The 71,259-nt window shown below is 43.4% G+C and overlaps 2 protein-coding genes and 1 non-coding gene across 7 annotated transcripts in view; 2 read left to right on the top strand and 1 right to left on the bottom strand.

The window, feature by feature from the left end:
* The window catches only part of ATP6V1C1 (ATPase H+ transporting V1 subunit C1), a 16,666-nt gene extending 15,506 nt beyond the window's left edge, over nt 1-1,160 (bottom strand). For 3 of the 4 annotated variants that reach the window (XM_062490741.1, XM_062490752.1, XM_062490760.1), the window contains exon 1: nt 755-1,160. In XM_062490741.1, coding sequence (XP_062346725.1) covers nt 755-886 — 132 coding nt within the window. In that variant the 5' untranslated portion in view covers nt 887-1,160. The remainder of the gene's footprint in view (nt 1-754) is intronic. The other variant, XM_062490767.1, reaches the window with a different exon arrangement.
* A 27,221-nt stretch (nt 1,161-28,381) lies between these two features.
* On the top strand, nt 28,382-28,454 carry TRNAK-CUU (transfer RNA lysine (anticodon CUU)). Its single transcript has one exon. It is a non-coding gene; the product is annotated as a tRNA-Lys (tRNA).
* An 8,287-nt stretch (nt 28,455-36,741) lies between these two features.
* AZIN1 (antizyme inhibitor 1) lies at nt 36,742-63,297 on the top strand. Of its 2 annotated transcripts, XM_062490720.1 has the most exons (12): nt 36,742-36,994; nt 42,530-42,667; nt 49,047-49,244; nt 51,282-51,455; nt 51,715-51,887; nt 55,326-55,460; nt 56,947-57,028; nt 57,840-57,914; nt 58,962-59,127; nt 59,647-59,765; nt 59,942-60,156; nt 60,782-63,297. In XM_062490720.1, the coding sequence occupies exons 3-12, from the start codon at nt 49,143-49,145 to the stop codon at nt 60,891-60,893; spliced, it is 1,353 nt and encodes a 450-aa protein (XP_062346704.1). In that variant the 5' UTR covers nt 36,742-36,994; nt 42,530-42,667; nt 49,047-49,142; the 3' UTR covers nt 60,894-63,297. The 2 variants fall into 2 exon arrangements, with proteins under 2 accessions (XP_062346704.1, XP_062346713.1); XM_062490729.1 differs by lacking the exons at nt 36,742-36,994; nt 42,530-42,667 and adding an exon at nt 50,135-50,305 and having other exon boundaries at nt 49,120-49,244.
* Nucleotides 63,298-71,259: the final 7,962 nt, after the last annotated feature.

The following is a 71,259-nucleotide window of genomic DNA, read 5'->3' as shown; positions in this document are numbered from 1 at the left end:
AGCTTTGATGAGCTTTCACTACATTAAACTGAGCTCCAAATTGTTGTTCAAGAAACATTCAGGCATCAGGAAAGACCTTTCTAAATGAATACACTGGCTCATAACTTTTCCATACCCTGATGATTGTATTAAACCAAGATTAACTACTATCAGATTTTGTTACTATTTGCTTCTCTCTGAATAGTTCAAACAGGTTTTTTCCCATTTTCCACAACATATTGGCAGGTCACGCTGGAATGTTCAGCCAGAGATAAACCACTGCTCTAATGGAAGAATGTTACTTCTGGATGGAAAAAAAAGACAGAACAGCTGTTTGATCAATTCTTGTATTTTAACTTGAGCCTTTTCACTGTATCTCAGACAGAAAAGGAGCAGAAAATTCAGAAGAGAAAATAAATTAAATTAATTTGACAAAACAGTCGAAGGAAACTTTCAATAATCAGATCACCAGTTCCTATTTTTCTTCTCCAAGTAGCTGCTACCACTGTGAGATCAAGACTATTATCCTCAGAAAAAAACTGCTTTATTTGCTGAAAGAACACAGGTCGCTGAATTTTGGAAACTTACAGAGTGAACAACTAACACAGAAATCCAGAAAAAAAGATAACTGCTGTCTGAATTATTTCTTAGATCCACACATAAACGTCAAGAGAAGTCAGCTATTCTCTCTAAAACATCTGCAGGTTTTAATCTAGAGAACAAAGATGATATAAAACAAATACACTTGTTAGGACATGACATGGGGCTTACATACCTTCAAGTCTGGAATGTTGAACTTTGAATTAATAGAAAGATTGTTATGTTTTGTAGTTGCTGCATGTAGCTTCTCCCATGTCTGTTGACAGGTTTTTTCCCCAGGAGCGGAAATCAGCCAAAACTCTGTCATTTTTGTGCCTTTATCTTGATGTTTTTTGATTCTGAGGATAAAGGCAAGATGCTAGCAGAAGGGAAGCAAGGGAAAGAAGAAAAAAAAAAATGTCCCATTAATACAGCAGTCAAAGCTTTGCCTGAAGAAAAACATCTTGTTCCATATTACTGAAGTGCAGTTCCAGTCACTGTAGGAGATTTTACCACCAGTATCATGTGGTTTCAAATTCTTTTTTTTCCCTATTTTCCAAATCACATTTACACAGTTGGAAAGTCTTTTTAAACTGCCCATCCTATATGTTAAAGTGGGCTGAGTTTGCAACATTAGCATCTTTCAACTGTAATTTCACAGAAAGATAACAAGCAAACAATCTAACTGGAAATAAATCAAATAAAACAGGACTCAAATTATAATTTTTACAGCTATATACATTTTCCAGCGTCTGTACAACAGACAACTTTTTCTGAAAACATCAGAGAAAAAATAAGAAAACTAAACAAATTTCAACTCTGATGTATCTTTTCCAATCACTTTTCACATTAGGACAGTATTTTAAAGTAAGTAAATGCCTAAAACTATCTAAATGCAAAGAAGCTTCTTCTGGCAGCTAAAAATTTCAACAAAAAGGAGAACACTTTCTAGTCTTGATATCTCAGTTGCCACTTCAGACCATCAAGAAGATAAGACATACTGGCATCAGTCAAGACAGTGGTGGCTTTGTGACTAAGGAGCAGAAACAGCTGGTTGAGAGTCACTTGTTTTTAATAAGGGAATGAAGAACAAAATCAAAGTGTTCCTTGACAGAATCTGAAAATGTCAAATTTTGGTATCTGCAATGTCTTCTGTAGCAGCTTTGAAAGAATAGACTAACCTACATTTCACAAGCACAGACTACAGCACTCAATTTAGCTGAGAGAGAACAAATCAAATGTTGTATTTATTAGAACTACTATGTGGTAGCAAACTTTGCCCAAAACAACACACCTAGGTCCTTCATCTGTGTATTCATTCTAGAGGCAGAAACTTATCAAGGGTGTTGAAATTCCAGGTAAGATAAAGGCCTGGTTGCTGATTCTTTTGCTCAGCTACTCAGGAAGCCTAAAGCTGAAGTTTACCAGTGATTAAATTACTATGAAGCACAGCCTAGCATATCAGCCAACCCCCTTGGACTTAAGGGGCCTTGTTTCCAGCAGGAGGTGATGACACCCAGTTCCTGAGGCCTCAATAGCACACACTCTGTGACACTGGCACTGCACCACCAGGCACAGTACAGCAGGGCCACAAACCCAAACACAGACAGTGCCAAGGCAGGTACAGGTAACTGAGAAATCAGAATATTTACAAGACCAGACACACAACATCAGTTATCACCCTGCTACAGGGCTTCTTTGTTTAGCATCTACTAATTATTGATGATTTGGAACAAACAAAATTTCCTTTTATTCACACTACTATGATGCATAATCTTCCTTAATGAATGCCAGACTTAGAGCAGGAGAGGTTTTCCTACACCCCACTGAACTCTGGCCCTATAAAAGGCACAGCCAAGTTTACCATAAACTTCACCTCTCAAAGGGTTGAAGCTTTAAACTGTTTTTGTCTGGATTTGACTAGACTAGGACTAGAAAAAGCTGTGGAATAAATGTTGGATAAACAAACTAAGAGGTGGCAGCAGCAACTTTCAAACACCCAAGTAAAAGACAGAAGAGCAATAACACAGAAATCCAGAATCCTACTCACCAAGACACAGGGAGCATTGCATTCTCATGTTTTCCACAAACATCAATACTCTCTACAGAATATTTATAAAGTTTCCAGAAATGGGACAGGAGGAACAATTGTAGTTCCCAGGAATCATTAAGTCACTGGACTTCCCTTCCTCCCACACCATTTTTTGTCTGTGTGGCTGGTTTTCCTAAAGCTCTATTCCATTTCTAATAGCCATGGGAAGGAAGATTATTTGCCATTTCAGGTAAAATTGAGGTATTATCAAATACACACAAGGGAACAAAAAGCTTGGTAGAAGAGTTTTAAGTGTTTTACATGAAGGGGCTTGAAATCAGAACAATGGAGAATACCAAACAAGAAGTGAAGAAAGGAGAAGTGCTATAGAATGGTTTGAAAACCAGATACAAATACTGGTCAGACAAAAAATACATACAGACCAACTGTAAAACGAAAACCAAGCAAATTAAAGAAAAGAATCACAGGATAAAGCAGGAAATACCAAGTGTTCAAAACAAAACCTAGAATAAGCAATAATAATGGGTAGCTTGTTCACATGGTGTACCTCCATGACCAGAACTTTTTTGTAATGTACACTGCTTCATCCCTATCTTATTAGGAAAACGGATTTGCAAAGGAAGATCTTTCATGCAGCATACTACAATCTAAAGTAAAACTTATCAACAAGTTGTCAATGCTGTACCCAGAAAAACATACAGTGAGATCAAAAGAGAATCTCAAGTACGTCACTGCACTTCTCAAAAAAGCAGGGCAAGGGGCAGGGGACAATTACTTCTATTTATTTCAATAGGAAACCTCAATTTACTGATGCGACTTAGCGCTAAGTCCCCAGGGTGCCACTTCTTTACGGTCGCTTTCAGAAATCACTTCTGCCGCTTGGCCTCCACGTTTCCTAAACAGAAGCGGCCAAGAGGAAGCCGGGGATATTGCGCCGTGGGGAGTCCCCCTCGCCCGGGCGGAGGCGACCCGGGGCTGGCTCCGGGAGCGGGGGGCGCCGCCCTCGCTCCCCACGGAGCCGCTGACCTGGATCACAGGGATTAGACGTCAGTTCCCACAGCCCCGCAGCCGCCGGCTCGGGCCCCCCGGGCCGCGCTGTCGCTTCTCCCTCCCCGAGGTAAACACCCTCCGCAGCGGCAGAGCGGAGGCCTACCGGCCCCGCGGCCCGGCAGAGCCCCAGGGAGCCGCGGTACCGCCGGGCCCGGCCGGCGCTGCCCTTCATGCCAGGCCCTGCGCGGCCCAGCTCCGAGGCAGGCCGCGGCGCCGGGAGGAGGCCGGGGCGCTGCGGTAGCCGCTCGGGTTAGTCCAGGCACTCGCCCTTCCCTCCTCCCCTCCTTCCCTCCCTGCCCGCTGCCGGGCCCGGCCCCGCCGTTACCGTCACTGCTCCATCCCCGGCGCCGCCGCCCGCTCACCCGCCGGTGGGTCACGTGACCCGCGGTCAGCTGACGCCGCCGCAGCGCCGGGCACGCGGGGCGGGAGGCGGCGCTGTGACGCGGCGGCGCTGGGACTGCCGGGGGCGCCGGGGCCGCGGGTTCGAGGCCGTCGCTGCTCTTCTGCACACCCAGGGGCTGGGCACGCCCGTGCAGCACTACCGCCGAGGGCACCTCAGGGCACCGACTGCCTCAGGGGCTGGGGCACTTCTGATTAGTCTGGGCTTGACTGGGGAATTGGTGTGAAAACCGCGTGCGGCTCAGGGCCGGCCCCGTGTCAAGCGGGCTTTGTACGGTTCTGCCCTTAGGGCAGAGAAAGATGGTCGGGCTTGAAAGCGTGTGTTTGTTCTCGCTGCGGCCAGTAGATTTTCCTCAAATTACAGAAACACGGGGTCAAGGAAATATTCAGACTGGAAAAGTGCTGTAGGATCATCGAGCCCACTGCGTAGAACACCAGCAGACAGTGCCGCTAATGCCACATCCAGTCTGTCCTTAAGCACCTCTGGGGATGGCGACTCCACCACCTCCCAAGGCATGGGCAATGCATTCCAGTGTTTAATCACTCCTCCAGTGAAGAAATTCCTCCTGACGTCCACCCCCGGCACGGCTTGGGGCGATGTCGCCTTGCTGTGTCACCTGTTCCCGGTGAGAAGAGCCCGACCCCAGCTGGGTTCAGCCTCCTCTCAGCGCTGGACAGAGCGATAAGGTCACCCCCGAGCCTCCTTCGCTCCAGGCTGAACACCCCCAGCTCCCTCAGCTGCCCCGCACAGCGCTTGTGCTCCGGACCCTTCCCCAGCTCCGCCGTCCTTCTCCGGACACGCTCCAGCTCCTCAATGTCCTTCCTGAGCGGAGGGACCTGAACTGCACAGAGACTCGAGGGCTGGCATCACCAGAGCCGAGTACGGGGGAAAAGATCAGCTCTTGGAAAACACAGTGCTGGGAAACAGAGCGTACTTCAGGGATCACAGCTATGGGAACGTGCGCTGAAATCCTTTACTGCCCGAAGGGCTTGAGAAAAGGGGAGGCTTGCATGCAGGTGACAGTGGAAAAACACGCGCTTGAGAAGAAACTGTTGCTGTTTTATTTTGGCATCTAACCCTATTTATCTTAGTTCAGGGTAGAAATGCTGAGTGGAAAAGACCAGATTGTAAATTGCTCTATTGCTAGCTAAATTGTGTGAAACCGCCTGTCACTGTAATTCACAACATTATCTGAAGAAAGCAGAAACTGTACACAAAAGGCAAACTATTTTGGTTTGCTGGTTTTAGGGAACCAAACAGTTTGTTCCTATTTTTCGTCAGTTTTTTTTTTGTTTGTTTGTTTGTTTTGTTTTGCCCTTTTTTTTTTCTTTGTAGGCAAAAGTTGGAGCCATCATATAGCTGTGGGTGGCTTGTGGGGGGCTGCAGCAGAGAGAAGGCACAAATATCACCAGAGATATCAGAAAGGTGACCTCACACAGTTCCAACCCAGCTAAGGAGCAGAAGCTCCAAACTCTGCTTAGTCAAGTTCAGAGTTGTTAAACAACAGCAATGTGACAGATCAGTCTTCCTTCAGCCATTTCTGTTGTCCTTCAACCACTAGAGGCTGTTGAAAATGTTCCCATTGCCAAACTGCCCACTGCCATTTAAAATGTTCTTACATGCTCCTACTGGTACAATTTTTTCAGAGAGGCTTTTCTCACATCAGTATAAAAAAGACTTACCCTAAACTAACATGGTAAAACAGAAACTTGCCTACCTTAAAAGTGGGCAAACTTATTTTTAAATCCCAAATTAACAATTGCAGCAAGAAAAATTTCTTAATGGACACATTATTAAGTTTTCAATGAAAAATCGTATAAAATTTCACATTAGGCACATTTTCTCATTATTATTGCGAGCCATTTCCTCAAAATGTGGCAATATATGCCATATGCAAACACTAACCGGCAAATGCAAGACATTATGTGTGTTATTTTTGGAACAAGATAAGATTTTTTTGAGTGATCCATAGCTCCAAGCTATCAGACGGAAACTTGGCATCAACCTCTATAAATAAACAGAGTGGTTAGTAAATGATACTCTAAAAGCAGTACTTAAGAGACAAACAGCAAGCATTTCTGACCTGCAAAATGACAACATGCTCGTAAAACTGCAGGAGGGGATTCTGAGAACAAGGACCTATGATCTGTTACTTAAAGTCCACTGCCTAATGTGATTTGTTTTCTAATTTTATTTGCCATTTGGTTAACTGATATCAATGAGGTACAAAGCAAGCCTGTAGGTAATCTATAACTCTTCACTAGAAAATGGAACAAAAAAAAAAAAAACCAAAACAAAAACCCAAACAAACAAACAAAACCCCAAAATTAAAAAAAAAGTGATTAGCACAAATCAAACAACCAGGATATTAGCACCCATAGAATAAATGCACAGTATCAATGAGCTGCAACATGGTCTTTAGGTGAGCTATTGGTGAGAAACCCAAGCCAGATGTGCAATCATTATAAATGCTGTTAGAGAGAAATCTGTAAATAGCAGCGTTTAAAACCACAGCTGCTACAATAGGAGTGTATATATGGTAGATTAAACAGATAAGTTCACTAATATTTTTATTATAATACTCCCCTGTACCATTACTCCATCTGGCCTGACAGGGATATTTTCTCAAGACATCAAAAAAAGTGTGTTCTATTTTTTTTCCAGACTCTGACTTTTTTTGATGTCTTGAGAAATCTATTTATTGAAATTTCATTCAGGGAGAAGGGAACTGTTACGTGTCTTTTTGACCTCAATTATTTTCTGTTGTAAGTTTTGAAAAGTAATAATCTCTTAAAGTCATTGCATAAAAGTTCCATTCTATAATAAAAAATATGTCAAAAATTACTTTGGGTCAGGTCTCTGTGCAAGCCTGTATTCAGCTTTGAATGTCTGAATGACTCATTTTTGTTGAATACTCTTATTCTGCATAGGCTAAACACTGATTGACTTGAGTGTGCACTGGGCTGTACAGAGGTATTTGAGATAAAACTACTTAGGACTGAGAAAGCTGACCCGGGAGTTAGCAAGAAGTGGTGGGGGCAGAGCTGCCCTTAGACATGATCTTTTACCTGCTGCATGAAGTGGTTGCTCTTTTAGATCTCTGGAGTGAGAATTAGAATGCATGAGATAGGTTATGAAAGTATGTTTGAAAATCCTGGTGATGAAAGTAACCCTACCCAGGGTTAGGAGGGTCCCACAGGATTTACATGACCCCAGGCATGGGGAGTCCCCAGTGAGGGAATCCACGGCAGCTGTGCAGAAGCCTCAGCCAAAAATCCCATGGCAGGCTGCTGCCAAAGCTGTCCAAGGACTCTGTCCTGCAGAAACCCTCTCAGCTGTGAGTCAAGACTGACATTCCACATTCCCTCACAGCTACGCGTGGTTCCAGAATGAACATGGGCAAAAGATTTTAGCTTGTCATTCTAATGTGATGGCTCTTGACACCTCTGATTGTTTTTAAGGGAAATGCAGCTTTCATTTATATTCTGATTATTCACCCATTCTATATTTATTTATTTGATTTGTAGCCAAATTTTCTCCAATGATTATTGCAGAGCTGTGTGTTCTTCTTTGATATATGGATGATGTATTCAACAGAGATCATCAGAGATGGTGCAGATTGCTTTTGCTTTTTGTTGTCCTCTGAGGCTATGCTTCTCTGATATTATACCAAGAAAAGCTGACAAACTGATTTGCTGAAAACAATGGGAATATTATCATCAGTTTTAGCATGATCATAATTTTACTCAGTTTTATTAATATGTCAGTGGGATTTTTTTATTATTATTATTCTGGTAATAAATGCAGTAAAAAAGGGATTCGATACAATTTTCAGGACTAAAGCCCTAAAAATGGAAAGTTATCATTTTAAAGCTGAAAAATATCTGTAGAGCAAAAGATAGGGAAGAATAATATTGCTGTACTTATATTCCAGTATCATGTTGTGCAGTATTCAAATATCTGACAAATAAATACAATTAGGTAAGGTCATAATGTTCTGTGTAACATGGGTAAACTGCAATATAAGACCCCATCCTGCAGTTTCCATCAGTTTGGCTGATATGAGAATGAGATAAAAAATACTATTGTTTTCCCAAAATTATTCGAAGAAAGTGGAGAAAAAAATTTGTATTACTTTGTTATTTATTTTTCCTTGAGGTGCTTTTGAAAGCATTTGAATTAAAAATACCTATCAAAGCCCACTGCACTTTAATCTTTCCTGGTGTTTCCAGGGAGACACGAGCCTTAAGATTGCAACATAAGTATTTGAAAAAACTCATTTGCAAACTGTAGCAATTTTTTTTTTCTTCAGGTAAGCTTTGTGCTGGAGATGGGATGTCATTTCCTTAGCTTCTTCTCTGTTTTAAAACTTCATCCCTGACTTTCAATTTCAGTTCAGAGACTAGAGGCAGATAATAAATCTAAATTTTACAAAGATTTTTAAATTCCTAAATTACCACAATTGACAATGAAGTCCCCATTTATATGTATTTACGCATATGAGTATTTAATTATCTATACAATGTGGACAGCATGTGCAGGACAGGTGCAGAAAGATTTAAACCATCATGGCTAAAGAGCTGTGGGGCAGGCTGTACTCTGACAGAGTTGAAATCCCTGTCCACAGCCTTGTTCCAAATCAAGCTGAGAGGAGTTATGAACACTTGTGATTGCAGTTGCACACTCCACATGGACAGCATTGACCACTGCCTCCCTCATTCCAAATGGAATGGAGTTCTCAAATACTCTACTATTACTTGAGGGAGCACCTGATATATGGAAGGGGGCACTGGGAAGCTTGGTATTGTCACGGATCTGTGTTTCAGACCCCCTCATTTGGAGCTCTGATGTAGAGACAAGCTGATGCGGGCTTCTTGTGGGGCTCCTGATTCCAGACTTGCATCCATCAGAAGGGGCTGGGAAGGCTGTAGCCCTGTACAGTGTGCAACACGTTCAGCCCCGTGGCTGCACAGCACTTCCATCCACATCCTGCTGCATCCAGATCTCCTGTTAGTCCCATTCTCAAATAATCCAAAGTCAGGCAATGCCCTCTTTGTTCAGTACACCCGTGTCTACAGCAGAGCCCAGCTGGCCAGTCTCAGGCAGCAGAACTTTGCAGAGTGCAGAGCAAAGCAGTGCACAGTTACTAATCTGTACAGTGGAAGAAATCTCAGAGTCCAGAGGGATCTGTCAGCAGAATTGTTGGATGTTTTAGGAGCTGTGGAAGAAGCCATGAATAAGATCTTGGGACACCAATGATGCCAGGTGTCACTTAACTGGAGTTAAATGCCTGAACCCCACTGTGAACCTACACCAAATTATAATTCCATTTAGGTAATTTCATTAACATAGAGTAGTATTTAAATGCGTTATAAGGCTAATGAGTTATAAAAAATGGGACCCATACATAATCATATCAGTAATAGCAATAATGGGTTGGCAGCTTAGGTTTTATGACATATTAAGAAGACACAGGTGACAATAAAGTACCTACTGTTGTAACTTGGCACCCAGCTCTAGAAACACTCATTCAGCCTAGCAGGATGTATGTCCCTTGTGCCTTTGCAACAGAAGTTACTGACTAAAGAAGACAAGATACCACCACGGTAGTTTAGACAAGAAGAGCAAAATCCCTGTATTGCGAGAGAATAACTGTCCTAGACAGTTTTCCTTTAAAATAACTTTTTAAAAACCAATTTGAGTAATTCAGTGTATTCTCATAATTTCTCAGTTTCCTCTCATTTAAATCCTTTAGTTATAATCCTGGCCAAATATTTTCCTCATTGCAGCATTATATTAGAAAGTGTTTCAGGGCATATTTTGATAATAAACTGCTTGATATCAGATTGCAAAGGCAGCTTACAATGTCATCATCTCCCTTCTGTGTACTTGTCTGCTGTTCATGCCCCACATTACCTCCCATTTTGCCCAGCTTGAGCAATCTGCAACCACATAGTAGACTCATGTGGCTGGAAAAACACCATTTTTCCCATCCCCTCAGTTATTTTTCAGTTCAGTCAGTTCTTTAACCTAATCTATTCAGTAGTTGTAAGCATGCCAGCACTTGAAGGACAGAGCTGATGGGAGAGCAAGAGGCCCAGAAGGTGCAGGAGCACTGAGCTGTACAGCTGATCTGTGCTGCCCTCCCTCTGAATCTTGTCATCATGTAAATAAAATTTCATACATGTTTATGGTTTATATGATGTTATATGTTTCTTTTGCTAGCTACAGAAACAACATCTGCTACATACAGAATTAATAAATCATGTAAATTTTGTCTTTACTTCAAATTTCTGATAGAGGGCAATGTTAGAACAGCTTATCTGCTGTCCTTGTTCTTCAGAGTCTATAAACGATTGTATGTCTGGTTCTTCACAAATGTGCAGAATTATTAGCAGAGCTAATAATTCACTCAAGGTTCTTGGGAACTGAAGTCTCATTTTGTCACACATACCTCCAAGGCAACCACATGGACTTTGTGACACTTATCACTGCCAGTTTACTTTTAATTTGCCAAAAGGGTGGTGATTTACCTGCTGGTAAATTTAGATCTTTGAGTATATTCCTAATTTCTTTACTAGAATGAAATGATCTCACAGAAGACACTGAAGTGTATGGTAGCACTTACTCCTTGTTTATGAGGACAAGTGATCACCAGCAGTGGCATTTTTGATATTTTATCTTTGAGTCTATTCTACAAGTGTATTCCAAAGATCAGAAAAAGAGTACATTTTATTCTGACACCTGGAATGCAGAAACATAATAAGCATTTTTCAGTCAATTCCGTTGTGTCCTGTGCATCTTTTTGCCTTTTGTTCATTCTGGAGCTAAAAACGTTTAAGATCATTCTTTTTAACAGGCTCTTCTGGACTTGGGCTAAATAACATACTAGATTCTTCCATGTCACATTCCTTTGAATCACATTTGTTCTGCTTGGGTGGATTAGTAATGAGATCAACAATGTTTCATTTAAACAATGAAGATAGACATGAACTTGCACTGAATTCCCTGGACTTGGAAAATACAGTGTGAAACAGCACCTTCTTAAGATAAGGCATTAATTGAGAACAAGAAGGATAGCTGGAAGAACTGTTGACATTTTTTACATGTATTTGAGACAGCAGTAAGGTACAGAAGCACCTTTTCTTGCCTAAAGTGCAATTTGGATGGCAACCAACCAGATTTGGTAGATGCAGTTCCAAGTTTCATATAAGGTAATGCCTAACACATTGCAGGTGAGAAAGGAGTGAAAGTGTGAAATATAAATTATAACAGTAGCAATGATATCTCTTTAATACCACTTTCAGTCTTAAATCTCAAATATATGTCTCTCATAAATACTTATTTTATGAATGAGGAGAAGGAAGCATTGGGAAGGAATCTGACTCCCATCCAGTGTTTGAGTGAAGATTTAACCCAGCCTTCCAGCCCCTAGCACACAGTCAGAATGGCCTCACTGTGGGAATTGCTATCGTCTCCAGGCTGCCTTTTCTCATCAACTGCAGAAATCTAGATATGTATTTGAGAATGCATCTCTGCTAATAGGACTGCAGGTTCTTACCATGCAAATGCTGTCTGAAAGGCTGCATTTCCCAGTAAAGAAAATGAGCACAGGAGAGCTTCAAAAAGGACAGAAATGGTACAGTTCAACATGGGATCATTATATTTGAAATCATCTGTCTAAATGTTGTATTATACCTGTGTTTCAGGTAAAAATGCATTTAAGAAGGGCATAATTGCCAATGGGAAAGAAATGGCCTTTTGTGACAGAGGGGAAGGTCATCTAGCTGCACAGTAATTAACAAAAAACCTTACTTCTTCACATTATATATATAAAGAGACATTTTGGCAGACAATGCTTCTGGCAATGCAGAGCACACACTGCTCACAGAAGTGCTTGATGGAGCGCTTCCCTTCCATGCAAATGAATAAGATCCCTATGCTAACTTCAGCAACTGCTTTGTTTATAACTATTATTGGAATAGTAACTATTTTTTTTCTTCTTTCTTTAAGGATATTTTTCATGTTTTATTTCTTCTTTGAGCAAGTTAATTGGTCTTGACTTCTTCATTCTCATGTGCTTTTCTTCTTCTCAGTGTGTTTTTCCTATATACACATTCTTCCTCACGTGTTGCACACTGATCTGGTCCTCCCCTCCACAGGCTGTCCAGGGCAATGTTGTCTGCAAGTGAGGGACCACTATGATTGCTGTGATGTAGCTCTTGAGTTTCTGTCACCTCTCTTCTTTAATAACAGCTCCTGGGATCTTTTGGTTTTCCATGGTTTTCCAGGCTACCATGAGCAAGAGCTTATTCTGATCTGATCTTCCAGTTGCATCACTGGGCTTTGAGGAGTTATTACCTCTTAATATGTGGAATTGCATTTATAGAGTAGGTTGGTAGGAGCTACTGTATGCTAAGGTTATGAGGACAGACTGCGTTGGGAAAGCCTGGATGTGCCTATAATGCATGTTCAGATAAGATGTCACATTTGTGGGATTCACATGCACCAGCACAGCACTGCAGGATGGAGCAGGCTGCCCAGAGAAGCTGTGGATGCCCTCTTCCTGAAACTGCTCAAAGCCCTGGATACAGCTTTGAACAACCTGGTTGAGTGAAAGGCATCTCTGTCTAGGTCATGGGGTTGGAACTAGATGATCATTAACATCCCTTTTAACCCAAATAATCCTGAGATTCTCCAATTCCATTTATATGTCTGTGGTGAAGTAGATCTCATGGCTGTGTGAAGGATGCACAGCTGAGCAAGGGCTGGCTGGCGGAAGGAGTAGGTGCCATTTCTGTGCTTCATTGCTCTGCACCAAAATAGTGATAGTAATGCACAATCTGCAGCATGTCAGCTACAAAAACTACAAAATAAGTAATTTTTTAAAACCCCTTATGATTACTTTTTATTGATATTTGCTCTTTCTGATGCCATTAACAATCCCCACCTTTGAGTTCTTCTACAAAGCCCATGATTTTTTCTTTAGTGAACATGCAGCAACTGGGTAGAAACCAATATAATATTGTAGAACTCTTCCAGTCCTTGTTGCAAGCATTGCGACACCACCTCTGTCTCACTACAATTGCAGAGACCTTTTGCCTTGGTAGCTTGCACATCCCATTGATCTTAATGGCACATAGCCAGTCTGATGCATTAATTAAGACTGTGACAACTGATAAGAGCTGGTGCTTGCAGGGAACCCTGGATATTGGAGATCTAATACTTGATATGTCCTTTGTCGGGCTGGAGATGTGCACAGACTGCTGGATATTTCCACTAGTGTGATTATATTTTAAATTTGACTTCCGAGTACTCAAAGTAAGATATTTTTACAAAGTTGAATATATTTAAATAGGTTTCTTTAAAGTGCCCCTTTGTGGAAAGGAAGTGTGCAGGGCTAATTATGGTTGAGCACTAGCATATATCCAAGGCCATAACATACCTGTAATCTAATCTAATCTGATTTTTAAGGGCAGCAAACAGACTCCTGGGAGCCTCCGCCTCCCATCCAGTCACTAGGTAGTTAATTTTCTAGATTTTAGTTCTTAATGAATTTATACAAGACATAGAAGACACAAATGGGTGAGATACTCCTTAAAAGGAAAGGCACTGGCACCGAGGTTTCTAACTATTACGAAGTCATGCTGTTTTTAATGCAACATTCATCTGTATGTCACACCAGCTGTTTTGTTGGATTAGCCACATGACTCACATAGTATTGTATCATTTCCCTGACAATATTCAGCAGAGGAAGGGGCAAGAAATGTCCCAGTAGTGTTTAGCTGAGGATTGGGATAAACCATGACTGATTTCAAAATTTCAATGTGTTGCAACTCTGGACACTGGTGTTAGTGTTCATGCCCTTACCAACTCCTACAGAGTTCTAGCCATTGGTAATATCTATCAGCTGGGAGTCCCACAGTTGAACTATACTTCATGAGAAAGAACCTGTTCACTCCTAAATGAGACACATTTTGATTTCTTCAACTCTCCATTCCTCCTTGCATAAGCAGAGAGAATCCACACTACACATTTTCTGTATTGTCATTACCATTGTCATTACAGATGCATTTCTGTTACTTGTGTTTCTGTACTTAAGCAGACTTTTCCATCTTCAGGCTTATCTACCCTGGAAATAAGCTGTTGTTAAGAAAGTTAGAGTGTGAAATTGAAAGTCAGTATTATTTTGTATACACTTTTTGTGTGGTTACCTTTTCTCTGCACTTGGAGGGCTTTTTAAAATGTGCTCCAGATTGCTTCTACTGCACCCTTAGAGCACATTGTGAAGGTGCCAGTTTACTCCCCACAGCTCAGATCCTTTCCCACTATACCTCAACAAACAGAGCAGATGTGTTGAGCCAGATGCAGTGCACAGCAATACCATCTGGGCAGGACAACCATGTCCCCTGGCAAGCTCCACTGCTATCCTTGTGCAAGCAGCCTCTCCGGAAGGTTACTGATGACCTTCCCCAAAGCCTTTTTAAGCCCTTCTGACTCTATTGTTCCTGAAATAGGGTGAAGTGCTGTCATTGTGTGCATAGACATGGCTGGAAACATCTCAAAGGAAAGGGCAGAGAGGGCTGTAGGTAAATAACTTGGCTGTGATTTCACAAATTCTGCATAATATGGAAGATTAAAGTGATAAAAAAGGAGAAGATAGGACAGAAATGCCCTCCATTTTTCACATCTGCATTTGCTGTGCAGTCAGAAATGCTTTGGTATTCTGATTCAAGGATAGTTTTGTCATATGGGTAAGTTTGGAGGTAATCCTGGAATAATTCCTTAGCTTTTAGAGCAATAGTATGTCCCAGGTGGAGCTCTGCAGAGCTGTCAGTTTTATTTGTTTGGTTTAATTTTTTTTTTCTTTATTTACATATTATCTGAACATTTGAGCCACAAAAGCAAAGTAGAAATCATTTATTCTGTAAGGACTTTTCCCTTAAAGGCAAGCTCACAGCTTAAAAGGTCTCCCAGGCTCTGTGGAGGGCTGGCAGGAGTTTCTGAGTGAAGGCCAAAAATATGTTCTTGCAGCAGTGTTTCCAAACTGATGGCACTACAACAGAGGCAGCTCCACTAGAGACGAAGCAAGCAAACCCACGCTTTGGCAGGATGGGGAGTTCTGACTGCCTAGATGTAAGGGGAGCTGTCATCTTTTCAGTTTTATTTGTCTTTGCCTAAGGCACTGGGAGGAATTATGTTCATATGGTAAATAAAAATAGTCCAGGTAAAAATATCCTGTGTCTTTATCCTCTCACTTTTATCTTACCCAAGAGTTATCTGCATCACTTGGGAAAGCTGATACTCTCTGAACACAGCACAAGCCCTATATAGTGTTGGGTGCTGCGACTAATTACTGGGTAGTTACAAGTGCTGAAAAGAGCAAAGAAGACAAACCCCCTGAACTTTCCACTGGTTTTAGTCTTGCTTTAGCTGCTATGGGTTTAGCACTCCTTTCAGCTGGGGCCAAGAGGAGGTTTCAAATGACTGGTGCAAATGGACTAAAATTTCAGAGTAGCACATGCCTGGGAGGACATTCTCTTCTACCTAGCTAATTCCCAAAATATAATCAGCAGGCATCTGCTGAGCTGAGGGAGCCTCTCACTTGTACAGTGCTTTACCCTGCTGGTTGACCTAGTTGCTGATGCAGGGAGTTACACACAATGCCAAGCCTGTTAAATGACTGCAGATTTCTTTGCACAAACAAGCAAACATGAAATTAAAGAAAAGCTTCAGAAATGCTGATAAGCTTGTAGGAGCACTTAGGGCTTGTTTGTTTGGTTTGGGATTCAGTTTGGCCTTTCTTTGAACCCAGCTAAGATAGAAAGCTGTAGAAAGCTTCAGTGCAGCACACGAGGCCAGAGGAGGCCAGACGTAGCTGCAGCTCCCTGGCCATTTGGGGCTTGCAAGAGCACACACACAGCATCAGTCCTGCTCTGTATGGCACGTTCCCCAACGCCCTGGAAGTGTTTGCTCTGTCATGCTGGTGTCAAAGAGATAAAAGGAAAGATTGAAACCATCTGTGCTATAACACACCCTAGCCAAAGGTGTCACAGGGTTCCTGCGAGAGGAGCAGCGTTAGTGACGTTTCCATGCCTGCTTACCCGTGATTATCATATCACTGAATATTAAAGAGACTCTGAGCAACTTCGAAGGGGCCTGAATTGCAGTGGAAAAGTGTGTAGCGATTCATGAACAGTTGCTCAGTAAGGACTACATCATCCTTAAAGGATCATTTAGCTGCTGGTCTAAATCCTTCTCTCTTCTAATAGCACACAAATACAGAAATGCAAATGCAGTTTGTACTAGCCACATGCGTTTCAGGACTATATTTAAATGCCATGTAAATGTTTTGGGGTAGCATTTAAAAATAATTTCAGTAATTTTAGATTTTATTTTTCAGTAATTAAACTTTGTTTTTAGAACCAGGCATTTAGTACCATGAAGTGCAGGAGATCATGGTAATATATGGTGATGATGGAGAAGTGACGCTTGCTCCTGTAGGAAGCCCTTATCCCTGTAACACAGATAAGCAAGAATTGTTTTTATGTTCCACTTTGAAAGATTATTTGTGAACACTTTAAGAACTGAAGACAGGATTTATGATGCACAGAGAGAAGACAGTTATTTGCTCAGTGGTACTCCTGCTCAAAGAGCCAGGCACTTTACTGGGTCATTTTTTGCTCTGACTTTTATCAGAATATTTTCATCAGGTGTTTTTCTTATTTTTATTGTATCTTCAGACAGGGAGAAGTGACCTTATAATATTTTTCTATTAAAAAGAAGGACCATGAATTTTCCTTCTCAGCTTGACTGCATGTATGAGGTTAGTGATGTGTATGCACTGTGGTACTGTGTAGGAGACTATAACTCATGGATAACATTCAGGGTTGTGATGCTTTAGATGTGTAACTGCAATAAGCTGGAGGCAAATATAGCTGATCTGCATATAAAATATTCTCTTAATAAAAAAGCACACAAAGATAGACAGATCGTGCTGTTACAAGTACATTTCTAGGATCCTAAAGATGATCACAGACTCTTTCAGCAACATTTTTGTGAGATATGAATGGTCTAGAAATCATTCTTTCTACTAAAGATGCTAGGATGGATGAAGCTGTAGGAAGAATCTCCTCATGACCAGCAGCACAGAGGATGTCCCCAGAACTGCTTTTCATTTATAATATATTACACTCCATAAACATTAATGGGCCATGGGTGCTAGAGCCAAGCCTCCTGAACCAGATCCAAGAACCACAGGTGTTACCATGGTAGTGTCTCCAGCTGCCTCTAAGCAGTCTTCTTGAGCAGCTCCACCACACTGGCTCTTGTTCAGAGCCTGAGGCTTCAACTCAGTCCCACAGACCTTCTTTTCCTACACAGCTAATTACTATCCTCTCGTACCCTTGCAACACAATTGCACAACCACAGCTAAGGTTTGCACTCTCCATGACAGTGCTGTCAACAAAAGGTCTCTCTGCATGGTTTTTGGACTGGATGCTCAGAGTCTGTACTGCATCCCCAGGGATGTGGTCATGGCCCCAGGCCTGACAGTGGGCAAGAAGACTTTGTACAATGCTTTCAGATATATGAATCACAGAATCACAGAATGACTAGGTTGGAAGAGACCTCAAAGATCAAGTCCAACCCATGCCCTAACACCTCAACCAAGCCATGGCACCAAGTGCCACATCCAGTCTTGTTTTAAACACATCCAAGGATGGTGACTCCACCACCTCCCTGGGCAGACCATTCCAGTACTTTATCACTCTTTCAGTGAAAAACTTTTTCCTAATATCCAGTCTAATTTTCCCTTGACACAACTTGAGACTGTGTCCTCTTGTTCTGTCATTTGCTGCCTGGAGAAAGAGACCGACCCCCACCTGAGTACAGCCACCTTTCAGGAAGTTGTAGAGAGTGATAAGGTCACTCCTGAGTCTCCTTTTATCCAGGCTAAATAACCCCAGCTCCCTCAGCCATTCCTCACAGGGTTTGTGTTCCAAGCCCCTCACCAGCCTGGTTGTCCTTCTCTGAACGTGCTCAAGCATCTCAATGTCCTTCCTAAATTGAGGGGCCCAGAACCGGACACAGCACTCAACGTGTGGTTTACCTTTTAGCCTGCCCTTCGGCAGGTGTTGGATTTAATGATCTTCTTGAGTCACTCCCAACTCAGAATACTGTATGAATCTAAGTTTCTAGTGTTTTCTACTTTTCTCAGTTCTTGATATGTGACTACAAGAATATTAGCACAACTGTTTGGTGAAAACTTTTGAGATCACTGGCTGCAAGAAATAAGAAGAGGACTTAGCCTTTTTCCTTATCTTTTAATTAAACACAAAAAACTAAATAATGTTGCTCACTTCTATTATGCAATAGAAGTATCATCTGTTGGAGAAGGACAAAGAAGCTAATATGCAAACTCAAGCTGTCCTTCAGTGTGTGTTACTATAGCTGGTAGGATTTTTACAGTCTGCCTCCCCTGCTATTGTCACTTTATCCTGCCATGGAAATTTTACTCAGCTGAAAGTGTTAGTAACTGATCAATGGTGTGCTAGAGCCTGGATGTGAGCCCTGTTTGCTGGATGAGCACAAAGTGCCAGGAGTAGCAGCTGGCCGAGGGCTGGCAGTAGGAAGAAGTGTCCCTCCATCTGCAAAGAAAATCCTAAGTCATAAATGAATCAAACCAGAACTATTACACTATCTTTTGCAATGTTTTTAGAAGGGCATTTATTCTAATATATTACAAACATGAAAATCTCTTTTTCTTTCCTCCCACTCCCCTGAAGATGTGTATTAAAACATTAAAAAATTGTGGCTGATCATACTTTTTTATTTGCAGAGTTACTTTCTAAAGCAGAGTCATTCTCTTTACTGCAAGATCTAACTAGAGGGTTCTTAACTCTACACCTCCTCCAATGATGAAACAGGCACTGTTTGATTTATGGGAGGAGGCAAGTGCAAGGTTTAAGTTTCTTCCTAAAAGCTCAGTAGCTGCATTACAAAAGACCATCCCTTCATACTGTCCATATTTCCACAGTCTAAATATCACCAAAGCATGTAGACTACAAAAATCTGGGCCTAACTGTGCCAGAGAAGGTCCTTTATCTCACTTTTTACAATGCATAAGAAAAGTCCAGTCATTACTCCAGTGGTCATTTCTGCAAATTATATTTTAAGTGCAATTGACATTCCAGGCTCAAATCTGGAAAAAAAAAAAATTCAAGGAAGGACTCCTGTCCAGAGGTTCTTTGAATTAAGTCTCTGTGCATTATTGTAGCCATTAAGTCCTTAGTATTGGTCTTGTATATGTATGAAAGTGTGATTATCCCATTGTGAACTAAAGTACTGTTTTCACACAGCATAGAGGGTTGAGATGATACTCATTATCACATTGGAACTGATTGTAGATAATACTGAAGTAGGTTTTATGAAATTAACCACTTCAGGAAACAGGTAATAGGTCACTGAACTTACCAAAATGAGTTATTTCTTCAGGACTTATTTGAAACCTGACGGCTTGCAAGAGATGAAGCTAAAAAATAAGACAAATAGATCTGTAACTAACACCATATATCTGAAGTACAGCTTGACCTTGGGCTTCTATTATATCTGGAGTTGTTATGACAAGTTTAAGGGATGTGTGGCCTTCTGGACCAAATCTTGTTTTAATAATGGTGATGTATTTGAAGCTTCTGTAAAATTACTCTGCTGAATTTGGGCAACTAGGATCACCTATGCTTGAATATGATTTTTTTAAATGTTTCTCTTGCTTTAAGAGCACAAGTATTACCACTAAATCTATTTGCAAACTTTCCTGGCTGATATTTTTCTCCCAGTGACCTGTAACTCTCACCTAACTGAAGGAACAGATCTGTGTTTTCAGAGGTCTGGACAGATTATATGCCATGTTTCTAATGTCATCACATCCAACTGTAATTTCTGGGTGACTTTGATCTTTCCCAGCCTCCCAAAATACAATGTAGTAGCTTGAAACTCGGTGTGCTTCTTCCCAAAGAGCCCCCCTGGTGATGGGAGGAGGATATGAATGACTGCTAATGTTTTTTCCGCTTCATATTTTATCTCCTAAAATGCTGCATATAATTTGGTTGATTTTGCAATTACTGCAGTGGATACTAAACACTGGGGAATGGGGGTGAATTATTATTTAAATCATGTTATTTTTATTAGTGTACCAACATATCAAATTTCAAGCATATTCCTGACAAGGAGCCTCTGTAGCTAGTAGCTCCTTGTCTCACAGCTTAGTTGCTTCAGTTGGTGCTGTGACTACCATTACAGTGGCACTTTCAGAGCATCAGTCAAGCACATAAATGCAGCTTTAATTACTGATACAGTTATTCTACCAGTATAGAAGCCATATATATATATATATATATATATATATATATATATAAAAGCCTTACTGTACCAGCCAGTTAATTCTTTGCGGGCATTTATGTTTATGTTTTAACCCACAGCCCAAAATCACTTACCAGTTAATAAAGTTTGTTGCTTTATCTCTCTGTATCATGCTCTATACAACCCTTTCAAAATTTATTCCTCGTAGGTTTAGAAGTCATCCCTTCCCCTGTCTTAGTAAGAAAACCTAGACTTATTATCTGGGGTTTGGGTTGAACTTCTCATTTTTATCTTCCCCTGCAGATTCTTTGGAATATCAGGTCTCTGATCTGCCTGCAAACCCCAAGCAGTTAAATACTACTTTGGGCAGCTTTGCTACTTAAGGGCATGATTTCAGGTTGCTTGTTATGACAGCCTTGCAATAGCAGTTGTTATCTGGCATGGGTAAGTATTTAACTTTGTATTTTCATTGGAATTACACTCATTTATTCTCTGTTCAGTGAGTATTGGAAGTTTAACATGTCATTTGTGTTCTCTGTGGTATTTTGAAAAATGCTAGCTGAATCATTATAACACAAGAGAAAATAGGTGCCTCACAAATTTGTCTCCAGTTTTCCTCCTCTTAGGGTATGCAAACTATGCGAAAACTTCATTTTTGGCTTGAGCACAAAAGCAGTTCCACGTAGAGCTGAACATTGGTGAAAACTAATTACACCATCCTTGGCTTCCCAGCAGTGAAAGAAAAGAGGAGTTATCAGAGGAGGATGAGCCAAGAGAATGACCTGGTTTCCCAACACTGTGCACAGAGAGACATAAGCCGTGGCTGATGAAGAATGCTAATGGTATCATGCAGCTGGCATCCCATGCTAAAACAAGCAGCCGCAGTGACAGCTTGGTTTGCCATCGCAGGAGATCAGCACCTGTCTTGCAGAGGCATTTCACTGCAGCTCTTTATTATTACCTTTATTTTATACTTCACTCATGGAGTCATTAAGCATGCCATGTGAATGTGTGATTTAGATCTCCCCTATGGAGCTCTGGTGAATGGTAATGGTGCATGGACTACATGGCTTTGTGGTGTCATTGTCCCATAGATGCTACTCTAACAATTTACCCCACGCACAGCAGCAGTAACCATGTCTGCTTCCCATGACTTGTGCAGAAATCCTATCTCACCTCATCCCATCCTTGTCTCCCTCCTCCTTCACAGCCCTAGGTTCTCTCCATATCTGCTAACACCCCGTGCCCCCAATAGCCTGCCAAGGACTGGCCAGGGAGAAGACAGAGTATGCTGAGGATGGTCCAAGCCAGTGCAGTTTGACTAAACAGAGCAGATGATCACTGAGCTCCTGCTGATACCTCATCTTGGTGCAAGCAACCACTAAGCTGCAGAAAAAAATTATGAGCAGAATGTGTTTTACACAGTGCCCTCCCCTCCCCCCCCCCCCCCCCCAAAAAAAAAGAGAATTCTACTTGCTAAATAAATCCTTTTTACTTGGAAGAAAAAGCTGAAGACAAAAGCTTCTGCAGGTGGGTCATTTTGACACGAGTCCCTAGAAAAAGATGAGTGCTACCCTGGAAAAATGCAGAGATTTTGTAGTGCTAAAATCACAGAGGCATCTCTGACCAGAGCTGAGCGGAAGATGCAGCAAGTATGATCCTTTGTTGCAATGATAGACTGCTACTATTGGCGTCTGCAACTTTCCTCGAATTGTAAAAGAAGCAGCTCTCTGCCAGTTTCTGATATTTCTGTTGGAAAAGCAAAGTTCAGAAGGTATGCATCATCTGTCAAAAAACCTTTATGAATCTTGCTAAGATAAATGCGGGACAATCAATATACTATGGAGTGTAGGAGCAGAGTGAAGCAGAGCTTTCAGCTTCAGGCAGCCCTAGGCAGTCATGCAGAATTTGTGGAGGTCTCTTTTATCTAGATGGAGATCCTCAAGAGAAATGTTATCTCAGCCAAAATGTTGGCAGGAGACAGGATGTCATCTGGATGATGAGAATATATGTCTGATCAGACTTTAGAGACTAGATAGTTTATAGAGAAAACAGTGAAGCAGAGCCTTAAAATAAAGGCTATCAAATACAGAAGTGTATTAGCTGTGGCCCTGCAAGTGGAATTTCCCAAGTCAAATCTCCCTGTTGCAGCTGTTTTTATTCAAGATGAATAGATTTATGAAGACATTTTATGGACAACAAAATTGGAAATATTATTTGAATGCCCAAAGCACTTATTTTTCTTCTAAGGAAAAATGCCAAGATGGCCTTTTCATTTCTACGTAGTCCTTGGAAGAAGGGGCAATCCATGGTGGATAATTTTTAAGATTTTACTGAGACCAGTATGATATTTGCGATGTTTTTAAGTGTTCATCATGGAACACTGGTATATTTTCCAAGTTTCCCTTCATCCCTAGCGTCAACCCTTCCTATCATCTTCAGGGGATTGAACTTGAGAATAAAACCAGTGCACACAAGGAGAAAGAAGACATGGAGCTCAGAAAATGGAGAAGGTACTAGAGTGAGAAAAAAATCTCTGAGGAATTAGATAAGTAGAAGGAAGAGCATTAGGGAAATTGCAGAAGAGTATAAGATTTAGGGATGTGCCTTGAGGGGCTGCAGTCAGGTGTGGGCAGAAGGAAGGGAGGAAGAACAGGGAGAGCAGGAGGAGTTTGGGAGGGGGCAAACAAAGGGCAGAGCAACCCGGTGTAGACCTGGCTTGCTGTTATTAAGGTAACCACAAAAGGAGGAATTAATTGCCTATTTCTGTAACCTCTCATATTATGAAAGAAATTTCTCTAGCCAGAATTTGCTACCTGCATTATTTTGAAACTCTGAATAAAATAAATTAAGATGGAGCAGACCTGCCTTTTGATGACAGGAGGAAATCTGAATATAAGTGTGTTGGGGTTTGACACTGGCCAAATGCCAGGCACCCACAAAAGCTGTAGTTGAACAGAAGAGTTTAACAGAGGGTTAATGAGTTGAGATATGGACCAGGGGAAAACACTTCAAGAGAAAACAGGCTCAGCTTAGTGATACAAAGTGAGTTTATTACTCATAAAATCAGAGGAGCACAATGACAAGTAAAATAAGCCCTTAAAGAACACCTTTTCTTGCACCAACACCTCCCTCCTCCCCACTGACAGTGCAGGGAGACAGAGCATGTCTGAGGTTTTCTTCCTGAAAACCTCAGAGATTCAGGAAGAACCAAAACCTGAGGTTTTCTTCTACTGCTCAGGAAGAGAAGGTGTTCCCCTGTGAAACCATAGGAATCCTGTCCCTTCCCACAGGAGACAGTTCTCCATGAACCTCTCCAACAAGGATCCAATCTCACAGGCAGACAGTCCTCCCAAAACTGCTGCAGTGTGGGTTACTCTTCCACGGGTGTAATCCTCCAAGCACAGGCTGCTCCAGCTTGGGACCAGGGCCCCTCTTTCTACCAGGTCTGCCACTGGATCAAAGGCAGGCATCCACCATGAGCACCTTCCCATGGACTGTGGGTGGATCTCTGCATCCCTCATGGATCCCCAAGGACTGTGGGTGGATCTCTGCATCCCCTGTGGATCCCCATGGGCTGCAGGGGAGACAACTGCTTCACCATGGTCATCACCATGGATTGCAGAGAAATCCTAGCTCCAGTACCTGGAGCACCTCCTGCTCCCCTCACATGGTCTCACCTCCTCATCTCTGCCTGGAATTAGAACTGCACCCCACTACTTTGTTTTGATTTATTCTTAAAAACTGTTACCACAGAGGCATTACCATAATTTCTAATTGGCCCAGTTTAGGCCAGCAGCATGCCCATCTTCAGAGTCAGCAGGGATTTGCTCTCACAGAAGCCACCTCTGTGTCCCCCCCTACCCCCCACTACCAAAAATAGACCAAGCAAAACAAAGTGAAAAATTAGGAAATTACTTTTGTCTTCTGAAGTACTACACTCTCTTAGTTAATTTTTCAGTTATCACTGTAAACTCATAATAAATTTCTGGAGAAAAAAAGTAATAATTGTCTTGTTAACAATTAGAAGATGCATTATATTAAAATGCCATAAAAACATTTAAATTTGAACACTTTCCTTAAGCTTAAATATCTATTAAGTGACTGCAAATCACTAAGAGGCAGCATAATTATTTTTTTATTTGTGCAATTATGAGAAATATATACAAAACTCTTCCAATTTAGGATTTTATGACTTGAGCATTGACAAGGATTTATTAGATGAAACTCATTTATGGAATCACTTTTTTCTAGCCTTTAGTATCTAATTTTGAAACTTATCAGTTTGCCACAGTTTAAGATGCATTAGACTTGTTAAATGAAAGAGTGTAACCATTAGCTTTGGATAATAAATGGTCTGTTGTAAGAAATAATTTAGCATATCATCAAAGCAAATAGTAGAACTAATTGCATTCCATTTATCATTGACCATGTCAAATCTGGTGTGGTATTTAAAAGCAAACTTTTTCTGAGAATTAAATGGAAGTCATTGACATTGATTGCACTTATGATTGTGTTTACATGTAGTAAAACCTCAGAAACACACTCCATAGTTATTATTATAATCATTCATTTAAACTCCACTGCTATTACAGAAAATGTTAAGCATGCCTTTGGTTTCTCACAATAAAATTAAGCCCAAAGCCCTGCTCCATAACTAACAACACATTGGGGTGTTCTGAGTAAAGGGCCATTTGGGAGATGGTAACCTTAAATACACACTGGTTTGGGCTTTTTATTTTTTTTTTTCCTATAATGAATGGCATGGAGGCAGCCATCTCTCCTTCCAGCTCCTGTGGCACCTGAGCTGATGATCCAGCTCAGCCATAGGACTACAGCAGCTTCCCAGATGCCGTGTTGGATCCCTGCCTCACATTTCCCATCAGGAGAGAAGAGAGGAAGAAAATTCTAAATCATACAAGAAAATTATACATGACAAGGAAGTTGACTGTGGCTTTTTGGCTTGTTTTCATTTCAAGATGGAACAGCAATTGCCTGTCCTTTTTGGAATACTGTATCTAATAAAAAGAAATCCCAGTCTAAGAGCACCAGGCAAGGCTAATAGCCTGTCCTGGTTTGAAGGACAGGTGTTTGCCAAGGAAAGCAGAAGCTTCCCCTTGGACTGAAAGAAAATGTGATTCTTCCGATTATTATAATTTCGGAATTAAGAGAGCTCTCAGGCAAAGATATGGGGGTAGGAATAACAGTTCTTTACTAGTATATCTAACAAGACAAACAAGAACAACAACAGCTATGAAATTACCCACAAACAGAACAGTAACTCAGTCCCAGTGTTTTTTGGCTGCAGACACCTTTTCCCTGAGCTGCAGTTCCCGGTGCTGGGGGCGGGCGGGTCCCGCAGAGCCACAGGAGGGCTGGGGGTGATGGCAGCGCTGTCCCAGGGGGAGAGAGAGAGATGGAGAGAGAGAGAGCCCTCCGCTCACGGTGTCGGTCCCGGTGATCAGCAGAGTGCTGGATGGTGGTAGTTCACAGCGAGAAGACAGCCGGGCAGGGTCCGATGGTGGTTTCCCGATGCTGGGATGGCAGGGATGGGACACAGGCAGCGATCGTCCTTCTCGTCCCAACTCCGCGGGGGAAATGGGCCGAGGCCCAGCCTTCCGCTTCCTCTTCTGGCTGTTTGAATCTCGCAGGGCTTGCTTCTTCCCTCCCGTCCCCTCCCCCTTGTCACCAGGGCCCAGTCAACAGGTATCTTAGCATGACAATGGGGAAAATTCCACAGAGGGAAAAAAGGAAGAGAACTAACCCTCAACATTATCCACCCCGAATTTTCCCCTACCATCATGCCAAACCAAATTAAAAATCTTCAAATTATAGACATCCATACAGTTACAGATACAGGCACAGTATTGTAGGTAGTTCACCCTAAAACAAGGTCTCCTTGGGGTATGCATCGGGTCTTTCCATCCCTTTGCATGACCCACCAGGTACACCCTGGCCCTTGAGCAAAAACCACCCCACGAATTGGATTGTCTTTGCTGGAGGCAGGGTTCACCCAAACAGTTTTTCCTAGCATACCTCTCATATGCACCACTGGAACCTTGTCCCCATCTGGTGTTTTCAAGGGCTCAGACTGGGCAGGGCCTGCTCGATTAGTGGAACCTTGGGTGTTCACTAACCATGTGGCCTTTGGTAGATTAATCTCCCAGTTTTTGAAAGTCCCCCACCCAGTGCCTTCAAGGTGGTTTTAAGCAGCCCATTGCACCGTTCCACTTTCCCAGCCGCTGGTACGTGATAAGGAATGTGGTACACCCACTCGATGCCGTGTTCTCTGGCCCAGGTGCTTATGAGGCTGTTCTTGAAATGAGTCCCATTGTCTGACTCAATTCTCTCAGGGGTACCATGTCTCCAAAGGACTTGTTTTTCCAGGCCCAGGATGGTGTTGCGGGCAGTGGCATGAGGCACAGGGTAGGTCTCCAACCATCCAGTGGTGGCTTCTACCATGGTCAGCACGTAGCGCTTGCCTTGGCGTGTCTGAGGCAGTGTGATGTAGTCAATCTGCCAGGCCTCCCCATACTTATATTTGGACCACCACCCCCCATACCAGAGGGGCTTCACTCGCTTGGCTTGCTTGATGGCAGCACACGTCTCACAGTCATGGATAACCTGGGAAATACTGTCCATGGTGAGATCCACCCCTCGGTCTCGTGCCCACTTATAGGTAGCATCTCTGCCTTGGTGACCTGAGGCATCGTGGGCCCATCGAGCCAGGAACAACTCTCCCTTGTGTTGCCAGTCTAAGTCTATCTGTGACACCTCTATCCTTGCAGCCTGATCTACTTGCTCATTGTGTTGGTGCTCCTCATTAGCCCGACTCTTGGGGACATGGGCATCTACATGACGGACCTTTACGGGTAGCTTCTCTACCTGACTGGCAATGTCTTTCCACTCATCAGCAGCCCAGATTGGTTTTCCCCTATGTTGCCAGTTCGCTTTTTTCCATCTTTCCAGCCAGCCCCACAGAGCATTGGCTACCATCCATGAATCAGTGTAAAGGTAAAGCTTTGGCCACTTCTCTCTTTCAGCAATGTCCAGGGCCAGCTGAACGGCTTTGAGTTCAGCAAGTTGACTTGATCCACCTTCTCCTTCAGTAGCTTGTGCAACCTGTCGTGTGGGGCTCCATATGGCTGCTTTCCACTTCCGGTTCATCCCCACGATGCGACAGGAACCGTCAGTGAAAAGAGCGTAGCGAGTTTCATCTGCTGGCAGTTGGTTGTATGGCGGGGCTTCATCAGCCCGGGTCACTTGTTCTTGCTCCTCTTCATCAGCAAGACCAAAATTTTCACCTTCTGGCCAGTTTGTAATTATTTCCAAAATCCCAGGGCGATTTGGGTTTCCGATACGGGCGCGCTGTGTGATGAGGGCAATCCACTTGCTCCATGTGGCATCGGTGGCGTGGTGGGTAGAGGGGACCTTCCCTTTAAACATCCACCCCAGCACTGGTAGTCAGGGTGCCAGGAGGAGCTGTGCTTCTGTGCCAATCACTTCTGAGGCAGCTTGAACTCCTTCATAAGCAGCCAAGATCTCCTTCTCTGTTGGGGTGTAGTTGGCTTCAGACCCTCTGTAACTTCGGCTCCAGAATCCCAGAGGTCGGCCTCGGGTCTCACCAGGTACCTTCTGCCAAAGGCTCCAGGACAAGCCCTTGTTCTTGGCTGCAGAGTAGAGCACATTCTTCACCTCTGGTCCCGTCCTGACTGGGCCGAGGGCTACAGCATGAGCGATCTCCTGCTTGATCTGGGCAAAGGCTTGCTGCTGCTCAGGGCCCCAGTGGAATTCGTTCTTCTTCCGGGTGACCAGGTAGAGAGGGCTGATGATCTGGCTGTACTCAGGAATGTGCATTCTCCAAAAGCCTATGGCACCTAGGAAAGCTTGTGTTTCCTTCTTGTTGGTTGGTGGAGACATCGCGGTGATCTTATTGATGACCTCAGTGGGGATTTGGCGCTGCCTGGCTAGCTCAGTCGGTAGAGCATGAGACTCTTAATCTCAGGGTCGTGGGTTTGAGCCACACGTTGGGCGCCAAAATCTGTCCTGGTTTGAAGGACAGGTGTTTGCCAAGGAAAGCAGAAGCTTCCCCTTGGACTGAAAGAAAATGTGATTCTTCCGATTATTATAATTTCGGAATTAAGAGAGCTCTCAGGCAAAGATATGGGGGTAGGAATAACAGTTCTTTACTAGTATATCTAACAAGACAAACAAGAACAACAACAGCTATGAAATTACCCACAAACAGAACAGTAACTCAGTCCCAGTGTTTTTTGGCTGCAGACACCTTTTCCCTGAGCTGCAGTTCCCGGTGCTGGGGGCGGGCGGGTCCCGCAGAGCCGCAGGAGGGCTGGGGGTGATGGAAGCGCTGTCCCAGGGGGAGAGAGAGAGATGGAGAGAGAGCTCTCCGCTCACGGTGTCGGTCCCGGTGATCAGCAGAGTGCTGGATGGTGGTAGTTCACAGCGAGAAGACAGCCGGGCAGGGTCCGATGGTGGTTTCCCAACGCTGGGATGGAGGACAGGCGGCGATCGTCCTTCTCGTCCGAACTCCGCGGGGGAAATGGGCCGAGGCCCAGCCTTCCGCTTCCTCTTCTGGCTGTTTGAATCTCGCGGGGTTTCACTCTTCCCTCCCGTCCCCTCCCCCTTGTCACCAGGGCCCAGTCAACAGGTATCTTAGCATGACAATGGGGAAAATTCCACAGAGGGGAAAAAAGGGAGAGAACTAACCCTCAACATAGCCCAAGTCCAGTTTGGGTGGTATTTTTCATGAGTAGATGCAGAGTAACTATGCAGGAAATGGCCACTGCAGTCTGTTTACTGGTACCAGTAACAGCTCCTTAAATCAGACCCTCTCCCTGCTCCTTGCAGTGGATGAGCTTGCAGGGGCTGGGCAGTTTGCTGTCCGGTGGCCCGGGAGCTCTCTGCAGGGAGGTAAACAGCAGAGGTTCAGGCATGGCAGAACACCGTGGCAGGGAGAGGGCCAGGACCCCTGAGCAGTGCCTGGGGCTGAAGGTTCAGCTCAGCTCAGCTCAGCTCAGCTCAGCTCAGCTCAGCTCAGCTCAACAGCTCTCTGCCCTTTGGTCTTCCTGCTCTGCAGCCACCCAATGGGGCCCTGGCTACAGCCCCCGCTGTTCTGGGGCTTCCTGGCTGGCGTGGCCCCATTGTCCTGCAATAAGATCCTCCTTGGGGTCTTGCCCTGGGGCTTGGGAGATGTTAAAAATAGATGAGATCTTCTGGCTTTGCACTTATATCTTCTGGTTTGTGTGTGCACAAAAGGCTGGTGAAACAGAGCAGGACAAAGGGCATCAAACACAAGACACTGCTCCAGGTGTGTCTGGTGCTCACTTCAAGTTCAGTTTTCACTTGAATTTCTGTCTGGTCAGATTTGGAAGGTACTGAGTACTTTCACCAGCTGCAAGGAAATGGAGTGTAACAAAAATAACCAGCCTTGTTACCTTGTTTTGCTAACTTTCCTGTTGCTTCTGTAAAATAGCTAAGTGGGGGGATAGCATGGACACAGTACCCTGAGCAGGTGATATCCATAGCTACTGTTTAACCTCCAACAATGTATCTGAGCCAGGACATAGCTCCACTTTCTTGAGCCAACGATGTCCCCAGGCCCGAACAAGATCTGGGATCTTAAATAGCAACAAAATTTAAAAGGTGTTTCCTTCCCCATTTTTGAGAACCACAGAAAGACTGAGTCTGGGAAAACAAATTGTAAGTTACAAATCTTAGCATTAAGGCCCAGACCCTAGAGAGAAAGAGTAGAAAGTATGCGGATACAATTTCTCAAGGTGAAGATCAAATTTGGTTGAGTATAATTAAGGACTCAAAATAATGTTGACAATCTACTTCTTTGAAGATTCTGAGTATCAGCTGCATCACTCCTGCAGTGGTCTGACAACCAAATGCACATGACAACAGCCTGTTCCTGGATGTAGGTGACACAAATGTGACAGATCCTTCTGTATCTCTGAACTGTGTTGAAGAGGTAACTGTTTCATGCTGGTCACTATTGCCAACCTATCATCTGTGTTTTTTCTGGGGAAGAAAAAAGATTTCTGTTTTTAAAAAGCCTTCAATTTATAAGGGGAAAATGTATATGTTCCAGAAAATTCAAATGCAGAGGGAAGTGAATACTCCTACATGCTGCTCATCTTCCTCCTGCTAATGTAACAACTCTAAGCATGCAAGCAAAGTAAACAGGATTTATAATAAATGGGTCAATTTTGCTTTTCAAATGAGTTGTTATTTGCTTTTAAAGTAGCAAAGGAGTTTGCTAGAGTTTTGTATAAGAGTCCTGCTCTTTTCATCCTAGTAGGAAGGGCCTCTGCATCAACTTGTGGCTCTCTCTACCCCGAAACGTGTGAGACAACATTGTCAGTGGGAGAGAAAATGCAGACACACATTTGGAGGCATCTCCAATGGCACTGGAGTGCAATCTCGAGAGACCACTTCCCTTCTTGCTGCTGTTGGATAACAAGGGAGAGATCCCTGCCACCTCTCAGAGCTGGGAGGGTGATGAAAGACATTGACAAGTAGAAAGTGCTTCTCCAGAGGTTAGCTGGAAATCTTTCTTTTGAAGACTGTGAGTCTTCACTCTTGACAAAATGTCCTAGCAGCCTGGAGAAGCTCAGCAAAACTGGAGGCTATCAGGGGATGCTGTTACTAGAAATCATAAGATGAACATGTGCATGTTCAGAAAGCTGAAACATGACTATCCAGAACAACTAGCAAGCCAAGCAGCCTGAAAAAACCTTTAATCATTGCATAAAGCTAGGATCACATTTGAGGAAGACTATTTACACAAGAAGTACAGGGCTCAGAATAGCCATTTGGAAACAAAAACTTCTTGTAAATGCAACCAAAGACAACAGAGAGAGCATTCATTCCAAAAAAAGTTGATAAGAAAGAATTTCCCCATCCAGTAACCATCAGTCACAGCACATGATATGCATACTTTTAACCTCCTTGCATGGTACACAGACCACTTCATCCTGCTTTAGTATTTGTATTGCTGCATTTGAAATTTGATTTATCACTGCTGACTAGTTCACTCTTCTGGGAACCAGTGCCTTCTATTTATCCACACAAGGGAACTCCATGTCACTTCTCCACTTTAGAGATATTTGGAATGAGAAATGGTAAATTCCACAGAGGCATAACCTTTGGTCTTCAGCTGACCCTTCAGGTATTAGTGATGATCCAGTGCACTTGGATAACAGGAACTGGCATGGCTGTGATTAATACACAACTCAATATCTATCACACTATGAACTCAAGTAATTTCTAACCTGGTCTCAACTTGGGCAAATTTCCTGCAGTAAAAAGTCCACATCATGCTTCAGATACTTTAAAGTTTTGAGTTTTCTTCACCAGTTAATGTGGAGTAGGCATGCAGGTGGCTAGACTCTCAAGTAATGCTCATAGCTGAATATTCTATTAAACAGTTCTTATTTAGTAGGTTGTATTGTGCTGGTTTTGGCTGGGTAGAGTTAGTTTTCTTCACCGCGGCTGGTATGGAGCTATGATTAGGATTTCTACTAAATACAGGGCTGCAAATATACTGATGTTTTTGTTATTGCTGAGCAGCACCTACACAGAGCCAAGGGCTTTTCTGTTTTTCATGCTGCCATGCTGGCAGGGAGGTTGGGGGTGCATGGGAGATTGAGAGAAGACACAGCCAGGACAGGTGACCCAAACTGACCAAAGGGATAGTCCAGGCCACATCACATCATGCTCAGTAAAAAAAAAAAAAAAAAAAAGTGGGAGGAAGAAAGAGGGAGGGGGGCACATTTGGAGTGACAGAATTCATCTTCCCAAGTAGCCATTATATCTGACGGAGCCTTGCTGTCCTGGACATGTCTGAACACCTGCCTGCCCCTGAGAAGCAGTGATTCATTCTTTTCTTGTTTTGCTTTGCTTGTGTGAGAGGCTTTTGCTTTACCTATTAAACTGTCTTTATCTCAGCCCAGGAGTTCTCCAGCTTTTACCCTTCAGATTGTCTCCCAGTCCCACTGGTGAGGGATGGAGCAAAGGAGGGAGGGAGGGAGGTAGCAGTGGTATGATACTTGGTTGCTGGCTGGTTCTTTTCTCTTAGTTTCTGGCCATCCAGTCTAAATCTTTTAGAGATGACATCGCTTTATTATTGAACTGCAATCAGCTTATGGTAAATCACTGAATACTCCTAAACTAAGACTGACTTTTCTCTTGCTCTTTCCTTCTTTTTTTTTTTTTTTTTTTTTTTTTACTTTGTAAAACAACCCCAATTTAATTTTACTTACATGTAATATCTTTATGTAGTGCTTTGAGCTGATGTTTCCATTAACTTTGTGTAAACTACTTGGTGTGAGTATGAGATCTCTTCTGTAACTATTCTCCATAGAACTTACACTCTTCTAAAACCAATGTAAAGGTGGAAACTTATTTTTACCCCAGTTGTTTTGATCCAGAAAAACAGCCGATAAATATCGGTGAAAGGTGACTGTTCCTGTGAGTTAAGGCAGAGATGTCTTTCCTCCCATCACCTCTGAGCTTTTAATAATTATGAATCATCCTCCAGCTGGTTATCAGCATTTCTGTCAACTGGCTGGAACAGTGATAGCTCCAAAGTATGCAGCAATAAAAAAGGCCTGAAGATCAGAGTATCAATTGATACTACTACTACAAGGTCTTGTTTATACAGGTTATTTTACTAAAAGGAGGGACTAATGAAATTCTAGTACTTCTATGTCATTGTGGTTATAAGAGATCCAGTGCTATCACAGTCTTCATTTTCTTTTTCTCATGCCTCTTCCCTTTGCACAGGCATTCCTGCCCTGAACAGCTCAGACAAAAATGCACTTTGGACTGATTCTTTCCTCCCACTCCAAGTGCTGAGTGCTCCAGCTGGATGACTACAGATTTTTAGCTATACCCAGTGTCAATTGTATTGTGTGCCACTACATGTAAAAGACGACAGAACAGGGAACATACTCTGAAGTCCAAGCATTCAGAAATTGAAGCAACCTTTTCCCAGCATTGGAAGGTGAATCATTATTTGTATATGTCTTGTGTTGGACTGAGTTTGCAGTAGCTAGGAACATTTTATTCTCAATGGAAGATGAAATTCCTGTGAAATAACATAATTCCTGCATCTGAGGTTTTAAGAAAAACCACTGACCGCTGCAGGAGTTGGCAGCACTGGGGGAAGAGGAAGAGGAGATGGAGGAGGAAATAATCTCATTCTCTCACTCCAGGAGTGGAATCTGACCCCTGCTGCTGATGAGTGGTGATAGAGAGTGCATCGGAGAGGGAGAGGAAATGGGAGAACCAGAGGAGAAAAGAGTCCTTAGGAAGACATCCTTAAGAGAAGGAAATACTTGGGATTAGCAGGGAAGGTCATCAGGCTGTGCAGCCCTAAGACATCTGTCCAAACCTATCTGGAGCTCCTGGCCACTGAGTCTCATTAGTGTGTATTTTTTGCACTCAGAAAGATGAGGTGGGGAAGGATGTCTTTCCTGCTCTGGTTTATCTGCGTCATAGGGATAACACCTGATTTTGTCTACATCCAGCTGTGAACCATACTGAAAAGAAAGCATGGAGGCAAACAACTCCTTCGCCCCCCCCTCAAAAAAAAAATGTGGTAGAAGTGCCTCACAGATGGAAGTAAGGGGAACTCAGAGCTCAAGATGCATTTTGTGTTTTGCTGACTTTCTATCTTTGGAGCAGAAAATGTAAAGTTTTACTCTACTAATCTATGAAATGTGCATAGGGAGCCACACAATGTTAGGAATCCAAGTATTAAAACTGTGTGCAGAGAAAAGAGGCAGAAGGAAATTTTATGTAGACTTTTTTTTATATTTTGCCTCTCCAGACAAAACAGGACTGCTAATATATATATATATATATATATATACATATATATATATACTTTGAGCTGTGGCATCAGTTTTCTAGTTCTGCATTAATATTACCTAGAAGAAACACTGTATAAAGCATTCATCCATCATTTTTTCTCATTTTGTACAAAGTGACTACTCAGTTCTGCCTTGTACTCTCCCTAATAGTGTGCCACTCTTCTTTTTCCAGTAGATTTGAGAGGATGAAGTTTATGTTTCTGTTTTCAAGTGTTGCTTCCTTCACAAGCAGGAAATCCTCCCTCCCTCCATGCATTTTTTAAATAGTTGACAGATCCCCCAATTAATTGCATATCAAACTGAAGTTCTTTTTCCTGTCCTATGTGACTGCACTCCTCCAAAATAGTCCATCTGTTTTCTTACTCCCAATAAGAATATTAAAAACAACCCCTACCTACCAAAACAAAAACTCTCCTGGGAAGATGAATGTGGCAGTAACATGTGCCAGTGAGATTACTTATATATTACTGGGATATCTTTGAGTATTACCAACGGGAGATCTCTAAGAACATATATAAAATATGTGGTAACATTTCCAAACTAGTCAAGTCCTTTTCCTAGGTTATATCCCTTCCAAAGATGTGTTTTGAAAAATCTACCTTCCTAATGAATACAGCTTTCTGGATTGCTCTTCTCCATGTATCACTATAACCTTTGTCCTCCCCTCTATCCCTTCCTCCTTTCTTTGCCTGTTAATGATTCACAATTACTGTGCCATAACCAAGCTCTGCCCAAATTTCTCTTTCTATCTCTCTATAGCTTCTTCTGGTTTGGTTTTGGGTTTTTTTGTGTGCTTTGTTTGGTTTTTGTTTGCTTGGATTTTTTTGGTTTTGGTTTTTTTTTCATATAATCTGATCCCTTCTCCTGCACTTGCATTCTGGAATGGAAACTCAAAATACAGGTAAATCACTGATGAAAATTGTAACACAGAACAGACCTGGAAAGACAGCAGTGTAAACTGTAAACTTGAATTTTTGGTCAGGGGTTTGTTGGGTTTGTTGCAAGTGTATGCAAGAGGTTTTCTGACTTCCCAATCAATGTACCTGCTTTTACTAACTTCCTCCATAACCTATTAGTGCTGTTATCACGAAAAAGGAGACATGATAATGTGACTGCGTATATTTCTCAATTTACTTACTTCTCATTTAAAATTATTTGCAAAAGAGAACGTGGTAATAGATGAAAAGAATAAAAAAACTCCATCTCTGTATGCTGTGGAGCCTCAGTCCCATTCTTTTTCTGAAGAGATAACAGGTGTGTATCTGTTCACTCCTTTTCTAAATTCTTTCTGCTATAAAACTAAACAAACCCAAATTTGCTTTGGAAAAAATAAATGGAAACTGTAATAACATACTTCTTAAAAAGAAAATAAATGTGCCCTGAGAGGAAGAAATACTTTCCAGAACAAGTATATCTTTTGGTGGGTTTCAGTGAACTGCATAACTACGTATTTTAGTGTTTGGAAAGAATTGTGACTGCTGGAATGAATTTTTTAAAAAGCAGCCCTGTGTGGTTTAATAAAACTGACATGGCAGAGCCAGGCTGGTGGACAGGGTGCATCTACAGTTCCATCATGAAACAGTTTTGTGACTTTTAATTGAGGCACCTCATCTCTGAGTGGGTCTTTTCCACTTGCTGCTGAGCAATGCTCCCTCATAACGGTGTTAAGAAAGAACTAAAGGCTTTGAGGTGTGCTCAAGATGTCCCAAAGCTTCAGTGAAACTATGTGAATTAAAAGGATCAGCTAAAGCCTTCCATTCATATATTTACTTACAGGATTCTTGAAGGCCTAAAATTGCTGGGACACTGAGGCTGCCAGCTATGCAGTGTAATTAATTTCTTCTGGCGAGCATTATGAGCAGCTTATCAATGCCCAGGAAATCAGGGCGAGCTGTCAGGCTGTTGTTAACTAGGACAAGGAGGCCTCTGGTTGACCATTAAACCCTGGCTTCCTTTCCCACCTGCTCAAAGCCGTAGTGACACGGAATAGGTCTCGGGTTAGTGAAGCCATGACAAAAGCACAGATCCCAGATGCAGTGTGAAGACACGTATCGTAACCACCTGCCCGGGATTCCGGGGGGATGCGTCCCTGCCGTGGCTTTTGTCAGGAACCGCTCCTGCAGCACCCTCGGTACGAACCAGGGCAGGCGGGCGGCCCGCCGGGGACATTCCCTAGCCCCGCCGGGGACACCCCCCACCCCAGCCGGGGACACCCCCCACCCCAGCCGGGGACACACGCCTCGCTCGCCCAGCCCAGCCCAGCTCGCCCCGGCCGCCGCGCCGAGGAAAGGCGGCGCGTCCCGCCCCGGTGCGGTGACGCCAGCCCGGATCCCGCCCCGCTCGCCCGCCCGCCCTATAAAAGCGCTGCCGGCGACAGCCCCTTCTTCTCGCCCCGTGTCTCCGCTCGCTCGCTCGCAGCTCACCGGCCACGCTCCCGCCTCCGCCCGCCGCTGCCGCAGCCCCCGGCCCGCTCCGGCTCTGTCTCTCTCCGTCTGTGCCCTCTGGTCCCAGCGCTGAACTGCGCTTTCCCCGCCGGCCGCCCCCGCAGCCTATGGCCCTGGAAGGCGCCGCTGCCGCCGCCTGTATTTCTGCTGTAGGTTCCCACATCCCTCTTTAAAAATTCCGCCTAAAAAGAGAAGACGATTTACCAAATTTTTCGGGCCGTTATCTCACGTGAGTACCGGAGCGGGGGTCCCGGGGCTCTCGTCGCCCGTGGGGGAGGTGGCGGGAGGGAGAGAGGGGAGCAGTGGCGACGCCCACCCCGAGCTCCGAACCGGGCCGGAGCGTCCGTGGTCACCGGCGGCGGGCGGGACCGACAGGGGCTTCCCCCTGCCCGGGGCCCAGGGCAGTGCAGGGAGGGACGGGTAGAGGTGGTCGTGACGCCCGGAAAGGGCGGAGGGGCACCCGGCGGGCAGTATCGTGGCGATGACTGCCGGGGAGGTTTGGCGATGGGGCCGGTTCCTCCCGCTGCCCTTTCTCCGCCCGGCGGCGTGGGGCGAGACCGGCTACCACCGGCGGCGCCAGATGGAGAGCGGCGGAATGAGTCAGAGCCGAAGCTCCCCCGTCCCCCTGCGCGCCGGGCGATGCGGGGCCGCAGTGCGGGGGCCGAGCGGGCGGGCAGCGGGACCCCCTCAGCCGGCAGGGTGGCGGCGGCGGGTCAACGGCCGCCGCGCTAACATGGCGGACAGCGCTGCGTGCGAGCGGTGACGGGGCGGGAGCAGAAGCCGGGCACCGGGGTGAACGCTGCGGCGGTGCCGCCGGTCCCCTTCTCCCGCAGTCTCTGGGACGCGGAAGGGCGGCGGGGCCGCCGGTTCCGCGGGCAGCGGGGGCTCGGCGGCCGCCCTAACATGGCGGATTCCTGCGGAGGGGGGCTGTACGGTGTCTTCCCCCTCACAGCCGGGGCAGTACCCGCGGCTGGAGACCCGCGCCCACCGGGCGCTGCTGCCTCTCGCAGGGCGCCCCTGCCTGGAAGCGGGGATCGAGGGGCGTCTCGGCCTGGACCCCGCAGGGAGAGGGGCTGCCCGGTGCCCTGTGGCAGCTGTCCGGGCTGGGAGCGCAGGCTGCGGCACGGTTGCTGCAGGCTCCCTTTCCACGTGTGACCCACACGCTGTGAGCTCCCGCGGGCAGCCGTGTGTGACAGGCTCCGCCGCTGGGCAGCCTGACGGGGGCAGAGGCTGGAGAAATGCTGGTGGCATGGCCGCGGCGTCTCCTTGCCTGCTTCTCAGGGGCCATGTTGTGCTTCTTGTGAGCGTGTTCATCCATCCGGGCTCCCACTGCCGTGCTCCACTTTTCGCCCTCACCTGAGTTGCGCCTGCACGAGCAGCCCCTCCCTCACCTGTCCCCCTCGGCATGGCGATCGAGGGCTGTCAGAGGAACGCACGAGTTATAAGGGCATCGCACGAGTGACGCTTTCCGGGTCTCCGTTCACGCAGAAGGGCCGTGGGGTTACCCGGCATGTGGAAAGGGATCCTTTCCCTCCGGTTAGCAGTCCCCTCCCTTTGCCCGAGGAATCGTTCCCTGGTCATCTGACCAGCGCACGCTCTACCCCCTCCCTTGGTGCAGCAGTAGCAGGTTTGATACCGCCGGCTCCTTTGGCGGTCCCTTGGTTGAGCTCGACCTTCTTGGCTTGGCTGCCTCTGCCAAGCAGAGGTAATGTGGTCCATTTGGCCACTGGTGTACTAGTGGCTTTTGGAAAGTATGGAGAACAGAGTCTGGTTCCTGCTCAGCTACCATCTGAATTCCTGTGTGTAAAGTGTGGGCGCCTTACTGTTGGGGCATCCGGAGTGCGTGTGTGGTGGCTGCAGTGCCTTTCCCTGTTTGATAGGAGGTCAGCAGAGTTACAGTGGTGAGAGATCCGCAGAGGTGTCTGTTCCTGGTGGTAGGGGAGCTAAAGGCACGGTGAACGAGCGGGCTCACGCCTGCCTAAGTGGGACGGTGCAGGTGCAGGACCGTGGTGTGGCTGAAGAGGATGCTGTTATGGCTGGGTACTAGACAGCACTGCAGGTCTTTTCCGGTCATGAGCCCATGGAGACGGCTGTGTATGCTGGGGGTTACCTGGCTGTGGTGAAGAGGGAAGAAAATGAGCCTTTCTGAAGTATATCTCCTGCAGTACAAAATCCTGCACAGATGCCTTGTGCCTGTAGGCAGGAGAAGCACTGCGTTTCAGACCTGCAGCAGTCTCTGCTGACTAACCAGGATACAATTGTGTAGTCCTGGTCGGTTATAGCCACCCGGAATGAAAACATGAAGTCCAAAAAAAGCAGCATAGATTTGCCTACCATTTAGTCAGATGTGTGATGGGGTCTCTTGTGTGCAAGTGGGTTGGGGAGTAGTCCTGCCCCACTTCTTCTGCCCTCCCCGGCTGCTGGATTTTTGCCTCTGAAGACTCTGCACTTGCCCACTATTCTTCCTTGGATAAACGTGGGAAGCAGTGGTGCTGGGGGGGAGGTGGGGGTTGTGAATAATGGTGATGGTAGGAGGGGTTTGTTCCAGTCTGGACTGGTCCAGTCTAGTTCTTTCCTTCCTGTCACCGCGTGAACAATGCTGCTGCTGCTGTGGCTGATGCCCGTGACAAGGCAGCCCCTTCCCCGTGTGCCTCTGGCTGTGCTGAGCTCCCTTCTCTGCCTCCTGTAGGCCAAGACCCCCGGCAGACAGCCAGCCGCCCACTCTCCCCTATCCCTCCCGCTGGGCATTGAGCTCCAGGGAAGGCTGTTCAACCCCAGAAAAGGGAGGGTCTTTGGGAGGGGGAGGGTGTTGTTTGGTGGTGAACAGCTGTGGGAATGTCTCTCCCGTGGGCACAGTTTTACTGGAGGCAAGAGGAGGGATTACTGCCTTTCAGCACTGCAGCCTGCCCCTGGATCTGCAGCTTGTGCTTCTCACTGCTCCCTGGAAAGCTGGTGCAGGTGTGTGATTAGAGGAGTGCTGCTGAAAATTATTCCATCTCTCCAAATTAAAGGGAAGACAGTGCTCTGGAAGAGAATTAAGACTGTCCCTGCCTCAAAGTGAGGCTTAATCGTGTAGTGCGCTAATTTGGGTGTAATGATAAATTTCAGTTCTAAGTACTGTTGATGTAGCACAGGAGCAAGAGTGTGGTTCATGGGAAAACTCCTCAGGGACCTGCTCCCCTCCCCTTGCCACAGTGTCATCTCCCTGATCTGGAAGAGGCTTCCTGTAACTCAAAAATACCTAGGTTTTTATGTGAACCAAGAGTAACTTTGGTGCCTTTGAGTCTGTCACCACGAGTAAATATGCAAGGTCATTGTAATTCTAGATTTTTAGGGCTTGGTTAATGGATATTTTAGCTCAAGCCACTAAAGAGCCTCCTCTCAGAAACAGATGCAGTGGATTTAATGTTTTTTAAGAGACTGAGTTGATGCCTGGTTTTATAGGCCTGTTGGCATCACACATGGGGAGGTGAGGGGGGGGGGGCCAGTGAACAGAAAAAAGCCCAGCCCAGCTGGGCACTTAACAGGGCTTGTTTCACAGATGTAGGAGTTCTGACAAAACTACATGCTGTGGGCAACTGGGGGGTGATTTGGGTCCTCAGGAGAGTTGTGATTGTGGTTGCTTGAGATGCAGTTGCCTCAGGAACCTGCTAGAAGAATATACCAACAGATGATAAACACATGCATATATGTCACTTGAATACTAAAAGGCAGGGCTACCTTGCTGACTAATTCCACAACTCAGTTTGCTGCTTAGCAAAGAGCATTTTTATACTTACTTTAAAACCCTTAAACAAGGAATGCTTCATTGTGGTTGATAACATGCAATTTTTGTAAAACTGGGTTTGCCCATATGGGTTTTGGACATCTAATAGACTTCTACTTCTAATGGTAGCCCAGCTCTGGCCTTTTAAAGCCAAAAAAAAAAATCCTTCTTTCTGCTAGTTAAAGTAGACTAAAATGACTGTTATTGGAAAGGCTCAAATTGTACCATTTTCTTCTGAATGTTTAGAAGTGGCAAAGCTACACAAAAGAGAGCAGTCAGACTATTTTGTATATGTTTGTGTAGATCCTTTAGATAAAACTCACTTAAAAAGTTCTGAAAGACAACTCGGCACAGCTCAAGGTTGACTGTTGCTGCAAAAAATTGTCAGGTTTCCTTCCTGCTCCACAGGAACTTTCACTGTAAACTTTCCTTTTTGGGACGTGCGAGAATATTTATTGGCATAATACAGCAGGTGATATTTGGCTGAAGCATTGCATTTTTAGTTTTCCACTGAAGGTTATGTGCTCTCCCTAGAAGCACTTGTTTAATGATGTGGTTGGCGGGGAAGGTAAACTGAATTCCTATCACTGGAAAATTTATATGGATTCTTAAGTATAATAAGAACAGCAGCAGGAAATAGTCTAACTACTAGTTGATTTTGAATGCTGGCAACACCTTCCTTTTGTGAAACTGTTGTGTGTGGAACTGAATGTTACTGACTTCTTGCTTTAGTGAAAGAAAAAGTAAGGTTAAATATAATAAATATGCATTAATTCTAACTGGCATAATTCCATAATATCTCACTTTTGAAGCATTGAGGTTTGTTTTTAACGTTGCATGCTAGTAAATGCTAATTTGTGTGGTAAAGCTGCAGGGATTGCTCTGTAGGAGTTGCTGTGAAACAGTTACCCTCAAGTTGCATTGCCTATGTGTGTTATGCAGCTCTTTATAGTGTACTAGTTTAATTATCCAATAGCAAGAATAAGTGGACAAGTACATTTCAGAGTTTAACTAATATGGCTGTGAAGATGATCTTGTGTTGAGCGATTGCCAGAAGTCAGGTTTTTGTAGTCAGCCCAGGTAGTATTACTTAAATAGTGTACGTAGCAAAGGTTTATTTTTTACAATAGGTTGGGACATTGTCTTTCATGCCACATATCGCAGCAAATTTGTAGAAGCTTTTTTGTATGTTGGCTTTATACCTGAGTAGTTTAGTAGCATATTTCATTCCATGAAAATGGTTGCTTTTAGGAGGAATAACTTCTCAACAGGGCTAATAAATGTTTCCTTGACTGCTTTTATGTTCGTTGTACTGGTTTGTGTGATTGATTTACCTTGGGTAAGCTAGCCTTGTACTTTAAAATGCTGCTTTGGTGATGTGTGCAATAGCCTTTAAGGGCCAGCTGAAATGTTTCCTCATTCCTGAAGGCAAGCATAAGTTTCTTTGTTTTTCTTGTCTTGCTCATTTCTGGATTTGTCTGGTGTTCAGTTTCACTATATAAAGCACTATTTTTCACCCACATAGCTTTTTCACCCACATGCCGTGTTCATTCACAGCAGAGGGAGAAGGAACGTGGCAAGGGAATTCTAAAATAGAAAGGAAGTGGGGAGGGGAAGAATGCAGTGGTTACAGGGTTAAAAACACTTGTGGGAGAGTAGTCCAGTGTTAAGCCATACTACCCTACACCAGGATCATGCAAAGATCAGAGCTCTTTGCAATTAGTTTTGAAAGTCTCCCCATTCAGACTGAAAGATAAGTACAAATAAGCAGTTTCATGTGTTTTAGCAGTTCTTTGTACATCTAACTTATTCTGTCTCCGGAGTTAATATAAATTCCTGAAAAATGAGTGTTTGATGTGATTATAAACTTTCATGGTGGGTTGTTGCGAGCCTCCTTAAAAGCACTACTGAAAAGGCATTTGTTACATGTTTTATCATAAAGCTTTTATTATGTTCTGGCTATGAAATTTATTTTTGTGTGCATTTTTCTCCCTACAGGGCAAAATCTCTGATCAAGTTTACAACTATCCAGAGGGCTTAGGAGAAGTGCTTTATAGAGAGCAGTTCGACTTCAACGCTGAGCCACCTTGGGAACCTAGCTGATGATAGTAGGGTTCCATCTCCTAACTTGTCCATGTAAGTCTCTCTTCATCTGTATGCAGGAGGATAAGCATTTGCAGAAATACAGCTTGTATTGGTTTTTGATAAGGAAGATAACTGTCTGGATGTAGATTATCAAAATTGCATAGGCCTTTCATTCAGAATGGTGGGGGTACTAAAAATTTTACTCACCTAACACCTTTCTCAATGCAATTATCTGATGAAGTTCTGCACTAAACTTGGTGAATAGAGTTACTTTCCTGAATTAGGGGGGTTGGCTGCAGAAGTCCTGGAATAAAATGCTGTAACTTCAGTCTCTCAGTGATAATTCTGAAGTCATGAATTGGACTGCATGACTGTTAACATCAACTCATGACTTGCTTAGTACTGTAAAATTTCTTAGAGTAGTTTATACTGAAACAGTCAAAATTTGCTATTGTAAACAGTAACTAAGGCTGATCATGAAGGGTGTGCCTTCCCAAATGCTTGTCTCCATTATTTGCTATCTACTTCCACAAATAGTTGTAGTGGGGCTCCAGTATAATGTGGAATTTAATGTTGGATGGAAAATGTGCACCAGTTATAAATGCCTTTGTATTTTGAAGTGGCAGATAGTTATTAAAGGAAAACAAGACCATGGTAATGGAAAACAAATGAATGCACTTAGCTGATCTTAAGGAGCACAGAAAACTCTGAAAAGTGCATGGTTATCATGTTCTGTTAACTTAAAATAGTTTTGTGGTTTTTAACAATAGTCTTAAGTCAGATATTACAAATGCATTTAAGCTGACTTTATACAGTATTTGTACAGTATTACTTTTTTCCTGTCTAGCTTGAAGGTGTTTTTGTTCGGCTTGGTACCTATAAATTATATAATGATTTTAATGGAGAACTTGCAAATGGTTAAGTACATCTTACTGAGCCAGGTACTTTTTAAAGACCACAAAGATTCCAAATGCCAGTTGTGTTAGTATGCCTTCTAATAAGGTACTTAATGTAGATAAACTTGTTCTTTGAATATACCTCAATTACCAAGGCATAGCATGAGCTTGGTTTATCATGACTTTTGGCTCTATCTCCAGAGGTTGTTTTTTTTTTTTTGTTTGAAACTTGCTGAGTTAACTGCATGTATCTGGTTCTTTGTTAGTTGAATGCTCTGTTCAAGTGAATTCTGTTAACACTGAGAAGTTTGAGTATCACTGTTATGATTTAGGTGTGGTTTTTATAAGCAAAATAGCTGAGAAAATTGGTTCTGTTCAGTTTAAGTTTTGGTTCACTCTTGTGTGTGGCTAGAACTCTTGCATGACATTTTGCACTTGAACAGGAATAAAGTAGTAAGAAGCTAGGAGAGGCAGAAGAATTGTTAAAGGAATGAATCAAGTATAAAAATTTAAGGTACTATAGATGCATCTTAATTTCTAAAACTGTTCTGTATATGATTTTGGTTGTGACAGAAGTTCTTACTCTTGAGGCGAAGGCTGTTCGGGTACCTTCTTTAAGGTATTCCTTTTCTAACTGATAGACTCCTAAGCTGTAACAAACAATGCAAGGTATAGGTTGCCCTGGAATGGAAATACCACAGGATTTGCTTTATTTTGCAACTGAATATTCAGATAATATGTGTTTATTTTGAGGTTGGATCTGTTACATGTTCAGCAATACTGTACACAAATGGAAGTATTTCAGTATTGAATGTAGTGGTGATGTAAGTAGCAGTAGTGTTTGCCAGGAAATCTGTAGCTGAAGCAGAGGTCATTGCCTCAAACACAGCTAAGACGCAAGTTAGAGAGCTAATTGGTACTTTGAATCTTGTTCAGCTTGCAAAGTGATTTAATGGGAAAAAAGTCAAGTGAACTTTTAAATTTAACTGTAATGTTAATGTTCCAGTGGAGCTAAAATAGAAATCTTCTGTCTGAAGGTGTACTTACATTTCCAATAAACTTGCTTCCTTTTCATAATTTTCTCCATCTCACTTTTTCCTGGTGTTACACTGGTCTGGGGAAGACTCGGGGTTTAGCTCTGTCTGCTCTTCAAGCTCACACTCCCTGAGCAGTCTGGCAACCATGGCCTGAAGTCTTACTCCTTTAAAATCTCTTCTATTTATTGCCACATCTGATTGATCAGAAATGATGGGAGTTAGCAATGGAAGTCTAATGTATCAACAATCCCTGTCTGTCCCAAGTGGAAGCAGTAGCTCTCTGCACTGGCTAACTTTGACAGCCTTGATGACTTCGTGTAGGTGGAGCTGGTAGTAGTTGGGGGAGCAGGAGGGCTGGGAGTTGGGAGTCTTAGGGGGCAGTGGAGAGGCCAAATACTAGCACTGACTTAGCAAGTAAGAAGATAAGACAAGGAAGTGACTGCACTGTTGTAAAAGAGAAGTGCTGGTCTGGTACCACGGAAGTATATGTGCACTTAGAAGAGTAATATTCTTTGGTAAGCTTTAGGAGCTTATGGTGTCTGAATGATGTATTCAAACTTCAAGAAAGCAGAAGGAGATCATTGTTCCTGTAGATGATGTTGGGTGGCCATTGTTTTTTCAGTATCCTACCCCATTTGCTTGCTTCAGCAGAATTGTTCTTTCTACATTGTTCACTTAACTGTGTGGAATGCTGCTGAGAGAATAGAGTAGGATGCAACTGGCGAAAGCTGTACAGGTAACCCTAGTTATGACCCTCAGTGGATTTGTACTGAGAGGTAACTTGAGTAATGCAAAAAAAGACCTGTTTCAGCATTTCCATCAGTTGGTTAGTGGCTGCATTCAGCTAACTAAATTAGTGATGTAAGATAGTGAAATGGTGTCCTGGAGTATTTTTTTTTTAAAGATACTCACATTATAAAGAGGTATTTCCTGCACTGAAAATGGAGGACTCCTGTATAGTGAGTATATATAAAAAACATATATGTACTTTTCTAATATACCTGTTTTGTACAGAATTGCTGATGACAAAATGTTTATTTTTTGATTTGTTACCCCTGAAGAGCCAGTATTGCAAGGAGTGAGAGAAGGTGTTTTTAGTAGCCCTTTATGATTTTTGCATCAGCATAATTATTTATCATAAATACTTTTGTTTAATAAGATGGGGTTGAAAGGCATTATTAGGAGCCCGTTTTGTTTGCAGACACTTTTTTGCAAAGGAAGTTTTTAATGAAAGAACCAAACCTATAGGTGTTTGGGGATTTAAAAGTTCTCAGGCCAAATAATACATAGTTTGGACAATGCTAATAAAAGAAAATTGTGTGTGTCATGGATGCTTACATGTGACAAGCATGTGCTTAGACTCTGTTGAGAAAATTCTATTTTTTTCCAGATGTCTACTGTAATTGCAGTGTTTAAATATGTACACTTTTTATCTTGGAGTTCTTCATCTGGGAAGTCATTGTGTTGAACTGTAAAGAGCCTGAGGATGTAACGCTTACTTCAAAGAAAGCAATTACATGCCTATGTAGAAGTCTCATACCACTTGACAGCTTTTGTTTTTCTTAAAATATGTGTCCTGGAGCATTGTGCAGACTAACATTTCAGGTGTGAAAATGGGTGATATTACCACACCAAGTCTGTCAAATAATGACTTGCAGTAAGTCAGCATTTCCAGCAAGGAGTGAGCTCTGTAATCTAATGATTTCTGACTCATCTTACAGACATTAAAAAAAAATTCTAAACAATCCTTTAGCTTTCCTTCTGCAAATTTTATCACTGCTTCTCTTCCCCCCTTGGGAGGGAACGAGTCAGGACAGAATAAGGTGACAGCAGAGTTCCAAATCCTATTGTAAGGGATTAACCCCTTAAAGAAATGCTTCTCTAGCCACTGTCTTGTAGTGGTGCTGTAGCAGTGAATATTCTTCCTATCAAGACTGAAGAGGTGTCATCTCTTCAAAAAAAGGGGAAACTAGACAATAGTCAAACAAATGTTAGCTTTTTTTTCCCCTGCTAGATAATTTGTTAAATGTAAAAACTTCTGTGTCTTGTATGTGCTTAGAAAAAGCAATCACTGTTTAGCAGCCTGGGAGAGGTTATATCAGTTTGTTTATGGTTTGTTGCAATTTGTCCTTGAATCTGCATTAGTATATATTCCTTTTGGTCCCTGCCTCTTGGTCATAAGATGCTTTTTGATGAATGAGCAGGAGACAAGGGAAAGAATTATGATTTAAATTTTAAATCAAATTATAAAAACTATTTAGAAAATAATCTTCATCAAAACTAACTTACTAGATAATTTTCTTTTTGTTGGTGGTGGCCTTGCGGAGTTGGTGGTCAAGAGTCCTCCCCCCATGCTTTACTTGAACTTAACTCTCAAAATTAAAAGGGCAGCTTTTGAAGGAAAGTATTCTTTTCTATACCATTTGTCTGAAAGCTATAGACACCGCAGTCATTAACTATGAAAAAAAAAAGCCTTTCTTTTAAGAGCACTAAAGAACTAGTGTAAATCTATTCTGCAGTAACTCAGATGAACGTCCACTCACACAGGAAAAGTGTGCAGTTGGTTAGACTGAGTTGCTTCATTTGAAATATAAGGTAGAAGCAATTAATTCTGTGTGTCTGAGTCTAAAAATCTGTTCAGGGCTGTGACTCGTTCCAGTGGGTCTGCTGAGACCTTCCAGAAGGGTAGATCTGGGGTGGAAGGGACTCTTTACTGTCTCTATGCTTTAGAGTGTAGGAAGTAGCTTGTAGCATGAAATAAAAATCTCAGCCAAAATTTCAAAGTCTAGATAAGTAGTAACCTTATATATATATAGTAGTTTCTTTAAAAAACTTTCAGTAAAATGCTGGTGCCAGCATTTTTTTCCAATGTGGAGGAAGATGACCCAATCTTTTTGGTCCTCTGCCTCTGAAAACCATGGATATTTTATGAAGATGGTTGTGGTGCTCATGCTTGTTGGACTGATTCTAAGGCAAACTTAGTTCACAAGCTTCTTTTGTTCAGTGGTGATATTTTTTAAGGTGTTTTATCTGTCTTATACTGAGATATGACTGACTAAAGACTTGTGGTTACTATAGTCCACCACCTAGTCATTGTTTTTATAACTAAATCCTTACATCAATGTGATAATTATCTTGCTCTTCTGTGATGGTTTTGGATCTTCAGGATTCCCTTAAATAATCGTAGGACTCAATATATAGGTGTGAGACAGGTATTTCTCACCCAGTGTACTTTATCATTCAGCTTCTGAACAGAACTGAATATTCTTGCTGCCACTGGGTTAGTTCACCTGGCAGTAAATTGCTCTTGTAGCAAACATAAGGGGGCACGTTTGAGTTGTGCAGAAAGCATATAAAAAGCCTTGCTGGCTCCTTTCCCATTATTTGGCATAATGACAAGCAGGAGCAACTGCTGCTTAGTTTTGGTAATATTAAACTACAGCCAAGTAACTTTTTTCGTGTTGTTGACAACATTAACCAAACCTGTGTTGCAAATTGTGTTTGGTTTTTTACTGTACAGATCTGGTGGATGAAACAAGAGACAGAGTTAATACCATGGCCCTGTGATTTTTTGAAGCCTAAATTATCTTAACTTTTATAGTCCTAATGAAGTATTTTTGGCTTTCAGATGTAATGTTTGAGGTTTCTATGAACACTTTTAATTAGTAAAATAGAAGTGCTGTCAGTGTTTGGGCTGTGTTAAGGTTGTCTTTTGGAAAACACTGTGTATAAACTACTAAGCTAATTTGCTGTGGAGATGTGAGGATAAGCAAGATGCAAATAAAGTTAGACTGTAACTCATACTTTATTTCAATAACAATTCTACATACTAAGGTTGATCACTTTTAAAATTACTGTTAGCCTACTGGCTTTTTATCAACCTCTATTGCAATAAACATTTTTAAGTGCTGTAGGTAGTGTTATGACCAGAACAACAAAATGTGTAATAAATACAACACGTAAATGTGGTGGTTATAAATTAGCCTAACCCCCCCCAGAACACAACTATCACTGCTAACATTTAATCAATAAGCTACAAGTTTTCTATAACAAATTTAAGAATGTTCTCTTACAGGCAGTCTTCCAGTTGCACATTTGAATGCTAGCATTGCTTAAGATGCTGTGCTTGAGAAGAACTGAGCTGAGGCATTTGTACAGTTATGCTGCACTTGCAGTATTTTCATAGTTTGCATAAACTCAGTGCAGATCAGTGTGCATACAGTCTGGAATTCTTCTCAAGAGCAGCGTTGCATTAATTGTTTCTGGAAGTTAGTATTGGATTTAAAGTACCTAGCTTCTGTTTTATTCTTGGCTTCAGTAGAATTTTTCTATTCATATCTCTGACAAATGTAGTGTGAGCAGAGTCAAAACACCTTTGATTTTTGTAGAGGGTGTGTTACTGTTTGCAGGACATCAGGTGTAGAAAGTTGATTTTTAAATAGCAGCATAGTATGCTTTGTGCCTCTTTTTCTATTGATACATGTTTTCTTTGTACAGTTTGTTGCATAATTTAAGGACCCGGATATAAGGCTTGGAAGCCCATCCCTTGTGTTTCTTGGTTTATGACTGTCGGCTTTGTGGAATACGGCTGAGATGAAAGGATTTCTTGAGGATGCAAATTACTCCATTGGTCTGTTGGATGAAGGAGCAACTCTTGCAGATGTTATTGACAACTGTATTTATGAACATACTCATGTAAGTTTGCTTTCCAAATCTTTTGATTTAGTTCTCTAGGTCTTCAGACTAGGTTAAAGTATTTTAGTACTGATGCGCCGACAGCAACTGAGGAACAGTCAGCTAAGGCTCACTTTATAAAGTAGTTTCCTCTTCTAATTCTGCTTCTTGGCTGTTTTCTTGCTTTGGGCAGAATTCTGTTGGGGAAATTTGGGCATCAACTCTTACCTTCCTCCCTGAGTGTGGCTAGCAGGAAAGTAGTCTGGCTGATGTAATTAAATACAGGTTCCCTTCTCATTGTTTCAAGAGATTTTATTAGCAATGGGGTTTAGATCAAGCACCTGAAATTGTGCAAGTGGGTATATTTAGTTAGAACCTTTTTGTTGTTCTTTCCCTGAGAATATGACAGTTCTGACAAATGTGTATGCTGAGCCAGTTTAAAGCCATGTTTAAATTTTCTGTGAACCATCATGGTTTATATTTATACATCTTCCTGTTACCCTTCTCTCCAATGGAAAGTCTGGTACAAGCACATTGTGAGGTGCTATCTTTCAAGACAAACTGGTGTAAAAGTTACTGAAGTTTAGCAGTCAACTGGAAAGAAACTTGAATAATTGTGTACACAGTGGTAATGTTTTGAATAAAGCTTCACTCATTTCTTAGGAGGAGGCAGGAAGATGTAGCTTTTATTCTGTAGACAAAATTATAGAAAGAGCAAACCTTAAAAAAAGTTTAATTAAGCAAATCCTGTATTCTTCATATGCAATACCTGTGAGTTTCTCATTTCCCCTTGGTTTATCAGAGTGTGCAAGTGGTCAACTATAATACAGCAAATAGCTAAATTCCATGGCCTTCTGAACTCAGGTGTAGGACTCCCAAATCCTGATTCCTAATATTCTTTTTCTGTCTAGCAAATAAATAGGTAAACTACTGGCAACATGTCATGTCTCCAACCACTGGCTGGCTCACAGAGGATAGCTGCCTCCTGCTGCTTTCATTTACTCCTTTAGCTCAAGGGGTAGAGGCCTGTGCCATGGATCTAAAGCTCCAGATCCCATTCCTGCTGGTGACCCGTACAGGGGGTCAGTATGCTTCCACCCGATGGAATTTCTATTTGTTTTTTAAACAGAAATAAAAGACTTTGTATAAAATAAGCCACAACATATAGAGTTTCATATCTGTGAAAGTCAGGTGCTAGAATTAACATTTGATGTACAATCTCCATTCAGATCCGTCATGTGTTTTGTGATGGTCTTTAATTAATTTACAGTAGGTCATTCACTTACAGTAGTTTTACTGAGTGCACATTATGAACAAATCTGAAATGATCTGTTTGCATTTTGATCCACTCCACCCACATCATGACCTGATATTAAGAAAGGCTGTTGAAACAGATGAGCAGAGGGAACTTAACAGTTCCAGAAAAGTCTGTGCATTTTCTTAAAGATTATGTACTTGATTCTGTCACCTTTAACATGGAGTCTGGTTCTTAAAACTCCTTTTGAACTTCATTCTTCACAAGATGTGGAGAACAAAGTCTCAAAACTGACTTCCTGAACTAAAATACCATCAGACAGATTTTCAGTAAACCAAGCTGTTAGCTGGGTGTTAAAACATTATTAGTGCATCAGATTTTATTCCTTGTGTAATAAGATGTAAATTTCATTTGTCATATGAGACTGTGGAAGCTTTCATCCCAGTGGATTTTCTTCCTATAAATAGCTGCAGACTTCTGAAAATAAAAAGTTGAAAGAAACTATAACTTAATATATATTTTTGGATAAAAATCAGCATTTGTCCTTTAAGTAGAATCTTTTATTCAGGAATATCAGAATATTGTCACTAGCATTCATAATATCTCTGAAGTGGTAGGTATTCTCTTTGATTTTTTTTTTAAAGCTAGTTCAAATTGCTAGGTGACCAAAAAGACATTGTTCAAGTTCAAATCTAAAAGTTAAGAGCAGGGTAAAAGAGATACATAGTTCTTTAAGACTTTGGGTTGTTTGTCAGAAAACCTACAATTTCAGACATTTTATTTTCCTATTCTTCCTTTTACAGACTGGAAAAAAAGCCTTTTATGTTGGTGATCTTGGAAAGCTTGTAAGGAATAACATACAATGGCGGAATGTGATGGCACCAATAAAGCCATTTTATCCTGTAAAATGCAATTCTACTCCAGGTGTCCTCGAAATTCTGGGAACTCTTGGTGTTGGTTTTGCATGTTCCAGTAAAGTAAGTTTTTCTTGTCTATATGCCTGATTTTATTTCATATGTCTGCTGTTTTACATGCATCTGTTTGGTGTTAAGTGCCATGTTTATAAATAAAATTTGAACAGTAAACTCATTCGTAACTGGCTGTTGAAGATCTGTACTTCTGCCCTAGAAGGAGTAGATAGTTTTCTCTTTAGTGTGGTAGTAGAGCACGAGTAATAAAAATTCAGGAAAGATGGTGCAGTGCACTTTGTTAAACTGCTGTGCTCCTGTTTTTCAGTCCGAAATGGCATTGGTACAAGACCTGGGCATTTCTCCTGAAAACATCATATACACAAATCCTTGCAAGCAGGCCTCTCAGATCAAGTATGCGGCAAAAGCTGGGATAAACATCATGACTTGTGACAATGATATTGAGCTGAAGAAAATTTCACGTAACCATCCAAACGCCAAGTGAGTGTCAAAATTCTGGTTTTGCTTTTAATGTGGGGGAAACTTAATTTACCTGTATTCTGGATGGTTTGAGTTGCAAGCAAAGTACATGGCTTCCTTAGTACAAATCACTTGTATCTGTTCTTCTGTCTCCTTTGAAAGTAGCTTTTTTGCATCTTTCCCTACTGAGTTTTGGCTTCTTAATACAAGGCTATTGGTTTGGGAGAAAGGGATTTTTTAGGGCAATCTTCACGTAAAGGTTTCAGTGATTAAAATTCAGAAGTCTGGCATTTCATCATCTGCAAATACATCTTTCTCCTGCTCTGTTTTGGTTTCAGTGTTACCTTTCAGGGAGTTCTGTTTGGATATTAGTGGCTCTGGCTGAAGTCAGGGCTGAGCTACCAGTGTATGACTGTGTGCATTAGATCCAATCTGGGGTTTGAGTACACTGCAGGTCTATTAAATACACCCACAGGTATTTCTGCATGATTAAAACGGTGGGGAATTTGACTCCAGTTCTATTTTCAGTCACTTTGGTATTAGCTCAGCTGCTTTCTGTAGAAAAGTGATCAAAGCTGACAAGGCTTTGAGAAAGAAGGGCTGTTAAATATGGCAATTTTATTGCTGCCAATGTATAATGGTCCCTTGGACTGATAGGCACTCATGTCATTTAACATCACATCCCTCACATATGAATGCTTTAGCCTTGGGCCATGCCTTTAAGAAATACAGAGTCAGAGACTGAGTTTTTACAGTGCTTTGCAGTGATTGAAGGTATAGCTTTCCATAAATGTGATTGGAGAAAATTCCTGACATAATTTGCAGAATTCCTTGGTTCTGAACAGTCATTATTAAAGTATTGTCTTTTCCCAAAACCGTGGCTGTTTTTGTTTTGGGTGGGTTTTTTTGGGGTAGGGTGGTGGTATTTGAGAGAGGCTTTTTGTTTGTTCAATTCTACAAGATTTAATATTGCTGTTGCTGGTGATTACATTTCATCCTCATGCAAGTCTGTCTGTGCTTTACATACTGGAGAGAAATCTCTGTGCAAAAATGTTATGTATGATAAATAACCTTTCCTGAAACTGCTTGCCCTGGTGTACTTAGTGGATTTGAAAGCCTTGGCAATGCTAAAGCTGACTGTTGAATCATTAGTGTTTTACTAGTTATTCACTGGTGGTTTTAAGAGTTTTGTTAGTTTTTGTGTTGAATTATTTCCATGGTTCTAACAATGTCTTTGAGAAGATCTTGTCTGTGATAGCATCCACAGCAGAAGTTAGGATGCAGATTCTTCTTGAGCCAGAAAAATTATAAATCAGGGAAGCAGGATGAAGGACTATCATGAACTAGAGAAAAACCAGATAAACTCTTTACTTCTTTTCAAGGATCCCATCATCTAATATTTGCAAAAGTTCTGTTTACCAAGGACAAGAATTTTTTTAGATATATGATCTCTCTACTGGATAGATTCTGCCCCCCCCCCCCCCCCCCCCCATTTTGTCGCAGTTACCTTATTCAGGTAGTTTTAATGTTGGTGCTCAAGTAACAGGCTCTACTTTTTTCTGCCTTGACATAATTGTAAGAAGTCGAAGCCACTATATAGCCTTGTTTTTCCTAGCTGTGGTTGCTAGAGCTGAGTTGTTTGCACAGATAAAGCCAGCATGTTTTGGTGGAGGAAATCATATTTAGGAGGATGTGATTCTTCTTGTTTTCTGAAAATTTGTGTAACTTTGCACTGAACTCAGTAATGGGGGGCAAGTGTCTCTTTTTTAGCTGATGTTTCTGTCTTTGGAAGACTCAACTCAAATGATTGCAGTTGGGTTTTTTTTAGGATGAGGAATGTCATTGAGTGCTTAAGTATTGCTTTTCTATAGTATATCTTTAAGATTTTTCTGGGTTGAGTTTAGCTGCTGAGCTTCTTGGTGTCCTAAGAATTTAGGTAAAGGCAAGGGTGTTTAAATATCAATGCTTCCATAACAATTAAAAATAAAACCAAATTCTAAACACACACATCACCCTCTAGCCCTGCGCTGACTGGGTGAAACCTAGGAGGAAGAATCCTGCTAGATTTCTAGAAATCAGATTTAATGGGTTTTGCTTGAAAAATGTCTTGATTCACTTAAAATGCTGCTATAACAATTTATCAAGAAATTTAACATTGGATATCTTTAAGGAGGGGTTTTGACTAATCTTAACATGAGGTTACAAATCATAGTATGGATTTGAATTTTTCTATTACATGTTAAAGATATTGACTTGTAATAATTTTTTTGCTACAGCTAGCACATTTTTCCAAATACTTCATGAAATACTGTTTGACTACAGATTTTTTTTGAACAGACTTTTCCATGTTAGTGGAGAAGCAGGAAATGAGATGCTTGACAGTTTCTCAAGACAAAATTATATAAATTACAAGGATTGAAAGGCAAGCTGTGTGAGAACTTAGGAGTTTTTACTGTTTTTAAACATGCCATGAAACATTTAGAAAGTACTTGTAGAAGTCATGGTAGATGTTAGGCCAACTGTTGCGGCTAGGCTGAGTTGTGTTTGCCTGTCTTGTAAAGAGCTGTTTTACTCTGGGTATAGAGTTTCTTCCACTCATTTATGCTCCCCATCCTGGTTAACTGCAATGTGCTCTGTCCAGTCTGCATGTATGTCATGGCACCACCTCTGTTTAGTTTACTGCATGACTAAATAATTGATCTTGTGACTTCCTCAGTGGACAGCAGTTTGTATTTGGGAGGTTTGGGGATATATCTCTGGAGGTTTGGGTGTGACCATGCCTTTGTCCCTCAAGTGTTATTGAAACATAGAGAAAGGTTAGCATTGGCACTGCAATTTGCCAGACCTACCCAAAATGAGACTTTGCCAAGAGAGACGAAGATGTCCCACTGCATGAGAATGTAAAAGATGGTACTTGCTGCCTCCCTGCTCTAGTGTCCTGGAAGAAGGGGCAGGGAATGGACTGACCACCCTATCCCTTCATCCCGAGTCCATGTGCTCAGCCAGAAGGAGAGGTTGGCCAGGGTGTGCTTTCAGCCTGCCTGCTCTTCAGATGCTGAGTTTAACTAAATCTGATATGTGTCGGACTGAAGGGGAGCCTCTGGGCTGGGGAGGAGGACAGAGATGGGAAGAATCCTATTAGTCTTACTGATTTTGTGAGGAACTATGCTTTATTAGAAGGTAACGTTATTTTTTTATTACAGCGCTCAACAGACTCTTGCTGCTACAAGAGTCTTAGTTGCTGCATTTCCAAATCCCTTGTCCTTGTTGGCTCCATGTTTTAGCCCCTAATTGCTAGTTTTTTCTCTGTACAGGATTGTTATTATTAGGTTGCCTTGATTCATCCATCGATGGAGCTGGAGTATTGACAACATAATCAACACACTTCTGACAGTCTTCAGGCTTCACATGTGCTGATGATGTAAACCAACTGCCCCAATCATCTTCCCCTTCTCTTAGGCTCTTACTGCACATTGCCACAGAAGACATTACTGCTGGTGAGGAGATGAATATGAAGTTTGGCACCACCCTGAAGAACTGTAGGCATCTCATGGAATGTGCTAAGGAGCTGGGAGTCCAAATAGTTGGTGTCAAGTGAGTAACTTCATTGTCCTCTGTTGGCTGAGCAGATATTTGTATGATGTACTTAAGATGTAAAATAGAAAAGAATTTTTCCTCAGTGACACGATTTTACTGGGTTTAAAAAAAAAAAAATCAACAAAACCCCCAGGCAAACAATACCACATCAATTTAGAATCATGAGCTTTTGCTTGCAAGCACAAACTAGTATGAAACAAAATAACTATTACAGCTATCAAAATGATTTGAAATAAAGTATCATAAATCCTTCTGTCAGTGTGAAAACTAAGTTTGGAAGCCTCCCCTATTCTCTGGCTGTACTCTTGAACTTCTGTGGTGACTATTTGCATTTTTCTGGCAATAAACATCATAAAAAATGCTAGTACAGCATGGAATAGGTTGGGTAGTTTGAACAAGATGAATGTTGGGTCAGATTTTGTAAGAGTTAAGGTTGTATGTCACTCTTTGATCATATCAAGATGAAATACTCATACGTTTTTGCCACTTGCAGGTGGCAGGAATGAATCCTAGAGTTCCACTTTTGTACAAATGATATGTGGTATTTTAACTGGAAGCTTGGTGGATGTTTTACTGTATGGGAGAGAAATGCATGCACAAGTCTGCTCTGTCTACCTTCAGCTACAAATCTATCACATGCTCATGACTGTTTTAGGAAAGTAACCAAACAAATAAATGGGTCTTCAGGACAATAAAAAAATAAACCAGATTTTGATGATTTAAACCACAAATGTTGTATATCTGTTTGGAATGGATGTTAAAGCATAAACTATAAATTTCTTTAAAAATTAGGTTCTACTGAAAAATCATTCCTCTTCGTATTATGTCTTTCATAAAAATAATATGGCTCTTGTGCATAATCTTTATTCAAATAATCTTAAGAACCACATGTGGATTCATGCAAGTAAGTCTGAAATGTGACCTTTGCCTCAAAATAGTAATCCTTAAAGGAGTAGACTTTGAGTAGAGAACCCTGGCTCAGGTGTGTGTGTAGTCTGTCTAGAACCAGCAGACCATATTCCTCTTGAAAAAGCCCATGGGAATACTGGCATTTGTTTTAGCACCTCAGTGACTAACTGCATATGTCAGTACTTGAATCTTTGGAACAAGGAATGAGAGGGGATTCAGGACCTTTTGGTAGGCATCAATACTTCTCTGCAGCATTGGCACCTACTGAAGAACAACTTCTAGCCGCTTTGATAGTGAAGACTGCAAAATTCAGTAAATCTGGTTTTTTTCAAAGATGAGAATATTGCAGGACATTCTTTAGGATTAAGAGGAAGACAATTCTCACATACAAATCCAATTAAATAGAATGCAATGCTGGTCTGACCTTATTTGCACAGTTGCTGTAGTATCATTTAAGCTTGTTTTGAGACACTTGGGAATGAATTGCTTCTGTTGCTGTTTATATGGTGAAACGACTTGCCTGGTCTGAAAGCTGCATGGTTCAGCATATTTACTGTGTTTTTATTTCTTTCAGATTTCATGTTTCAGGCTCTTGCAAGGATCTGCAAACATACATTCATGCTATATCTGATGCTCGGTGTGTGTTTGACATGGCTGTAAGTAGATCTATGCACACATGCAATTGCTATAGTAGATTGATTCTAGTCCATTCATACTAACAAACCACCTACTTTCTTCCCAAAATAAGTCACTGGAGATGGAACTTCTAGTAAGGGACTAAATACTCCTTTACCATGTGTAGTAGAGGTAAAACCAACTTAGTCCTAATGATGGTAATGAATACTGTCCCACTGACAGACAGTAGCCTTGCATGCTGTTTAGTTTCCCACTTTGGGTCAAGGCTTTTTGATATTCAAATCTCAGTCTTGTAAATACATAACTGATGCTTTTAGGTTACATTGAAATTGAGCAATTGTATGCTGGCATCTATTGTGGTATGAGATGTTTGTAAACTAAACAGAAGACTGCCAGTCTTCTTTCTCATATTACTGCAGTGCCTTAGCTGTGGCTGGTAACATGTAGGGACAATAAAACTGAGGATCTTGCTGATCTTTGTGCAAATTCCTTGTAGTGGTGTTGTCACAAAATTTGTGAAGTCCTTAAACGGTCTTTTGTCAGAATGCACCACCTGTTCAGCAAATACTGTCTGAATATAACAAAAGCAACAAGATATGGGAGTTGATATTGCTGTGGGACTTGCAGAGAGTTGTGTAACCAGCCTCTATTGACATCCCAGGGCTTTGCTACTACATTTAATAGAGCTGTACTATGCCCTTACTCCCTCATTAGATGTACTAAGCTAAATATTTTCAGAAACTGAAATACACAGAAAACAACCACAGGAGCAACAAAATATTTTTGCATTTACAGGTGTTCATGTACTTACCTTCTGCCTATTCATTTTAGGAAGAATTTGGCTTTAAGATGAACATGTTGGATATTGGTGGAGGCTTCACAGGTTCAGAACTTCAGCTGGAGGAGGTATGCAATGTGTTGAAGTTGAAACTCTTACTTTTGAGGAAATTGAAGTGTTTAACTTTCAAATTACAGCTTGAATTGACAGCTGAAACATTGTTTAAGCTCCTCGTTAGACTGTAACTCAAGATCCCACTAGTTGGGTTTGTATTCTTGATCATGGATAGTGTAATTAGTTTTTTGAGGTGATTATTAATTCTTTTTAATCCTGTTGGTCCTGGGTGAATGCTGATTTAAGTGTGTTAGAGATTAAATTATTATCTGAAGCAACCCTAGCAGTAGTAATTCAAGGGTTTTTTCACTGTTGTTGTCCAGCTGGTGTCTCTTGCACGGTTAGGGCCAGGGTGCCTTAGCATACTTTGGCTCATAAACCCTGTTGCTATGGGATGAAAACTTCTGGTACTTTGCTTTAGAACTGACAGCTAAAAGTCTTGATTTGGCTGGCCTCTGGTTTGGCCTAAATACCATCTTTAGCATGAAGTGTCATGCAAAACAGGATACCCAGTTTACACTGTTATATTGCCTTAAACACAGATTCCATGAATTCAGGACAGTCACAGTTATGTAGTGAGGAGTTACTAACAGCAATCAGGGCTTTTCTCTCAATTCTAGTGGTTCTGTTCCATGCCCAAAATACCTGTTGTGCTTCAAATATCTATCTTAAGATATGAACATTAGTATTAAATAATTGTTTCTAGTAGAACACTATTCAGAACTGATCACAAAAAGGCCCTTTGCCTGTTCTTGTGGGCTCATATGTAATTTTACATTATCTGTTGTGCTGTATGGGCATCAAAATTTACTGGTGCAGTCCTGAGTGTACCACGGCTTGAACATTGATTGTGAAGAGAGACTGTGTAGTACTCAGACTCATGGTTCTTCATCTTCAGTGTTTAGCAGAATGACCAGTTTTCTTGCATGCTATTTTATAAATGTGGACCTCTGGTAAAGGCATTTCTCAGAGAAGCATTTGGTGTGCTGACTGGAAGTGCATGTATGTGATACATCCCTAAGCTCAGTTTATTGGTCTTACATCTGACTTCAATTTCCTAGGTTAATCATGTCATCAGGCCATTGCTGGATGTCTACTTTCCTAAGGAATCTGGTGTTAATGTGATTGCAGAGCCTGGATGTTATTATGTTTCATCTGCGTTTACACTGGCAGTGAATGTCATTGCAAAGAAGACTGTTGAGTATGATAAACTTCTTCCTTCTGGAGGTAAGGGTTGAATTTGTTTTCTGTGTTGTGAATCAGTACAGGTTATTGCCCACTATTAGTTGGGATAGACTAGACTTGGTTTATGTATTTATGCATCCCCTAGTTCTTGCACTATAATATACCTTTTGGGTTCTGACCATATGTTATGTGTATCTCACTGTTACTGTTATGTGGCACTTCTTGTATCCTTACTAGGCTAAGCCTGTGTTAGGTGTGTCACAGATGGTGTGGTAGAAGGTTCTGTATTAGAGCATAAAAAAATCATGTCACAGAGCAAGCTAATTCTCTGCATTTCTATTCTTAGCAGCGGTTATTACTCAGAGTATTACTTTTATTAAGGCTCACACTTTGTCTTGTAATTTCATTTATAATCTGGTCTCATATAGATTATTCTGCTTGTAATTCTCCCATCCCACTATATATGGAAGCCCTTGTCAGGAGAAAGCAGCTGACTTAGGTTGCAGAGGGACTACTTATGACAAAACATGCATACAAGACAACTTCTTTTTTTACTTCCAGTGGAGCAAACCAGGAATGATGTTGAACCGGTATTTACATATTACATAAATGATGGTGTTTATGGTTCTTTTGCAAGTAAATTATCTGAGAAACTGAATACTATCCCAGAGGTTCACAAGGTGAGTCCTCCAATATTCTTCAGATGTAGTCCTTACCACCCTTGTCTATTGAATATATGTTTAACACTTCATACATATATGATTGCATATCATTTATTGAATTAACCTTCTGTATATTTGAAAAATATCTTATTCAATAAAATGAAGCCTGAATTGCCTCAATCATTTCCCTATAGAAATACAAGGAAGATGAGCCTCTGTTTGCAAGCAGCCTTTGGGGTCCATCCTGTGATGAGCTTGATCAAATTGTGGAAAACTGTCTTCTTCCTGAGTTGAGCGTTGGAGATTGGCTGATCTTTGACAATATGGGTTCTGGTACCTTAGGTGAACAGTCTACCTTTAATGACTACCAGAGGCCACTGATTTACTACATGATGTCTTTCAGTGATTGGTAAGAGAACTGTCTTGATAGTGGCAAGGTTGCTTTGGCTTCCTTCAGGAGTGGGCACTTATTTGCCACTGAATGTAATTTATATAAGAAAATGCTGACTGTGCAAGAATGTGTCTTTTTTTAGTGTGTGGATTTCTTTTTTTTTGTCTGTTGTCTGACTGCTGAGACTAAACTGAGATCTGTGATAAAATGCCTTCATTCCTTTAGGGGTGATAAGGGAAAGCAAAATACTGGACTGATCTCACCTGTGAGTTCAGTGCCAGTTGTTAAGTCTTTACTGGCTTAGCAAAAGCTGTGTCCTATCAACCTTTGAGCTTTCCTAATACAAATAACCACAGCTTGTGTACAGTGTCGGCACTGTAATGGGCAGGAAGAGCAGTGATGCTCTCATGGTGATGGAGAGTGTGGTAACCCATTTTTGGGCTGAGGCAGGCAGGACCTTGTGTTCCCACCCTGAAAAGTGACAGCATTTGTGTGTGCCAGGCACTGATACAGCTGGGCTCCCTTCTGCCAGGCTGGGGGCCAAGCCGTGCAGGGGCAACTGGCTTGAAATGCTGTGCTGAGTTCTGAAGGGAAACTGAACCTGAGAACATGCTGTTACATCTCTTGACCTTTTCTGCTGCAGGGATGAGATGCAGGATGCTGGAATCGTTTCAGACACATTGATGAAGAACTTCTTCTTTGTGCCTTCGTGCATTCAGCTGAGCCAGGAAGAACGCTTTTCCACTGCAGCTTAAACAGGCATTAACGCTTCATTTAGACCTGCAGTTGCAAGTCTGTAGTTTGTCTGGTCAACATTCCAATGTGGAAGAAATGGAACAATCTTGAATTCAATTCATTCTCTTCAAAACTTGAAAAAATAGTAATAGTAATGGGGACCAGGCAAAACAAGCTACAGCTACAATTCAGTGGGGGGTGGGAGGGTTAGATAATGGTGTCCAAATTTAAAATCAAATTCATTCAACCCCTGAGCGTTAAATATGCAACAAAATGGATGACTTAGTGGAGATGGAAACCCATCACTTGGGTTCTTCAACAGTTTACATACAAGTACACAGTTTTTATACTAAGGATTCCTGTTAGAAAAGTCTTGTAAAGTTATTGTCTTTCGCCCAGATATATCAAATGTCAGTGGGAGACCAGTGTGACTTCATTAGATGTTTTAGTGTATTTAGAATGTGTAAATTTGTGCTTTGAACTGTAGTTTAATAAATGTAAAATTGCATCATAGTATTTGTTGTATTTGACCCGTGATGTATCCCTTGTATGATTGCAATAAAACTTTGTGTAGATTTTACTGTTTTTCAGGCGAACTTTGGGAGGAACTAGGCAGATAGCTATAAAATAGATGTATATGTAATTGATCTGAGAAGCTTTCTTTTCTCAAGCCCATTGGTTCAGCTTTGTGTTAAACAGTAAAAATTTTAAGATTGATCAATCTTTATGAAGTGAAAGTCATGTAAGTTCCTGGAAGGCTAAAGGCAACCTGTGGTGTGTTTTTTAGAGCATGACCATAGATTCAGTTCTTCACACCAACCAGCTAACCTGCACTAGGCATGGGTGTGCACGGAGAGGTTGTTTAGCTCATGTGCATGCAGTGCCCTGAGGCAGCATGGGTTAGTCCAATTCTGCATGTTGTCACAGAACATTTGATTTTTTTTAATAGTGTTTATTTTAAAAGTCTTAACTTTCAGCTTTCAGCTAGTTCTGTGTAGTGCTGATTCTAAGATAGGGCTGCACAAGACTACAGAAACATCAAATGCTCTCTTGCACTTAATTTAGCTGTATCCACAATGTAAAGGTAAATCGGACTGCTGCAATATATATGCACTGAGTAATGAACTGCTTGAACTGGTCAGAGAATTTCCTTATTGTATTACTGCAGCATCTAGATTTCTTCAAGGTCCTTTGCTTACTTCCTCACTTTAAATTTCCCTACTTGAAAACTGGGGGAAGGAGGAGAAGGGGTTTTTAGGGTTTTGAAATGATGCATTAAGGTCTGGATCCTACAGACAAAAGGGACTTTTTAAACCCTTTAGATGGAGGTAAAATTTATACCTTTTGGCTGCAAATGTGTTTTATGAGTGCCAGCTGGTAGGAATTGTTATTTTCTGACTCTGTAAAGATTTTATGAAACTTGATGAGCTGTTACTTGAAAGTAAATTCTCAGTTTGGATTTGTCAGAACAGTTTTACAGGCCAGTTCGGAGATACAGAATGGCTTATGCTTTGGAAATAAGTAGTCTAAGAAATACTCATTGCTGTAATTAAATGTGGAAGTGGAAAGGGAGTAAATGATAGGGGGAAACCTGTGTTTTGGTTTGTTTTTGTTTTTAACCTGAATTACTAGCTGACCCATTTCAAGCAGTGATAAGCTCTTCAGTTTGCCTGTTGAGGTCTTGCTAGACAAAGATACTGCTGTGTGGTGGGTTTTTTTTTTTTTTTGTTTTTGTTTTTTTTTACTGAATGCAACTACGGTTGCCGAAGGTTAGATAATCCCACAGGATTCTGTCATGCAGTTTTTAAAAGCTGTTTTATGTTAACTTACAGATAAGTAGAAAACAATTTCTCTATAAATGCAGCAGTGGTCAGAGCAGAAATACTCACTGTACTTGAAGACAGTCTGCCATTAAAGCCAACCTGGAGTCTGAACAAAGTATGTATTTCAGTTTGATTTGCTACATGCTGCTGTTTGTTCTAACTGCAGTTCAGAATTTTTACAAAATATGAAGGCTGGATGATTTCTTTAGAGTACTTGGAAGTGATGTAGCCCTGTTGTGCTCACTAGACAGCTGCAGTCCCTCTTGCTTGCCGAGACTGTGGCAGGACAGGGGTGTCTGACACAGACCTGTAGATGGTGTTTCACTATGTGATGTGGTGGTGGTGCATGGCAAATAGCCCCACCTGCTTTGGCCTGAATGCTTCCCTGATACAGCCCTGCAGCCTGCATTCCATTTCCTGAGGGAGGTCCAGGGCTGTGGGCCCAGACAAGGCTGTGGTATTGGTGTTGCCAGTTATTTAGGAATGGGAGAAAATGGTTCCAACTTTTCATTGTGTGCCCAAGCAGCTGCACAACTGGCTTATATATTGGATCAGAATAAAAGTGGGTGCCCTGGATCCACCACTGTATTTTGCTGCTTCCTATGTACTCCTGTTTTTGCTTTTTCTGGGGGGTGGGGGGGGGGAGAGGGAAGGGTTGGAGGTAGGGATGGGTGTGTGGAGTTGTTTGTCTCAGATTAGAACCTATGGGGTTTTTGGGGTGAAACCCCAAAACACCTAAAACCAAACTAAAAAAAAAAAAAACCCTTCCCCCAAAAAATTTGGGCTAGAAAACAGCTTTTAATCCTTGAGAGCCAAGCAACTGCCCTTGTTCTGGTGCAGACTTATCTTGCTAAACTAGGACTGTACCTTGTGAGTTTCCTTTTCTGTGAGGAGAAGAGGGGGGATGCTCAGGATTTAGCTCAAGGTCTTGGGCAGCAGCTGGAAAGCAAATGCAGCCCTAAGCAGCAGCCTGGATGCCAGCTAGGGTGGCAGTGGCTGCCTGGAGGAGGGGCTCAGTGGGTGCTGGCAGTGCCAGCTGCCTGCTGCAAGGAGTCAGGAGGAGGAACAGGGTATGTACCAAAGGTGGTTTAACTGAAGGAGAAAATATCTGTGACTGCCACATTACTGCAGGAGGCCGTCAGATGTTACACACCTAATTTTTCATTCTGCTGGATGCACTGCATTGACTGTAGACTTGCTTATTCTCTGAGCTCTTATTTCATCCCTTTACTAAAATCTGAAATAAGTAGTAGCATGCAATTCATCATTTTATTGCTAGTTATTGCTTTATTATGTGAGAGTCAAGTGCATCAAGTTCTTGCCCTGAGGTTTAGGGAAAAGTGTGATCTGTTGGCTCCACTGCTGAGGGGAGTGGGAGTGACTGCAGCACAGCCAAGGGAAGGCAGGTAAAGGTCTCTAACCCAGAACTCCAGGGCTATTCCCTACGAGCTGGTCTTTCATGGAAGTGGGAAGGCTGGAGACCCTTCCTCTTATAGTCCTTATGCTTGGAGTAACAAGCCTTATTCACTTTATTTACAAGCTTGTTTCCCTTTATGTTTTCATCTTTTTGCACCTGCACAGTCTTTGAGCTGAATTAGGGGCATTAGCATGATTGCCCTTTTGGCTCATGGGGCAGAACTAATTGCGTTTGTCAGCCTGAGTTTGGATGTGGCAGCAGGGACTGGTCCATCCGTCCCACCCCCCGTCTTCAACCAGCTGCTTCTTGTAAGTTCTGTTAAATGTAATTGTTTATTTTTTGTTCTCTTGAAATGCTTGAATGCTGCAGCGGGCAGTAGCGCAGAGCCCAGTCTGTCAAACGTGCCTCGTGTAACATTACCTGTCCTACTGTGTCATGTCAGTATGGGACAACTCCTTTGTATCGGTTAAAGGGGGGAGAGAATTTGGGCCCGAGAATTTGCATTTAGATCCTGTTTATTTTGCTCAACCAGCCAGGCTCTGAATTTCTTTCTTCATACCCTTAAGCATACCACTCAGCTGTGTGTGTGTCAGAAGTTTATTAGACCATTCCAATGGAAATCCCCGGGGTGAAGGTGATGAAGCAGAGAGGGAGCTGTGCACTATAGCTCGCTTGTCAGTCGCTTGTCGCAGCCAGGGATGGCCGAGGGATGTTCTGGGCAGCAGCGATGGGACACCCTTCCCCCAGTAGCTTCCATTTGGAGCACCAGCGAGCCTCAGTGCGGTACTGCCGTTCGGGAGCAGCGCCCTTGGGGCCCCGGGCCGGTCCCGGCGCCGCGGGAGCTGCGGCCGGCAGGGAGCTCCAGCGCCCGCCCGGAGCCGCCGCGGGCGGAGGGAGAGCCCGGCCGGTCCCGCTCCAGCCCTGGCCCCTGTTCCCGCGGCGCCGCCGGGAGTCGCGGCCGCTCGCCACACGCTCCGAGCGCCACGTCACGTCCAAGGCGCTCCTCAAATGCCCCTGGAGCGGCGGATGGGGAAAGCCGTCTGGATGCGTTGGGCAGCGCCAAGGGCTGCCCGGACAGGCTTTCGGGATCCTTTCCCGTAGGCTTTCCCGGCCCCGACGGGACGAAGCCTTGGCAGCCCCGTCGGACCTAACGGCTGAACCTAAGACCTCCCGGCCTTCTCCCCACAGAGCTGTGACACCGGATCACAAATCCCCTTTCCAGTCTGGGCTGTACCACCGCCCTGGCTGAGCGCTGCTGGCCCACGCGGCTGGAGCTGTGCTGGCAGGTACTGCGGGTAGAGTTGGCTGGAAAATCCCTTCTTTTGAGCTGTGTGAGGATCCATAACCTTCCCGTTCCATGTGAAGACGGGGACTGACCTAGCCACGCAAGTACTAGTACCAGATCGAGGGGAAATTACTTCTATTTTCCACCTGAGCAGCAAGTTCCCCGCCTCTCTAGGTCCTAAAGTGCGTGGTCCTTGGATCTCAGCCTGAGGGCAAGGATGAGGAGCGGACAGCCCCTTCTCCAGCCGTGCCTGACCGCCGGGCTCTCGCCCTCGCCGGCTCCACGCCGCGCTCCCTGGCCCGAGGCGCGCTCCCCTGGCACGGCTTCAAGGCCGGTGCTCAAGGCTGACATTCCCCTGTTATTCCTGCAGGGCAGGGATTGGCCTCGCCCCAGCGTCCCTGCCGCTGTCCTCTCCAAGGGCTGCACAGAAGGCAGTGACTGCAGCTGGGGACAAGACAGGGACAAGGCGGAGAGGCGGCCCGCGGCACCTGGAGGGCTGGGACGGATTATTCCCAGGCGGGGAGGGGTGACGGCGGCCACCCCGTTTGAAGGCTGTATCCCAACCCCAGCTCTCCCCTGGGATCCCGTTTCCTTTCTCCTACCGGAGCTGCTGCCAGACCCAGCCCTGCCCGCGTGGCAGGCACAGACTCCTGCGGAGCCGTCCGTCCGTCCGTCTGTCCGTGCTGCAGAGCCGGCGGCAGCTGGGCCTCACCTCCCTTAACCCCGCCAGTCGGCGTCAGTTCAGCTGAAATTTTCCACTTGAGACTCATGTGAGACCAGAATAGCTTTTTTCCCCCTCTGCTAGCTAGAGGAAGACCAGGCAATGCTTTGCGGTATTTGCTTTTAAACCACCCTCTAGATAGCTTTAGGAAGTCTCTACTGCATGGGCAGCCCCCACAGGGAGAACCATTCAGGCTCCAGCATGCCAGGCTGTGGCCACTGGCTCAGCTGCTGCTCCCCTGAGCTGTCCCAGCCCTCCATCCCTTGGGACTATCGAGCCGGGTCCCACAGAGCCACAATGCATTTTTCCACAGTGCTGCTGCAGCGGCTGTGGGGGGCCCTGTGGGATCCTGCAAGGGGTTGGACAAGTGGGGAATGGACAAGCGGGGGAAAAGCAGAAACAGAAGAGGAATTCCCAGCTTCTGCTCAGGCACCAAAATTGTTTTTGTTTGATGGCTTGCGAGAAAAGAACAAACAATCCACAAAACAAAGCTGGTTTAGCTTAGCACATTTAGCATGCTGTGCTTCTGTCAATTCCATTTTGCAATCTCCCTGGAGCAGGGGCTCTCCCATCACTGGTGCTGCCAAAGGGCTCCAGCGGCAGCAGGCAGCCCACAGCCCCAGCCCCACTGCACCAAGGGCATGCACCCCCCCACACTCACCTCCATGGGCCACTGCTCTTCTGCCTGCATGGCTGGTGTGCAGCTGCTGTCCCCCAAGCCTAACGCCTTGGAGGATGCCACCTGCTTGGGCATTTCTGTGGGGTTCAGCCATGTCAAACCTAAAAGTTGGCAGGTCAAGACAAGGGGAGTCACCTGCAGCCTGGAAATTAAATGGCAGGCTCATAAAGCCCACAGTGGTCTTGCATCCCCTGGCTCACACAGAGACCTGGGTCCAGACCCTGGTGCTCTGGATAACCTTCAGGTGTCTCTCACCTGGCTGTAGGGCTGTGACTCCAGGCACTAGCTTGGCACAGCACACAAAGCTGCTCCTGGTCCAAGCAGTCTCTGGCTATCAGGAGATAACCCCTCCACCACAGAGCAGGGAGTTTCTTTGACATCAAACCTATTAAAACAGCAGACAGGTTATGCTGGATGAATCTTGGGCAGGATGAGTCCTACCACAGTGCAAAACCCTGGAGGACACCAGAATTAGAGAAGTTTCAGAGGAGACACCTCCGTCTTATGTGCCAAGTGCCCTGTCATGCACTTGTGCAGGACTAAAGCACTCAGGATGAGATGGTGGCTGTAAGTCCCCGGTGCAGGAATGCAGACAGCCTGCATGCCATGCCAGAGTTGGCACTGCAGCTGCAGCCAAGCAGTGTGCCTGGCTGCCAAGGCACTGGCATCCTCCACACCCACCAGCCAGAGCCCTGCACCTGCCAGGACAGGGCAGGAGACAATTCTGGATATGACAAGGCTAGCAGGGAGAGGAGAGATGGGGATATGGTGCCACTGTCACACCCTGTCACACTACAGCCCTCTGGAGTTCATTACAACCCCTGGGTTTCCTAGGAGCTGGTGCAGGCTGCCTGTGCCACAGACTGATCCCGATGTGATGCTCTGGGCTTGGAGAGGATGCAGTTGGGCTCGCTCCATCTGCCTGTTCCCATATGATCACATTTTCTTTCTATCTGTGACCTTCTTTTGCCTCTCTGGTGACTACTATCAATCCTCCAAACTCAGACTAACATCCCTTCAAGCTTCTGGGGTTTCTCTCATACTACAGCAATTTCACTTTAAAACATGTTGTCTTGTAAGCTTCTATTTATGCACTGTGCATGTTTTACAGCATGCTGAGCTTTCTGCAGCATGTCCCCAGGATATTCAATAAACCAAAAGCTGTTTCTTTACCCAATACGGTTCCCAGCTTCACACATAAATGAGATCTAAGGTGATTTGTTTTGTTTTTAATTGCAAATAAATATTGCAAGTCCCAGAAACAGGGTTTCAGGTAAGGTGCACAATGGAAAGGTGAAGCTGAGGATGTGCACCATAACATAAAAAGCATTATAGTCTGCAATAAGCTACACTCAAAGCAGCTGAAGCCCTGAGAGCTAGTCAGAAGGGAATGTTTTAGCATTAAGTAGATTGCTAATTTTTTTTCCAAAGAATATCAGTTTCTGTACTAAGCTCCCTTGCCCAGTTGAGCAAACTGATAAACGCAAGAAGCAGAATTGTAAAGCTCCAGATGGAAGCACAGTGTTTGGCTTGGTATCTAGTCTGTAATTCACAGGCAGTCTACACTGTCTACAAATGGCAGGACCAGATCAGCAGTGATAGTTTATTGAATGATTGTAGCTTCTGTTGGGTGAAGATCTCCAAAAGGTCCTTTTGGATAGTTCACAGGCTGCCCTGTGCCCATGGATAAACAGCAAAGGAGGAGGATGACATGGTAGTATGCCTGTCTTGCTGTTAAGGAAGCTTCTCTATCCATTTGGGAGTCACTCTGAGAGTCTCACTCACATCACCCCAAACTGGGTAGCTCCAGTGAACTGACAGGTGTCCCACTTGACTCCATACACACACCACTCACACAGTTGCCATCCCCACCCTGGCTTTCCCATAGCAGAATTTCAAACACCTGGTTTCTTTAAGAATTTTAATTGTAGTACAGCAACAACAGTTTGAGCTGGTGCCTCTGGGGAGGGACCCCCAACAAAGAGATCCCTGAGCTTTTATACCTTCACAGTCTATGCAGCTGTTCTTCACATGCCTTGCACACATCTCTGGGTCCAGTGAAGGTGTTTGGTCTTGGGTTGTGCTGTTCATCAGGCCCTGTGCAGTTCCCAGGTGAACATCCACGCCCGGCTGGGTCCCCGTGCAGGCAAAGTGTCGAAATCCATTCGTGGCTTGTCACCTGCAAGCAACTTATCCCCCCAAGGCATGATGTGCAGCTTGCACATCCAGCTGCTGTCACTCAGTGTGTTCCTCAGCAGCTCTCAGGCCTTTCCCAAGCAGGCATGAGTTGTAGATGAATAACTGAGGGATGATGGACGCATCCAAGAGCTGTCACTCCCTGCATGTGCTGTAGGTGCTTCCAGCCTTCTCACTCGGAGCAGGGAGGAGGTGCTGGCCACTCACTCCTCATGCTCCTGGCAAAACATCCGGCTGCTCTTGCTGCAGGCACGGAGGGAGCAGGGCCCTGGGGATGGGGCTGACACCTCCAGCCTGCTCTGTGGCCACTCCTGTTCAACCGGAGTCAAACCAGAGTGTGTCTGCAAGTGTGCAAAGGGGGCACACACTGAACCTGGCAGAGCAAGCCCTGCAGAGGCCATTACACTCATGGCAGGTACCAGAGACATTGAGGACAGCCACAGGCTCCCCTCCTGAGTGTCACCAGGGCTATGTGCCAGGCTATAATTAAAAAAACAAAAAGGAGTGCAGGTGAAGGTGCTGGTGCTCCATGGGAATTCCCAGCTCTTTCAGTCACAGGGACAGCTGCAGGGCATGTGATCCTTCCAGGGCTTGGATCCTTAACTTAACTCAGCCCTTGTTCTTGGAGCTGGAGGAGAAATGGGGGGAAAACACCTTCTGCTGGGATAAACTGCTGGGGACAAGTGAGTATTTTCTTTAACAAAACACCTGCACCGTTTCCAGCACTTGCAAGCAACCCAAAATCTGAGGTCCTTGGCATTTTGACATGTACAGGTAAGGCAAAGTAATGTTTAAGAACTGGTCTAAAACTATTGAGTTGCATCTTCTTTTGTGTGTGCCTAAAGCACAGCCAGTGCCTTGCTCACTCTGAGAATAAGCAAATTCCCAAGTTCTGTTTATTTCAACATGTTACTCCCAAGGAAATCCTGTCCTTGGTGGGAGTGAAGCAGGAAAATATTGCCCTGAACTAGAAGTCAAACCCAACAGAGTGTCACCCAGACTGGCAATGAAATCCAGGTCAGGTCTGGGTATGGGCTGGTTTTCCCCACACTTGGGCTTCTTCCAGCACTCTGCTGTGCACCAGCTCATCTCCATCATCCAGGCAGCTTAGAAAGGCAACTCAGCCTGTGCAGCCCGTGTTGAGGGTTAGTTCTCTCCCTTTTTTCCCTCTGTGGAATTTTCCCCATTGTCATGCTAAGATACCTGTTGACTGGGCCCTGGTGACAAGGGGGAGGGGACGGGAGGGAAGAGGGAACCCCGCGAGATTCAAACAGCCAGAAGGGGAAGCGGAAGGCTGGGCCTCGGCCCATTTCCCCCCGCGGAGTTCGGACGAGAAGGACGATCGCTGCCTGTGTCCCATCCCTGCCATCCCAGCGTCAGGAAACCACTATCGGACCCTGCCCGGCTGTCTTCTCTCTGTAACCTGCCACCATCCAGCACTCTGCTGAACATCGGGACCGACACCGTGAGCGGAGGGCTCTCTCTCTCTCCATCTCTCCCTCTCTCCCCCTGGGACAGCTCTGCCATCACCCCCAGCCCTCCTGCGGCTCTGCGGGACCCGCCCGCCCCCAGCACCGGGAACTGCAGCTCAGGGAAAAGGTGCCTGCAGCCAAAAAACACTGGGACTGAGTTACTGTTCTCTTTGTGGGTAATTTCATAGCTGTTGTTGTTCTTGTTTGTCTTGTTAGATATACTAGTAAAGAACTGTTATTCCTACCCCCATATCTTTGCCTGAGAGCTCTCTTAATTCCGAAATTATAATAATCGGAAGAATCACATTTTTTTTTCAGTCCAAGGGGAAGCTTCTGCTTTCCTTGGCAAACACCTGTCCTTCAAACCAGGACAGCCCGGAACTATGCTGGGTAGCACTGCTGACAGCAAGGAGCCTGGTGTCCACTGCACACAGCCACTTCCACTGCTTGCACTAGCCTCTCCCAAGGTGTGAGCAAGGTTTCACTTGCAGCACAGGAGCTGGGAAGGCAGTAGGATGGATGGATGGATGGATGGATGGATGGATGGATGGATGGATGGACGGATGGAACACCCTGCAGCTGCCACCTTGGGAAGCAGCACTGAGACAGGCCATGCTTTCACTGCCTGCGCAACACGAGAGCTTCCCGCTGGGCACACATGTAAACAGAGCACCCGCAGCCTTTCACCTACTCCACTCTGTTTACAGATTTCACTCCTTGCTCTTTTCCCACTGCTGCAAACCAGCTCCAGCAGGTGCTGCACTTGGCAGGGCCATATGGTGCTCTCCTGACA

This window comes from Cinclus cinclus, chromosome 1 (genome assembly GCF_963662255.1).
Source record: "Cinclus cinclus chromosome 1, bCinCin1.1, whole genome shotgun sequence".
NCBI classification, from domain to species: Eukaryota; Metazoa; Chordata; class Aves; order Passeriformes; family Cinclidae; genus Cinclus; species Cinclus cinclus.
The sequence above is the reverse complement of the archived record's forward strand: the minus strand, read 5'-3'. Positions and strand labels throughout refer to the sequence as shown.

What these genes read in the sequence shown, in the direction of transcription:
- AZIN1 (XM_062490720.1), top strand. Translation starts at nt 49,143, where the DNA reads ATGAAAGGATTTCTTGAGGATGCAAATTACTCCATTGGTCTGTTGGAT. An exon ending in GTATTTATGAACATACTCAT is followed by an intron (nt 49,245 to 51,281) that starts GTAAGTTTGCTT and finishes TTCCTTTTACAG; the next exon opens with ACTGGAAAAAAAGCCTTTTA. An exon ending in GGTGTGTGTTTGACATGGCT is followed by an intron (nt 57,029 to 57,839) that starts GTAAGTAGATCT and finishes TATTCATTTTAG; the next exon opens with GAAGAATTTGGCTTTAAGAT.